The sequence below is a fragment of the Lepidochelys kempii genome, chromosome 9 (genome assembly GCF_965140265.1).
Source record: "Lepidochelys kempii isolate rLepKem1 chromosome 9, rLepKem1.hap2, whole genome shotgun sequence".
Lineage (NCBI taxonomy): Eukaryota > Metazoa > Chordata > Testudines > Cheloniidae > Lepidochelys > Lepidochelys kempii.
In genome coordinates this window covers 95,009,738-95,081,826 of record NC_133264.1, presented here as the reverse complement: position 1 = coordinate 95,081,826, position 72,089 = coordinate 95,009,738, and positions in this window count along the sequence as shown.

The following is a 72,089-nucleotide window of genomic DNA, read 5'->3' as shown; positions in this document are numbered from 1 at the left end:
ACAAGGAATTTTTTCCTGTCATATAGCCCTTCCACAATTGGTATGCGATGAGTTTTTATCTGATACTGTATTGTATTCCACTAGCCATAACTGCTGAAGGACTACAACCAGAGCTGAAAACTGAATATTAGCTGACCGATTTCTGGCTTGCAATGAGCTGAAGGCTTGCTTAGATATTAAATCTTTGTTACATGAAGCCAGACTAGCTGAAATCTGAATTCTTGCTGCTTGGTATCATTTAAAAATAGGATTAGTAGAGCTAGATTTGAATGGTTGCTCTGAAGAGCAGATGGCCTCAGTGTTAAATGTATTAATTTCCTGTTGTCATACCAGCCAAGGTATAATTGAATTTCAAATAAAAGTAGAGACATCATTAGGAAAGCTTCCTGAAAGACTCTTTATGTAGGCAATGTAAAATTAATGCATTTTGTGACAGAAACATGAAAAAAAGGATCATGTGTTGTATATTTAGAAGTTCCTTGGCCATGGGTACAGGGCATGTTCATTTAAAAATTAACTCACTTTACTTGCACTAGATTGTAAATGTCAGGTGTCTAACAACTGCAAATTTGTTACAATGAGCTGAAAGTCAGACCATAAATTGGTCAGTATCTCATTGGGAGAGGGGGAAAGACAGATTTATGCCTCTTTCTTCTGTTATAGAAATCTAGCAAATTTTGTGCAGTCTTCCAAGGGGAGCTGTTTGGTTAATTCCTCTCATATAAAACTAGAAGAGCCTGCAAAGGAGTAGAGGAATTTTGGGCCTGAAATAAATTGTATTGCCGGATTTTTTTTTAAAAGCTGTCTGGAGCAGTGTCTGTCACTTCGCGTATGTCTATACAGCACCTAGCGCAAGGGGGCCTTGATTTGGGGAGGCCACTACCGCAATATAAACGATACATAATAAGTTAACGTAAACTTCCAAGCTCTTGTCGTAAGAGGTTATGACTCAAGGTTCAAGGATAGCTTCCTTAGAGGACAACTTTGAGTTCTCATATCTGCCCAAAGCTACGACTTGCCCTTTCATGTAGGAAAGAGTGAGAGATAATGAAGGAAGAATAGGATGCCAGTCAAGTGTAACATCATAGAATCCATGATGACAAACTGTTGTCTGCTTCCTAGGGTTCTCTTTTCCCTCTGTCTGGGTAGGAGGAAGGGAGACTAGCCTATTGCTCAATATCTTGTAAGCACAGGGTGTGTGGAACTCCCATTAAATTGGATGGGCTTTGGATCAGGCTCATCGGCAACGAAGGGGATGTCACTTGAAAAGTCTGGGTGACAACCCTTTGAATTGTGTGTTTTGGTTTTTTAATGGCTTGAAGCAAAAAAAAATTGTCACGGGAGGGGGAAAAATCCTCTACTTGTGGAAATTATTGGTCTAGTTCCTTCCATTTGTACAGTTAATTAGTGCCCCAGGTGTCCTACTGTGTTGCAGACACCAGTCATTGAGTACACCATGTTTTAAATTAGCTGAATTTTTGCCAGAAAAATTGGCAGGAGTTCCAGAAACCTGAATTGCTGTTCCCAGTTGCAAAGATTGCTAATTATTGCCTCAGGCCTCAAATGCCAGTGTAATCAATAATAGCTAAGAAGGAAAATATCTTGAAAGAAGAAAATCCAGCTGTTCTATTGCCACGCAGCTATATTATTGCTCTGATGTAAGAAGAGCCCAACTCCTATACGTGGATGTTGCATAAACACAGTGCTAGAGATTCTGGGCTGCGTTTCCCCCCTCCATTTATACTGCTGGAGCAGAGCAAAACCCAGCAGAAATTGAGCGGAGAACATGGATGTGGGAGAGCATACGTTCCATAGCATGTCTTTTTCCTCTATCCCCTACTCTGAGCTAGAAAAGCCTCCCATGGTCATGCCATTTCATGGGCTCTCCATGGGCTGAGGGGAGCCACGTTGGAGCGAGAAGAGGCGGAGGCAGACAGCACGTTCCATGATTTTTAAAGTGCTGGTGATATACTAAGGGGTTGTAGAAGACCAATACAAAGACCGTCCATGCCTAACAATCTAAAAGACACCCTCCTCCTCCCACCCCCCCCCCCCCCACACAGTTAAGAGAAAATGCACCGGGAGACCCAGTGGAAAATGTGTGGCTTTTTTAAAATCACCATTTATTCTTTTATGTTGGGGTGCACAAGGTATGGATTAGTGTGAGAGCCTCACAGAGGGCATAAATACACAGCAGGGATTTGGATGAAGTTAGGCTGGGGGCTGGGATAAGGACTGGGATAAGGAGGACATTGCATGCAGAGAGGATATCAGGGAAGAAGCCACAAAAGCAGTGGTGAGGGTCAGAAATATGAAAGAGGCTGAAAGAAATAGTTAAAGAAAATAAGGGCTTATGTGTAGGCTGAATGAGTTGAGTGGGGCTATGAGGATCTCTACAGTACTGCCTTCTAACATAGCAGGTCTGTGTAGATGGCCTTAGATAGCACAAAGTCCTCCTGGTGTTTGCCATCCCCTATTGGGGGTCAGGGTGCTGTTGTGTATAGGGGGGAAGAGCAAGTAAAACAGAGAACCATGCCAAGCAGAGGGAGCCGGGGCTGGCTCACTGTGCAACTGGCCCATTGATTTGTGGGCAGGCAGTCTAGTTTCTCCAAGGAGAATTAGGGTCTCTGGGATTTACAGATCACATGGAAAAACAAGTCACAATGTGGCAACATATTTGATGGTGGTAAGAACAACCGCTTCTCAGTGGTGGGATGTTGATAAATCTGTGGGAGTGACGGGTGCAAGCCAGATTGCATGCACTTAGCGACTGAAAGCATCTGGGACAATCTGTCAGTTACCCGTCGGCGTGAAGCCATTCCATTAGCCAACTCCAGTGTCAGATTCAAGCATGAGGAAAGTCACATGATAGGAGTGATAGTTATGGCACTTCTTTTCTTTCTGAGAGAGAGAGCTCTGAGGGTTCTGGGCTGCAAATTCTTACTCACGTGAGTAGTTCCGCAGCTGCGAGGAACGTCTTTTCAGGACCGGGTCCCTGAACCCGTGGCAGCTTTGCCGCCTCCCTAGGAGAAGCCTGAACCACTGAAGTGCATCAGCTCAGCTGTTTGACCTCCTGTCTTGGCTTTTTTTAATATGACCATTGGCTTTCTTGAAGCTGCACCTACCCTAGATATCCCGTATCAGGAGTTAATCTGATGTTCAGTCATAGTCTCTTTAAATGCTTTGGGCTTAACTGTGACTCAGGATGTACATCCAGGCAGGGGAATAAGGAGGCATAAGCAGCGCTCTTAACTCCCCCATGTAGGCTACCCACCTCCCAGAGCCTTCGTGTGAGGGGAGAGCAGTTGCCACCAGGTAGCAGCAGCTGCTGCTCCTCCTTCCACACAGCTGGGTAGACAAGGCAGAGTAGGCAGACCTTGGAGAACCTTCCCCTCCCTCCTACCCCCACAGCTGGGACCGTGCAGAGGTAAGTGAAAGGAATAGTGCAAATAAATTGCAATAAAGTAAGGAGGAATTAGGGACCATGTTGTGACTAAGACATAATCTGGTTCATGTCCTATTCCTGGGACATGGCAATTCCATGCTACCTTTTTTTAATGGGGTGGATTGCAAGGCTACAATCTGGTCTTCGTGCTTCATAATTGTTTTGTATTCCAAATGGTAAGCATTAAAATATACAGTAACTGCTTTTGTTAGCCTCCTCACAGAACAAAATGTGTGCTAGGTTCTTTACAGACAAATCAGAAGGGAAGGGCCCTGCCCCAGAGGTCTTACGAAATAAGTCATACAATTCTCTTGGGACTCGCTGACTGAATTCTCTGTGGGTTACCCGTGTAATGACCTTTTATATCCAATTATTGCAATTTAGTAGCAAGGATTTTTAACTGTGCTTAGCAAGTCACTTGTAAAATTGCACTAATTTGTATATTTTTTTTTGCAAAATGTTCTTGGGAAGAGTCAAATGGCATGGTATGACTCTGGTGTGGTAACAGCAACAAGATACACGGATGACAGTGTGAGTAAGACATGCAGAATGGGGTAGAGCAATGTAATTTAAGAGAACAGTCAGAATCTCAGCATTCATAGTTGTTTGGCTCACTTCTGTGTGGTAGAAATAAACCCTCATTCTTCATCACATAGGTAAAAGGGATTGCAGTGTTTTTCCTCAGAGTGATGTACCTGTCTCAAATGTCAGTGCCTGTACTATAAATTTTCATGCTTGACACATGCAATATGCTGTACGATATACATCAAATGAATGCTCCTCTTTTCTTTTAATGGTGCTTGTTTTTTCTCCCCCCATCCTATAATGGAGGGCATGAAAAATACATAAATGTGATCCTTTATCAGAGAGTAGAACATCTACACTCATTGTTCATTCTTTTTCACATTTTGTCACACAAACATTCGTGAGTATCTAAAACTAAAGAACTACTGTAGAAATGTTTGCCTTTTCTGTTTTCTGATTGAAGCAGGATTGCTGCATCTTTGCAGATCGTTTTTAAACATTCTTCTCTTTCCCATCCTGTCTGAAGCTTTGAAACAAGAGTTAAAAATGAGGAAGCGTCTAGGAAGACAGGACCCAGTGGAGTCAATGGGAGCCCTTCCAATGATATGAAGGGGCTGTGGGTCAAGCTCTTAATTTTTCCGTAACGCTTACCACAAGTTTTTTAAAAAGGAAGATTTTTTTTCCAAAATAACTTTCAGGCTTTCTATTAAGCAAAGGGAACACTGCAAAATTGTGCATTGTGCTCACAAGAGACAAAATATGATGAATATATAGATGAAATATCTAGGCACAGGAATCACATCCTAAAATCAAAGCAATATGAGGATAATCAGCACTTCTGCATGAGCAGAATGAATAATTCCATGTGTTTGTGGAACATTAATTACAAACAGGGTTTTTTTCCCATGACAGTCCTCATCAAGGGCTGACCAAAATTCATAGATCAGATGTAGGGGGTCCAGCTTCTCAAGTAATCTTTATCCAACCCATTTGATCTTGTTTGTCCTCACCTCCTCTCCCCTGACTTACTTTTAATCCTCTTGACAATTCTTCCTATCCCCTCTGATCCTCCACAAGCCTTCATGTTTCCTGTCAACTGATGGGGTTCTGTTTCTGTCTTACTTAAAGAGACTGAAGTGAAAATGCCCTTATTTCAATGCTTTCACCGTTGAACAGCTGAGAGGAAGAACTTTTGGATCTAAGGCCTTTTGCTCCATTCCACTGAGATCCCAAAACAGGCAAAAATTCTTCCCTCTTGGCTTTCTCATCCATAACTGATTGATTAAAATTGCACAGGTGTTTCATGAAATCGCTACCAATTGGGCAAATTGGCATGTTGACCACTGTCCTCTCCATCTAAGTTTTCAGACCCAATTCCTTTGTGGAAGTAAAATATTTTGCTGCTCCACTGTGAAAGCATTAATTTCAATAAAGCAACCATCCATGTTTTAGGATTGCTCTAACAGACACATGATGGGTATACCGTTTTTTTGAAAGCTATCAAATAATGAAGGGGAAAATATCTAGTTTATAATTAATTGGTGCTGTTTTAACCTTGATATCAATATCAATGTCCCTTTTATATGATGCCTTTCATCCTAATGGTACCAAATCACTTTTTATATAAATAATATGAAATAATCAAGGAACCACTGGGCCACACCTAGTACAGAAAGGCAGCAAATATATGGAACAACCAACACAGAATTAATGGGATGAATGTATAACATTCATGCTGAACCATGAACTCCCTCCAAGCTAAGAATGGGTTTGATAAATGCCTTGAAGCTGTGGGGAGGATGTTTGCATAATGGAAACCTCCATAGATCCTTTGGCCTGCTTTTTTCCTTTCCATTCAAGAAACCCACGCCCATAATCATCTTAACTTCTTGGTAAGGGGGTGGTGGTCATTCCCTTTCCTAGTCTTACTTCCTGTGACTGGTCTTCATGGGCTGCTTGTGGAATTTGTGGAGTAGCCAGCAGTCACTGCAGTCGTGTTGGCATCTCTTTTGGTTAGTCCTTTCTTCCACAGCTCAGACTCCTCTGGGCATAATCCAGTGCATATAGTTTTGGGGGCTGCCACCCAGTTATGATCACTTTACATAGAAACATGTGCCCAACACTGGAATTCCTTTAGAGTTCAGTCTTTTATCTTGCACTGCATGCAACTCTAGTCAATCCTTCTTGCTATCCTTTTGGAATATGTGTAATACTGCTTGACCAACCCCGGCCTCCCTGGAACACATCCAGTAGCAGAGGCAGGGCCAAAGGGATTTGTTTTCTCATAGCAACTGGCAAATGAACAGAACTCCGCATCTGCTGAACAACAATAACAATTTTCTTCTTCTTCACGCTCTTTGCACTTAGGACAATAAGAAAAGAAAGAAATCGTGAACAAGGCACATATGAAGAAATTGAGTTAAATGTTGGCAGTGTGGGGCAGCTGTCAATGAACTTTATAATCTCCTCCCGTCATAAAAGCAAGAATATCAGCATTAAACAACTCCCCAGTTTTCAAGAAGCTGGGTCCCAGAGAGGGCGGGTGTGTTCAGAATTCTGAGTCCAAAATTTACCCAACCCCACTAGTGATTGAGAAAGAATTGGACTCAATCAAAAGGTTTTTTTCCTGCTATGACTTCTTAAAAGAACAAGGGACAACGGGGAAGGGGGGGGAGGGGGCTTACATTTTTTCTTACTTTTAAAGTCAATCCACACTAATTAACAGGGATTAATTGTTTCAGTGGGTGGGTTATCCTTGCAAAGTGTCATTTCAGGGTGAACAGACTGTGAATAAGAGTCATTAAAAAAAGAAAGATTAATCAACTGATACAGGAAGGGACTTGATTACACAAAGTACAGAAACAAAGACACAGCAGAAGAAACCCTCCTGGTGAATTTTCAGTGTTAAAATGTATTAAGTCTATAGTGTTTGTGACCCCATGGGCAGTTTTATTTCCTAATCCACTTTTCTTTTAAATGTGCCCCTTCTGCCTTGTTTCAAGAGGTTCTCCGGCTATATGAATATAATTGAAGGTGAGAGCAGAAAGGTTTGGGGAGGGCATTTCTGAAAAGAAAAGATTTGCTGTTCCTCGTGCTTGGTTAACTCTTAAGAAATGGACTAATTTCATTACACAAGGGTCAACCAGCCCCACCTCCTTCTCCAGTCTTCATCCCTAATATGAAATATCTTGCTGTCTGTTCTTGACTCTTCCCGCTTCTTCCAGGTGTGGGGAGGGGAATCCTAGGGAAGGTGGGCTGCATAAGGGGATAAGCCCCCCAGGATGGGGAGGAGCCGGCATTGCAGCTCTGTGCACAGAGATGTAGCTGTTGGTTAAGACACAACAAGTGAGGTGCATGAGCGTTCCAGCCTGCTAAGGGCGGGAGGAAGGGCGGTTCCAGAGCTTGAGTATGGGAATGTATCTAGAGAAACTGGAAGACTCTGATTTGCTTTGGGAAAGGATGAGGAGGCAGCAAAAGGACATGGACCATTGGGTGAAAGAGGAAAAGGGTTTGAGAAAACCAGATTGGCCCTGCAAAATGCTCCTTGGCACAGTTCCTACCCCTCCTCTCCAGTGTCCACCCTCTGAAGGCTGCATCCCCATCCCCAGCAGTGATACTCCTGGGAGTGAAGAGCACTTTCTACACTCCAGGGAGCACACAGCTCCTCATAGGATTAGGCCCTTAGATAGCTTGGCAACACATCACTAGATGGAATTTAACTTGGGCCAGTTCAAATAAGAGTATATTGGATGGAGTAATTTAGATTCTTCTTCAAGTGCTTGTTCACGTCCATTCCACATTAGGTGTGCGCGCGCCGCGTGCACGAGTGTCGGAAACTTTTTCCGTTAGCGGCTCCCATCAGGCTGGTGGGGGCCCCCGAGTGGTGCCGCTGCACCGTGCATATATACCCCCGCCGCCCGACCCCCTCTGGTTCCTTCTTACCGTCCGTGACGGTGTTGGAACAACCTCTCTCTCTTGTATGAGAGCAGTCCCTTAGCCTTTCTCTTATAGATAGCTGTTATCAGTTAGTTCGCATACCTTTGTTGTGGACACTTAAGTCATTAGCTGCTTGGAGGCTTCCAGCACCTGCCCAGGGCCACGGGGCATGCCGCAGGCCCACGGGTTTAAGGCTTGTGCCATGTGCCGCAAGCCTATGCCAGTTAGTGACCCCCATGGCTCGTGTCTACGTTGCCTGGGGGAAGAACATCAAACTGAGCAGTGTAAGATTTGCAAGGCGTTCAAGCCAAGAACAAAGAAAGAAGTAGACTTTTGTTTAAAGCCGTTGTTGATAGAAGCCACATTACAGCCACCGGGCCCAGAGTGCCCGACGTCGGCTCCGGCTTCCGCGGTGCATGGTGCCCTGGAGCCGTCGGGAGAGCTGGCACTGGCTAAACACTGAAAGCTGTCGGCTCCACAGTGCCAGACTAGGCCCCGGCACAGCGCGTCCTCCCCGGTGCGGCCAACGGCGCAGCCGAAAGGAAGGTGCGGACGTTCCCCACGTAGGAGGCCAGCGCCTTCCAAGGCCCCGAGCGCCGATAAAAGTGCACCGGCGATAAAATTTATCGGCGACAAAAGCCGATAAAAGAGCACCGGCGGCTCCAGCACCACAAATTCCACTGAGCCCAGTCCTAAGTGAGCTCAGTGCAGACGATGAGCTCGAGGACTTAATGGATCAGCCTTCCACGCCTGGCACGTTTGAGGTGGCAAAGGACCTCATTGAGCTGTCGGCGACGAGCCCCCTCCCATACAGGGAGAATCCTGCGGCACCCATGCCACGGTTGCCGTCGAGGGGTAAGCCGGCAATGGTGTGCCATTCGAGGACACTGTCCCAGCACCGCTCCCGGAGTTGGTCCCAGTCAAGCTCCGCGTCTGCAGACTCCCAGTTACCTGCGGCTCAGAAGGAAGTCATGGAACTGGGAGTGGATCGGTGCGAGGAAGTAACGGACGAGGCACGACGCTCCCTGGCACCGATTAGAGAACGGCGCTGGGAGGAGTCGAGATGGCCCTTGCCGGAGAACTCCTGCAGGTGCCGATCCCCGTCCTGAGAACGCTGGCGCTGGTCCCGGTCCTGGTTCTGGTCCAGATCCTGTTCCCGGTCCTGGGCATATCGATACCAGTCTCGCTCCCATTCTGTTAGTAGCCTGCAGGCCGAGGAGACGGTTGAGCAGAAGGACCCCATGGTGGACATTTTGAGCCCCGAAGGTCCATCTAGAATAGTGCTCCCACTCATTAAGACCATCCAATCAAATTATAAGACTATATGGTAGACCCCCAGCTTCTAGTGCTCCTACGGCCCAGGGTGTGGAGCGCAAGTACTTTGCGTCAAAGGGCTATGAATTCTTATTTTGCCACCCAAGTCCGTGCTCCCTGGTGGTCTTGGCGGTGAACGAAAGGGAGCGCTATGGTCAACAGGCCCCAGCACCTAAGGCCAAGGAGGCAAAACGCCTGTACCTTTTTGGCAGAAAAGTGTACTCATCGGGGGGCCTTCAGTTGAGGATTGCTAACCAGCAGGCCATCCTCAACAGGCATAATTTTAACTCCTGAGCAGCAGTGGGGAAGTTTAAGGACAACCTCCCACAGGGTTCCCATCAGGAGTTTACGGCCCTGGTGGATGAGGGCAAGGCAGCGGCTAAGACCTCTCTCCAGGCTTCCCTGGATTCAGCAGACGCGGCGGCTAGAATAATCACGTCGGGGGTGGTCATGAGGCACTCGGCATGGCTGCAGGAGTCAGGCCTGTGGCCTGAGGTACAGCGTACATGTCAGGACCTTACCTTTGAAGGGTCCGGGCTCTTTTTGGACCAGACAGACGCAAGGCTGCATAGCCTCAAGGACTCGAGGGCTACACTTAAGTTGCTGGGTATGCACACCCCGGTGATGCAGAGGAAGTCCTTTAAGCCGCAGCCTCCCCCTCAGCGTCAGTACCAGCCTCGTCATAGGCATGGGCCTTACCGTAGGCGACGCAGGGATAACAGACAACGGCGCAATAATAACAATAATAATATGCTGGACCAGAACCAAGGTCAGCACAAATCCCAGCTGGGCACTAAGCCAGGCTTTTGAAGGTGCGCTCGAGGACAGCGTACCAGACCAGTCACCAGATCTGTCCCCTTGTTTCCTGAACCGCCTGGCCCATTTCTCCCGTGCGTGGTCCAGCATTACGTTGGACTGTTGGGTCTTATGCGCGGTACGTCACGGGTATTCGCTGCATTTCTTTTCCCTCCCTCCCTCCCACCCCCCTTCCCTGTCCCTCTTCAGGGACCCGTCTCATGAGCATCTCCTAGAGAAGGATGTTCGCTCGCTGCTACAGGCAGGGGCGGTGGAGGCGGTGCTGCAGGGCTCAAGGGGGAGAGGTTTCTACTCCTGGTACTTCCTCATGCCCAAGGCCAAAGGGGGCCTTCATCCCATTTTAGACCTGCGAAAGCTCAACAAGTTCTTGGTCAAGGCCTGGTTCCGCATGGTCTCTCTGGGCACCATCATCCCTTCCCTGGATCCAGGGGACTGGTATGCTGCCCTCGACATGAAGGATGCATACCTTCATATTGCCATCCACCCAGCTCATCCGCGGTTCCTGAGCTTCACCGTGGGCCAAGAGCATTACCAGTTTGCGGTTCTCCCATTCAGTCTAGCCGCGGCCCCACGGGTGTTCACGAAGTGCATGGCGGTGGTGGTGGCCTTCTTATGAAGGCAGAGGGTCTGGGTTTACCCGTACCTCAACAACTGGCTCCTGGTGGGCCACGCAGAGAGTGGAATTCATAGGGGCGGTCCTGGACACAGTGCAGTATCCCGCTTCTGAGCTATCCAGCAAGCAGCGGCCTCCCTGCGCCAGTTTCCAACGACAATGGCCAGGTGCTGCCTGTGGCTGCTGGGCCACATGGCAGCATGCACGCACGTGGTCAGGCAGGCCAGACTGAGACTCAGGACTCTGCAGGCGTGGCTCGCTCGGGTGAACTGCCCAGGCAGGGACCTCCAGGACTTGGTAGTGACAGCCCCAAGGGACGGGCTGGACTCCCTTTGCATCCTCTTTGCCCCACTTTCGGACCTGACGCTGGTGATGGAGGCGTCAAACCACAGATGGGGGGCTCACCTGCGGGACCTCATGATGCAGGGGTTGTGGACGGAGGCAGAGCGGTCACTCCATATCAATGTGAAGGAGCTCAGGGCTGTTCGTCTAGCCTGCCAGACCTTTCACGCCACTTTCAGTGGTCTCAGCATGACAGTTCTGACAGACAACACTACTGCCATGTTTTATATAAACAAGAAGGGTGGGGTCCATTCCTCGCCGCTCTGTCACGAGGCTCTCCTCCTCTGGAACTTTTGTATAGCCCACGCCATTCTCCTTGAGGCATCATATGTCCCGGGGGTGCGAAACGAGCTGCTGGATTACCTCAGCAGGTCATATCGTGTGCATGAGTGGACACTTAGAGCAGATGTTGTGCTTTTGCTCTTCTGCAGGTGGGGATTTCCCCACGTAGACCTGTTTGCCACCAGGAACAATGCCCAGTGCCCGTGGTTCTGCTCATTCCAGGGTCACAGCCCGGGCTCAGTCGCTCGATCCCGTGGGGAGGGGGCTTGATGTATGCGTTTCCCCCACTCCCCTTGGTACACAAGGTCCTGCTCAAGGTATGCAGGGACAGGGCGGCGGTGGTCCTCATCGCCCCGGCATGGCCCTGCCAGCACTGGTACACAACGCTCCTACAGCTGTCGGTGGAGGCCCCGGTAGTCCTGTCCCTACACCGGGACCTTATCACGCAGGATGGTGGCCGGCTTTTCCACCCCGACCTGCAATCACTACACCTGACGGCATGGAAGCTCTGTGGCTAAATGCCTTCGAGAGCCAGTGCTCCCTTCCTGTGCAGAAGATTCTGCTTGGCAGCAGGAAACCCTCTACCAGGGCTACCTATATGGCCAAGTGGAAAAGGTTCTCCTGTTGGTGTGAGACCCGACAGGTGCAGCCGTGCCAGGCTCCAGTGCAAGCCATTCTCGAGTACCTCCTGCATCTCAAGCAGCAGGGGCTGGTCCCGTCCTCACTTAGAGTCCACCTGGCGGCCATCTCCATCTTCCATCTGGGGTTTTCTTGGCACTCGGTGTTTTCCTACCCAATGGTGGGATGGTTCCTTAAAGGATTGGAGAGGATGTTTCCATACTCTCACTCCCCTAGTCCCTCCTTGGAACCTTAATGTGGTCCTTTCTAAACTCATGGGACTCCCGTTCGAGCCCCTCGCTACCTGCTCCTTCCTCCACCTTTCCTGGAAGGTGGCATTTCTGGTGGCCATTACCTTGGCCAGAAGGGTGTCCAAGCTAAGGGCTCTCACCTCTGAGCCACCGTATACAGTGTTTCACAAGGACAAGGTGCAGCTCCGACCGCACCCCAAGTTCCTTCCTAAGGTGGTCTCGCAATTCCATTTGTCTGCCGGTGTTTTTTCCAAAACCCCATAAGGACCCAAGTCACCGCAGCCTACACACCCTGGATGTGCGTCGAGCGCTGGCGTTCTATTTGGAGCCCTTTCGCAAATCCGCGCAGCTGTTCTTGGCCGTAGCCAAGAGGATGAAAGGCCTCCCAGTGTCAGCTCAGCGGACGTCATCTTGGATAACAAGCTGCTTCTGGGTGTGCTATGAGCTCGCAGGTGTTCCGGCCCCAGCAGTCACGGCCCACTCGACCAGGGTGCAAGCGACTTCCATGGCTTTCCTGGCCCAGGTCCCGATCCAGGAGATCTGCAGAGCAGCCACCTGGTCCTCGGTGCACACCTTCACGACCCACTACGCGGTCAATTAGCAGGCCAGAGAGGACACGGCAGTTGGCAGAGCGGTCCTCCAATCAGTTGTTCCGTGACTCCTACCCTCCTCCAGAGGTAAGCTTGTGATTCACCTTTTGTGAAATGGACGTGAACAAGCACTCGAAGAAGAAAAAACTGTTACTTATCTTCTCATAACTGTTGTTCTTCGAGATGTGTTGTTCACTTCCATTCCACCACCCACCCTCCTACACCTCTGTCAGAGTCGCCGGCAAGAAGGAACCGGAGGGGGTCAGGCGGCAGGGGTATATATGCACGGCGCAGTAGCATCACTCGGGGGCCCCGCCAGCCTGATGGGAGCCACTAAGGGAAAAAGTTTCTGGCACTCGTGCACGTGGCATGCGCACACCTAATGTGGAATGGATGTGAACAACACATCTCGAAGAACAACACTTACGAGAAGGTAAGTAACCATTTTTTCCTTGTACACGCTGATGCAGTCTGAATTACTTGAAAGCTCATACTGTCAATGGCGATGTCTGCTCAGTGCACGACAGCAGTGAGGGGTGTACTAAAAGGAGATGCAGGATAATACAGAAAACAATGTAATACCATTGTATAAATTGATGGTCCCTTTGGTTGTGAATACAGAACTTAGATTTGGTTCTGTTATCTTGAAAGACTCATATCTGGAAAAGATTTCAGGTCTGGAGAAAGGGCAACAAAAACAACTAGAGGCATGTGTGTTTATGTGCATGAGGAGGAGAGACTAAAATTATTTGGTCTATGAAGTAGAGTGAGAGGAGACATGACAAAGGTGTACAAAATCTTTGGTGTAGAAAAGCCCAATAAGAAGCTCTTTTCATCTCCTCCTTGTCTTCCCCCCTGCCCCTCCAAAAAAGCCAGTCAACCTTTTTTTAATGATTTATTTGTATAAATGAAGCCCTGGGGTGTACATATAAACTTCCCTTAAAGCAAAGTGGTTGATTTGGGGTGAAGGGCAGGAAACTTGCCTGATAAGTATGTTTTTCTTTTTATATAGCTGAACTCCTTTTCCTGTGGGACAGAATTCTTTTCTTCTTACTTTAATCCAAGGGGGGAAAAAATTTCCTCTCACAACTTCCGTCTCATAATGAACCACACCACCTCCCACCCAAAGGCAAATAAACAAAACTCCGCTCTGAAAATAAACATTTACAAAAGGGGAGGGGGGGGAAGAATTACATCTAATGGCCTGATTTTTGCAGCTTTTTGGAGGGCCTGTTGAAAGCCACTTGGTCGTTATTCTGGACTGATCTCGTATGTTCTTCATTGTCTGCTCCAGTCATTCTTGCTGTGAGATTAGTGGCATGAATTCTATGCTGCACTAAGGAATCTGCAACAGTTACTAGCTCTGTGGCGTGACAGGGAGCACATCCTGCTGCTCCATGGCCGTACCCTGAGGCTTTCACATCCTACAGGCTCCAGAGGAAGGCTTTGTACTGCCATGTTCACAAGTACCCCAGTAACATCGTAAAGCAAGGCAATAGCATCTTGAATATTTAATTTCCCCCCAGTAATTATATTAGTCTGTAAAGGTGAGGTGGGTGGGCAGGTTCATGGAACACAGTAATAGAAAATGATGACCTAGAATAACAGTGACTTACACACAGATTTATTTCAACCTACCGAATTGTCACATTCCTGTTTAATGGAAACTTGAGATCCTCCAGACACACACTTGGGTAAAGCCCAAATTCAAGCATCTGTTTCTACCACCAATGCTCAAAACAATACACACAAGACATCCAAATCTTCAGCATACAGTTTTTGTGTAATAGATGTCTGTGCAGTTCTTGGAGTCGGTGTGAATCAGGAATAACCCCTGATATTCAGAAACCTTTCCCATTGTTTTTTGTCTTCCAAACTCCTCGCAAAATATATGCTAAGCACTTGCCTGATCCAAAGTCCACTGATGTAATAATGGGGTCTGCCCATTGATTTCAGTGGGCACTGGATCAGGGCCTGCATCCGTAAACTGGACTGTGCAAATGCATTTATCTGCCATTACTGGCGAAGAGTGCCAAATGCAGTTAGGTATGTATCACTCCCTCAACCTTCCACTTTACAGAGTAAATTTGTGGAGGAAATGATTGTATTGTTTTAAGGTTAAAAGATTTAGCTGCAGATAAATCAATATGTTTGAATTGCTACAGATCAATTCCCTTATTATAACCTGACTGAACTATTACTCAAAGGTTGAGCCAAGTGCAATTATGTTTCCAAGTACAGACATTTTTAGGCAAAAGTGGAAATCACAAGTGAAACTGTCAGGGGTTTTCTGTTTCAAATTTCAGTATCTCTGGAATGTGTTGTGTAATTACTTCAAGAAAATGACATAACTTCAGTTTTATCAGAAAACAAGCAAACCGCTATTGGAACTTAATATATTGTTACCGTTATCTTAAACATAAGGTATCTTATCTAAAATACTTTTATCATTTATACTGTATAGGTTTATACTTCACTGATAGGCAGATCTATTGAGTAGCCTGTTCTAACACAGCTGATTAAGTCAAAATTTTCAACGTTCCATTAAAAAGAAGTCAAAATGAATCATTTTGACTTGTTTCATTTCAATAAGATAATGTTTCAATTAACTTTTCACTTTTATGCTAATTTTAAATTTTAAAATATTTAAATGTATTTAATAAAGATATTGTCTCCCTCCAGAATGCCAATGCTTTTCAGTGGATCAGCCAATAAAGGTATTAATAGAATTATGAATAGCTAGTGCTCTTCCTTAAAAGATCGCTTGTATCATTGTCCCAATGCAGTGGTGGGCAACCTGCAGCCCACAGACTGCACGTGGCCCATCAGGGTAATCCGCTGGTGGGCCACCAGACAGGTTTTTTACATTTGCACGGCCGCCTGCAGCTCCCAGTGGCCGCGGTCCACCGTTTCCAGCTTGCGCTGCTTCTCGCAGCTCCCATTGGCCGTGAATGGCGAACTGTGGCCACTGGGAGCTGCGGGCAGCCATGCAAATATAAACTGTCTGGTCGCCCGCCAGCAGATTACCCTGATGGGGCTCAGGTTGCTCACCACTGTCCCAATATGATGTGTATATGCTGGCCAAAGAACAGGGAGCCATGATATCACTTGCAAATCCAAGCCACCTGCATGATAATGCCATTTTGCTAGCTGGTGATCAAATTCTTGTCAATGAGAAATAGTTTTGTTGTTAGCTATTCAAGATGGCTGAACCAGAATTTTCATTCTGTGGGAAATGCACATTTTGATATTTTTTTTCTTCAGAATCAGAAAAAAAAGCTAAAATTCTGAAGTATCCCATGAAACAGTTCCAAATTATTTTTGTTTTATTAAATATAATATAAACTATAAGTTTTTGAAATTTTGTTTTGTGGGAAACATTCTGATGTTTGTGGTCCAAGATCAAAGTGATTTTTTTTCTTCTGAATTTCTTTTCCTCATGTCAATACAGGGCAGAGTATTGTCAACACGCTTACTTATTAGCTCAACTATATTTAGTCTTTGAAACAATTTCTATGTCAAGAATATCCTGTCCTTTTATGTGCATTAAAGCCAGCTGTCCCATGAAGCACTCATTTAATATCCAAAAAACTGCTTCTGTCAACCTTGTTCTATTGTGGCATTTGGCCAGTTTATATACAGATAGTTATTGTTTTATTAGACTTAGTTGCCTTTTTGATCTTCCTCAACATTGTGCAGGAAAGATTTTCCGAACAAGGAGACCAGTAGTATAACACTGCTAGTATATGTATCAATGTGATGAGAAATTTATATCCACACAGATTCTATTGCTTAGTCCTCTCCACTCAGAACATTGGTTTCAGTAGATTGTATATAGAATCTCTTACATATAATGCTATTCCACCAAACCTGTCTTTCCTGTATTGCATTCCGTAGTGCCTCTTACAGCAAGGTCCTCTTTCACTGCCAAACATTCTTTTTGTACTTTTAAGCATCTCACACTAGACCTTCATAGTTTTTCTTTTTGGCATTGTGCTTATTTCTATTGAACTCCTCCAAGTCACTTTAACAATGCACAGAAGAAACTGTGTCAGAGCCAAGAACAGAACTGGATTTCTTGACTTCCAATCCTGTTCCTTTGTCAACTGACATGCTTCCTCCCTGGGATCAGCTGAAAGTACTGGAAGTCTTATGACAAAGTCTGTGCTCATATGCTCTCCAGGAGAAAGAGGTTGGGAGAAGTTTCATTTCACCCAGTACTAATGGCATCATTTACTGCAAGAGCAGGTGCTCAGACTGCTTTGCCTGCCAAGACTGAGGGCCACAGTGGTATCTGATAGAATTGAAACTAGATTCTCTGCAAACTAAAGGGCTTATGAGATTGTGCAGGGCCAGTGGAGGCTGCATGTCCATTTTCTTAATCCCTCCCCAGAGCAAGTGAGCAGAGAGGGGGAGAGTTTAGACAGCACCCCCAGGTGTGCTGGTCAGCACAGAGTAGCTGTTACCCAGAGTTTTCAGAACCAAAGCAATGGCAGCTTAACTGATTTATTCCTGCCACTGCCTGTAGAGAATCAATGGGGATACAGCTTCCCTAGGCACCTAAAACCAAGGTCAGCTGTCCAAACATTCCTTCCATATTCATTGAACTTTAATTCCCTGCCCCAGTCTCCCCATTCTGATTAGCAGCTGCCCTGCCTCTTGGGGGGCCTAAGATTATTCCTAGCTATGTGATGTTTGCTTTTCAGCTGGCAGTGGCTGACCACACAAGATGGCTGACTATAGTACTGTCAAATTCTAGGGTACATGCAGGGATGTCAAAGTTGAGGGCTCCATAGCCACGTCAGAAATGTCATCCTTTGAGGCTGGTAGAGGCCAGAAGCAACTGCTACATCCCTCCTGAGGGAAAGGTAGAAGCAGAGAGGGAATTGTGCCTCACAGCATGTTTCTCAGGTATTGTGTCCCCTGCGGCTTCTCCTCTAGGGTTGCAGCTCACAGGCCTCCTCTAGTTCAGGGCTGCACTTAGAGGTCCAGCGTAGCCCGGTGGTGTCCAGCCTGTGGCCTTTGCTGCTCTAACTTGTGGCCTTTTAAGGTGACTGTAAAGAAAAAAATGTGTATTTGATTGAGTTGATGATGGACTCTTTGAACCAAGCCCTGTGACTTTTAAACTGAAGTATTTGAATCAGGCCCCTCTCTGTAGGGAGGGGTGAGGGATACCGCCTCCCTAGTGACCTCCTTCTGCCACAGGAGCATCTGACTAAAGGCTGCTCAGATTGTGGCTCAGAACATAAGGCAGGAAAGCAAGAGCTGCTTGCTGGATATTTCCAACTGTGAGGAAGTGGATGGAAGGCAGAGACTTTGCTCAGCCCCACCTCCTCATCAGACTAGCTGGCTTCAATCATGGGGGGGATAGACAGTGGGGAGGGCAGGGCAGAAATAAAATGCACAGAAAGGAGTGAAGTAACTGCGGGCTAGAGTTTCAAAGGTATTTAGTTACCAGTTGAGAGTTAAACACATAACCTGCTTAGGTAATATATGAAGATCCCACTAGGTGTGAATCTGCTTCTTTAGGCACCTAAATATAGTTGCTAATAAGGCCATTTCTCCCTCCCCAGAGCAAAGAGAAAGCAGGGGTGGGATTGTGACTCTGCTCCTGGAACAGTGCAGTCATGGGCCACCCCTTAGTCAGGGTGGATTGTAAAGTTACCATCTAGTCCATAGGATTTATTATTTGTATTTGTTTAATTCACCCCTGGTTTCTTTATTTTTATTCTTCTCTGCACAATGGAAAGGTAGTGAATAACAAAGATAGGTGATCTGTCATTAGTGATAAAGAATGATGGTATCAACAGTAATAAAGAGAGTGTGTGAGGGCGAGGGGGGCTACTTTGTGGAGCAGCTTTCTTGTTTTCTATTGCGCAGAAGTCTCTGCAGTGCTGATTGCTCCAAACTTTTATCAAGATTTTCACCTGCTACAACTAGCTCAATATTGTGGGTTTAGGGATTCCCCATTTAAACAAATAACTGACTGTTCCTGAGATCGCTTCTATCATTTAGCAAAGGTTTTGATAGGTTTCCAGAGGTGTGGTTGTCTTGCTGACTGGGTCATGCCTATTTCTTTTTCCTCTGTCTTGACAAGCTGTCAGTTCAGTGGATTGATATTTTTCGTTAGTCTCTTCCTGGTTTCCTTTTCTTAGAACTTGTTCAGCCAGTCCATTCCTCTATTCCACCTAATTTCTGACTGCTTTCTTTCTTTTATGAAAAGCATAACAGTTTGGTAAGATAGAAAGATATTGTTACAAATCTTTTCTTACCTGTTTTTGGTTATATTTAGGAATTTCAGATAGCTTTATATGTCCAAAGCACTGTACAGATATTAATGAACCCTCCCAGAACACCTGCTGAGGAAAGTAGGGAAGCACTATTTTCTTTATAAAGTTGGGAATTCACAAAGCACATGGGATTCACTTCAGGATGTTGCTTCAAGAAGTTGGTAAATGAGGAAATGGGCACTTTTGATGCACTACGTGGCACTAAAATAAATAGCTGTTTAGTCCATTCCTTACAGCTACTATTTTAGGGCAGTACAAACATTAATAAATATTGAGCAAAGAAAATTAATGTAATGAGAGCATTTAATGAGCAAAAAGTGGGCAATTCCATGCATATCGGCTTGACTGTATCTTGACTACTGTGGTAAACCTGGGGTTATCTAAAAACCCATTGAAGTTCATAGACTCCCCATTGACTTCAACAGACTTCAGGTCAGACCCTGTATGGGTTGGGTGCGTAATGTAGAGAATACTGCTGTATTAAAAGGCACATTTTTAATTAGCTAACAGCAAGATGGATACAATCCCATCATATGGCTTGGTGCCCACCTAATATCTGAATTGCCTGTATGTCGGTTGGCACAGAGTTGCATCTTTGCCTATTTATCACCTTTCTGCTTTCATCTTTGTCCACAACGTTCATGGTGTGTATAACTTTGTGCACAAGGGATCAAATACATTCCCGTGCACAGAGCCAACAAAGCATGTGCACCACTTACTGTAAATCCTACTTAAACTCTCAAAATAAGGCTCAAGTGAGACTCGATGATGCACAGAATATGCGGCACTGCACTGAACTGTAGGAATTGCATTACTGGATCAGACCCATGGTTTATCTAGTCCAGTGTCCTGCCTCTGACAGTAGCCAGCTCCAAATGTTTCAGAGGAAGGGATAAAAAAATCTGCAGTAGGCAGGTATGAAATCTACCCACTATGAAGCTCTCATCCTAATCCCTAAGAGTTACAGATTGGTTTAAACCTGAAAGGATGAAGTTTTACATCCCTCTGTTGTTGTTTTTTTTAAAGTACTAACTCTGTTAACTGGATATTCCTGTTATCTATATAAAAATCCTCTCTCTCTTTGAACCTTGCAAAGATTTTGGCCTCTGACTCAGGAGTGAGTTGAACCATGGCTGTGTTTGTTGTTTTTTCCTTTGAGAAAGATCTTTAGCCACTTTAAAATTTTAGGTGCACTTTTTTTTTTTTTTTTTTTGACGCAAGAAAGATCACGAGGTGTGGTTTTAGTTGTGCTTTATATGCAGAAAGGATACTTATCTCTTTGAGTGGATTTTTATTTTAGGATTCATTCTGTAGCTCTCAATTTAGACTTCCCATTTGTTACCATGGATTTTCATGATTGCTCAATTTTCCATACTTGCACCCACCACCCGCCCTCCCCCTCCATTGCCAATTTCTTGTCATTTCCCATACAATATGTGATGCATCATTTTATTTAATAGTAGTGGAGAGAGTCCACAGTGTTCCAAACAGTCCCAGCAACACTTTGTGGAACAATCAAAATCCTCAAGGACAATTTATTTGCTGCGAATACTGACTCCGCAGAGTTCAAGGTGTCTTTTAAAAAGTCTATGGAATCAGCTTCTGGTTTGAGTGTTCTCCAGATACGCGCAAAGACCATTCATCCTGCCCTAAGATCTGGGTAATTTTTTTAAATTTATTTTTCTGATTTTACCTGAAGCTTTAAGCCAAGTATATTGTTTGGGGTTTGGAGTTATGACCAGGTACAAACTTGTTCCTGCTGTATTTGTGAAAACTCTGTTAAAGGTAGAGTGCACTTTTAGGCACCTCTCTGTGTAAGGAGACTCTGCTATCAACTCCGTCACCCCAGGAGTAGCTGGAAGAGGAACTTAGGGATACAATTGCTCCCTCCTGGAACAAGGGGAAGTAATTGACTGCAATCCTGTAAAGGTCCAGCCAGCTCCATTGGAAGTTGGGGGTGAGGGCAGAAATGAGTCATGTCTCCATCCACTTGCTCTGTAGGGGTAGCAACAGCGTCACCAGCTGCACAATTGTACAGGTCCCAGGTTCTGGATCAGGGTAACTCTGCTGAGACTGTGTGACGGGGGAAAGTCTCCCTGACCCAAATGCTCCTATATGGCTGCACTGAGGTCAGCAACAGTCTAGTCCAAAATAACTAATAGAACCATCAAGCTTAAGTAACTGTGACTACCTTGACTGGATCATTTCTCTGGTGTACAAAGTACTGTAAGTACCTATTTTGATTTACAGCACCACCTGGATCTCTCCTGTTCTCTGCCTGGCACACAATAGTCTAGTCTCCCGAGGGCTGTAATATTTTGGTCTAATTCTGATTGTTGGGTTGGTGTGAGGGTGGCTGGATGGTTTGTGGTGGCCTCTGACATACAGGAGGTCAGACCAGGTAATCTAGTGATCCCTTCTGGCTTAAACCCTGTGACTCTAACACTTTCCAGTTATGCATAGCACCTAACCCTGTGATGAGCACTGTGTAGACAGACCTCTGCACCTGTGTGGAGCTCCACTGAGGTCAGTTGTGCTGTTCAGTCATCCCTCCAAACCAATGAGTATGTGAGAGGTCTGCTTCATTCAGTGTGCAAGTTCTGACTGACCAGCTTTGAGTAATGTGTGCCTTTCCATAACTGGTTCCAACTAGCTCTTGCCAGAGCCCCTTAAAGGTACAGCTCTCCACAAGAATGACCCTTGCTCGTTGTGTTGTACCTGCATTTAGATTGCAAGCTCTTGTAGCCAAGGACTGTCTTTAGTTGTTTCTGTGAGGAACCTACCATGCTTTGGGATAACCAGATATAATAAGGTATAATGGTATTCATAAATGTGTTTGAGGTAAGCTTTTGTGCATGTGTGGGAACGTATAGTTCCTTAGATTCACAGGTCAGTAAAATAATAAAGTTTAAACTAGCAATAATATTATCCGTACTTTTATTTCAATATTGATTTTAAATTGAGACTACAATGTTGCGCTTTAGTGGGACAGTTACCCCCAGGCATTTTTAAGTAGAATACATCATGATGGTGTTACACCACTGAATATTGGCTCCTTTTGCTTTCCTTTTAGTGGTTCCAGTCTGTTCTGAGAGAGGACAGGAGAAAACTACTGGGAAACCTATTATATTTCTCTCTGCATTCAGACGTAACATTCTGGAGAGCAGAACTGCAGATGTTCTCAGTGGTAGCAGATGACAGAACAAGGAGTAATGGTCTCAAGTTGCAGTGGGGGAGATTTAGGTTGGATATTAGGAAAAACTTTTTCACTAGGAGGGTGGTGAAACACTGGAATGCGTTACCTAGGGAGGTGGTGGAATCTCCTTCCTTAGAAGTTTTTAAGGTAAGGCTTGACAAAGCCCTGGCTGGGATGATTTAATTGGGAATTGGTCCTGCTTTGAGCAGGGGGTTGGATTAGATGACCTCCTGAGGTCCCTTCCAGCCCTGATATTTTATGATTCTATGTGAAACAGTTGTGTAGCGTATCTTTGAATAATGTACACCCTTCACCCAGCTGTATATATCTATCAATATTTATAACTAAAAGGTACACTGCATTGCATTTAAATCAAGTAAATTCTGTCACAGCCATTTATCTTTGATCAAGTGACAGTCAGGAAGCCTGTGTTTTTTGTAGACTTAAATATTATCTGAATATATGGTACTGATTCCAAACTGAGTTCTGAGCCTGACAGATCCTGTGTTTCTGTATCACATTCTGGGTCCTCAGTTAGTTCAGTATACCCTCAAAAGACTATACATATTCCTGTAACAAATGTTATTTTGAGAAGTTAAAATAAAAGTGTTGCTTCTATTTACTTCTCTCAAGACAAGCTTTTACTGAGATGAACCATTGACTTTTCCCCATATGGGTAAGCCCTATAGAATTGAATAGTGATGAAGCAAAGGGTTCTATTGAATCTTGAGATGGTTTTGTAGAATAATTGACATGCTCTCAGTACCTTCCCCCCACCCCTTGTATGGGGGAAGGACCAAAGGAGCAACATAGTGGCAACACATTCAGCCCTGCCTCCTTCCTTTCCTGCTCACCCAACACCCTGTATGATAGATGCAGTCCAAATGGAGCCAGACTGAGAGGGTGAATCTAGTGGGGTCCTTCTGGGGTCAGTCCTGGGTCCAGTATTATTCAATACTCTTCATTAATGACTTGGATAATGGAGCGGAGAGCGGGCTTATAAAATTGGCAGCTGATACCAAGATGGGAGGGGTTGCAAGTACTTCAGAGGACATGATTAGAATTCAAAACGATCTTGACAAATTAAAGAATTGAGCTGAAATCAACAAGATGAAATTCAATAAAGACAAGTGAAAAGTACTACACTTATGAAGGAAACATCAAACGGACAACTACAACTGCTTGTATGAAAATTCCTTCAAAAAATAAATAAATGAGAAGCTATTGATATTTGTGTGAAAGTTAAATAACCTGGGCAAAATTTTCAACAATACCTATGGCCCATTTTTAAAGATGTTGATGTCCATGGGCATTAGGCACCTAGGGCCAGATTTTTAAAGGTAGCTAGTCAATTCTGAACATGGGGCTTACAGGCCCAAGTCACTTAGGTGGTTTTGAAAATATGGTTTTTGCTTTTTAAATGTTTTGTTCTTTCAAAGAACCAAAAGAGAGAGATGTACAACACAAATAACATTTCTGCCAATGAACTAATTTTGCGATTATACATTAAAAAATCTTTTTCTTTTTAAATAACAAAGTTTGACAGAAAACACATGCAGAAAACACAGAAACCCTTATTTTTTAAAAACTATAGTAGCTTTTGGGGACTTTTTTTGGTTTAAAAATCTAATTTGACAATTTTTTGCCAAGATTCCACGTAACTTAGAACTACCAGATTAAACAGTGATTAAAAACTACCAGAACCAGGGTTTCATTATTTAAAAAAAACAATTGACAGAAGAATCTAAATTATACAGTGGTCCTTTCCTAGCCCCAATCCTATATTAATCACACACAGACCAGCGAGACATGTTTGTGTTGAGTAACAGAAGCCAAAAGGCAAAAGCTGATATATTATAAAAGACAGTATTTACGCCTCATTAGACAAAGCCACAATACAGTTCGATGTTCAAACACATGTCACTGATGGGGAACAGGAGTATAATTAATCAGGTTATATAGGAGGAGACAGATTTAATTAAAGAGAGTTAACATTCTATAGTAAAATGAGAGAAGTTTAGTTGGGCAAGTACTATAATAGATTCCACCCACACTATTTTGATAACAATTTGGTGAGTAGAGGATAGTATACATCAGTCATTCAAAACAATAGATTGACCTAAGCCATCTTATAGCAGATTGTTATAGTTTACCTTTGTTATTGTTGTATCTGTGTCGTCCACCAGAGATTTAGACTCCGTTGTGCTTGTTGCTTACAAACCCTTACCCATAGATTGTATCTGATCCCAAAAGCTTACTGTCTACATTGAAAAAGTGGGAGAGGAAGACGAATGACGAAGTCAGGAATAAACTTACGTTTCTGAGTCCAAGCCTAGTACCTACCCACTAGACCAGACTGTTAGTGTGTTGTTCTTCTCCCTAAATACAGACAGACACTCTGCCTTCTGGAGGGACTAGTCTCAGTGCACATAGTAGGTTCTTGCTGGGGACGGACTTCTCCTGTGAGCTCCAGACCATCTGGCCTCTGTGTAGTGTCAGGACAATGGGGTGTCCTTCTTAAATGGAATGAGGACACCATAGCACCAGATCTAGGGAAAACCTGGGGGCAACCCTATTTTGTTGAGAGCAATCAAGGTACTGGTTTCATGTATTCAATATAGTTGCAACCTTCTTCACTTTTGTAACATCCATGTCTGGACATACCCTCGGGAACATAAATGTAAATAAATATTTGCCCTTGTCCCCTACTCTTCTGTTGCTCCTCTTCCCTTGGTTGCCTTGCTTTTCCCATAAATGTAACTTTTAAATTCAGTCATTTGGTTTCTCAATGCACTTCAGTCACAGAAGAAACAGAGTTGGTTTGAGGCTATGCAGATAGACGTCACTTACTCTATGGTGGATACACCAAGTGTGTGAAATAAAATGTTAAACCACAGCCCAGATACCAGAACTATACATAGAATCATAGAATCATAGAATCATAGAATATCAGGGTTGGAAGGGACCCCAGAAGGTCATCTAGTCCAACCCCCTGCTCAAAGCAGGACCAATTCCCAGTTAAATCATCATAGAACATCATAACATAGAAGGATGGTGAAGCGGTTCAGAAGCTAGCCTTGCACTTGGAAGAGTTAGAGTCACATCCCTATTCTCCTGCAGGCTTCCAGGTTGACCTTGAGCAAGTCACTTAGTCACTCCATGCCTCAGTTTGCCATCTGTAAAAATGGGGTTAACAGCCCTGCCCTGTTTCACAGGGATTATGAGGACAAATACTGTGTGGCGCTCAGAAGGTGTAGTGAGGGTGACCCTAAGATTACTTTAAAATAGATGCAATCCAGAGGCCTGATCCAAAGCTTATTGAAGCCTCCAGCAAAGGTTTAGGCTGAGTGTCTAAGTGTTATATTGGAATTAACTCTTGTTAATAAACCCAGACCCCTGCAGGAATTTCAGATATTTTTTTGGATGGTGGGGGACAAATTCCGGTTTCTACCACCAGGGATCCTGTTCTGGTCCTCTCTATTTGTTCTGTGCCAGTCCCCCACTCTCGTGCAAGGGCTTGGGGTCTCCCTTGGCCAATGAGTTCCCCGTCTCTTAGCCACACAGGGCACGAGTTCAGGCTTTGCATTCTCGGCAGCCTCCTCTGTACAGGAACAGAGTCCCCGTGCATCAGGTTGCAACACCATTTTGTATGGCGAGATGATCTGTGCGAGAAGGGTTGCGGGGTGTCCGGTTTCATTGGTGTTACAACTACACAGCCAGAGCAATGCTCTGGACCACTCTGGCAGCAGCTGCACCGATTTAGCATGGGACTCCTGCATGAATGTGGTCAGGGAGTGCTCCTCCCAGGCTCTGCGGCCCATGGAACTTTGAGCAAATAGGAAAACCCTGGATGGGGGTATGTTTTGCCATCCCACTCTAGCACCCCTTTCCCCCTGCCAAAGACTTTGACTCTAGGGGGAACGTGTAGACTTATTTGGAGCTGAGTGGGAACTCACTCAGCTTACAGTATCACTTAGCCCTTTCTTTTCCTGAGTTAATTTGCCTCTCATGCACACTGCTCCGGACATTCCCCAGCACTAAGAGCTAAGGCTCTTTAGCACAATGTTGATACTGTGAAAGTATGGATGCCAATGCTACTTGGCCCGTGCTACTCCCTTGCCCGATCTATTAGAATTTATTGTAATGTGATTGGCGGGTGGTGAAGAAGGTAGTGGAGAAGAATGAACAATCATTCAAAAGGGTCTTTGCACAAGCCTTTTAAAAATAATGTCTTGAGCCTTCTTGATTTCCATTTTATCGAGAAATTTTTAAACCCACAAAATCAAGTGTTGCTTTAATCAGAGGTGTGCAGCCAAGAGCAGATTATCGCCCGGCGTGCGTATGCGCCTCAAACACATTCATGACTCCCTGACACCCACCCTTGCACCTCTGCTCAGAGGGCAGGCATAGTACCAGCCTTGTGTTCAAGGACCACGTAAGTGTAATATCACGGGAAGTGCTAGACTCCCCAAACGGGCATGACTGTCCCTCTGCACTGGCCACTAGAGTGGCTTTCCTAGAGCAGGAGTTCATACTGCATCCTTTCAGAGGGCTAGACTGTGACTTTAAATGTAGCCCTGAGCAAGGGGTGCTATGTATGTTGCACCCCCGGAGAGGAAATATAACTGAGAGATATAGCACCTCTCCAGCTTCCTCTTTGCTCCCAAAGAGAGGAGGGTATTAATTTACTACTGGCTTATAGGTGTTGTCCTATTCATACTCTAAACACCCCACACTGGTTCACCTACTCTGGCCACGCCCTTTCCTGCCTATGCCCCATGCTTTTGCCCTGGGAGAGAATGTCATCTTGTATGCTTCTGTGCACCTGGATCTGAGATCCAGATAGACCATGTGGAGGTGTAAGGGAGGTTTGAGTAGGTTTATCGTCCAAAACAGTCTAGCTCCAAACTTGTCACAGCTGCTGCTCTCCTGCCTGTGTGCATCAACCTACTTTGTGAAGTATGTCTCTGGGAGTTTCTGCAAGTCTTGTGCAACACAACACAGACCCTGGCTGGCCCATTGCCTCTATTGCTAGTTCATACTCCAAAACCCCTGCCATTGTAAATCTCTTCTTTCATACTATTAACACAACATCCCAGAGTTAAATTACTCCTTTTGATCTGGAGGTGCTGTTATATTCAGACTTCCAGTTTTCCAGAAATCTGTCTGTGACTCAACTCTGATCTCAGTATTATGTGAATTGCCAAGAATAGAACAAAGATTTGTGTAGGAAAATCAGTGGTGCAGCTTTTTATGTAGCATGTAAGGATAAGTGATCTTTCCTCGTATGTGAGTCATTTCCCAGAGTCTAGCTGACATTTGTCGTTTTCAAGAATATTCCCAGCATGACATGTTGTGTGTTAATTACTAGTACTGCATGGTGATATGTTGTGTAGAAAGAAATGCAGTAGTCCAATCTGAAGGGGGATTCAATATGGCACTGTTTGTATATGAGGTAGGATTGGTAAGTTCCATTGTAAGGTTAGCACAATGTGGTATTGTGTTGTCAGTACAAAGTGATGTGAAGTGGGAATTCAATACTGTGAAATGGAGGGGTGTGTGTGTGTGGAGAAATTCCAAATAGCATGATATCAACAGAACTATAACAACATGTAATTCCAATGAGATCACTGGTACAGTATAACTGGAAATGCGATATGATACAATTATTTGAAAATAAACTCAATGCAGTCTGACATGAAGGATGACTCAGTGCGGCAGCTGTAACTGGGAAATGATTAGATCTTGTGATTGTGAACTCACGCTGTTGGCAATGGCTGTGGGTAGGGAGATGGAAAAATATTTTAAAAGTAAGAAAAGGGAAAAATATCAAGATCTAGTAAGTGAGCGCAACTGTACTGCATAGGAAATGTTTAAAAAAAGAATTGTTCCACTTCAGTATGATTTAATGAAGCCATATCATGCTGCAGACTAGCAATTAATGGTAAAATCTGCATAACAGGAACTTATAAAATATGTTGCGTCCAATATGTGCTCAGTATAAATGAAGACACCGGTGTAACTTGACATACTCGAGAGATAGTTTGGACATAATATGTTAGCTCATTTACAGACATTTAGAGAAAACATTCCCCAACACATATATCCTCTAACCAATGCCAGTGCCCTGGGTGGGTGCATGGAGGGTACCCAAAGGGTAATGGAAAACAGTGAAGACCATTTGATTGCTTTGAAGAAAAATGTAAAGTTTAACAACACAGGCTTTTTTCCAAGTGCATCTTGGATCTTTTAGCTGAAATGCAAATGGAAAGATTACTTTAAAAATATGTTGCATTGTTGCCTACTCTTTCAGTTGAATGACAGAAACACAACAGCTGGTCAATTGGCCTCTTTTCTTAGATCAGAACCAACCAGAAATGCCAAACAACTGTTCCATGAAGCAGGTGTAATGCATTTTTATTAGCTTTTATGCTATGCATCAAACATTCATGCAACCCAAATAAATGTGCAAGTGAAGTGCAATTTTTAAGTGAAAGCATGAGGTGTCTCTTGTATTTATCCCTCATATACTCTTCATGCTGTAAAAGGAAAAGGAGTACTTGTGGCACCTTAGAGACTAACCAATTTATTTGAGCATAAGCTTTCGTGAGCTACAGCTCACTTCATGCTGTGTTTAAGCTTTCCAGTGTAATTATCAGAATTGTCTGTCTTCTGACAGGCTTTCTGGATAATTAGTCAAATATAAAGGAAATCTTTCTGATAGCTTCAAACTGGAGTGCAAACTATGGCTTTTAGAGAATGGATTAGGAACATTCCATGACATTAGCCACCGCAACCCCACAGAAAACAGACTAAAATTTCTACTTAATATCCAGGACAGATGTTTTCAAAAATTCAGAGCTGTTATGTACTGATGAAAGCTATTCCTTAAGAACTTCCAAACTAAACTGGCAATAACCTTTCACAATCCAAACGGAGAGAATTTTTTTTCTAAAAGTGCAGAGTTATGGGTAATTTCACATCCCTAACCACTCCTTTGCTCCATATACAGAATTCAGTTATCCTTTTGTGGATAAACTGGCCTCTGATTGTCTTGCATACAAAGAAACATGTTCTCTAAGCCAGTCAGAAAGCAGTAGAGGTGTTATATACGGGTAACTGTCATTCTACTCTGACAACATCTGAAACATCAGCTGGTGTAAAAGAAATAAATAAAGCACCTTTATGAGTCCATTCCTGGAATATTAATCCAGAGAACGCTAAAGACAAGTGTGTAAAGATTCTGATTTCTAAACTGAAATGAGAGTTCAGAAAATTCAGCTCCGAACCCTGTACTGCTTCCCCCTGCTTTACGTCCCCACCCTGCTCTATGCTCATCAGCTGTCCCTCTCCCTCTGGTCAGACACCCTGGAACTGTGAACAAAACTCCCTTTAAAGCCAATGGGAGTTTTGCCTTTGACTTTGATGAGGCCAGGATTTCACCCCAGATTCATAACAGAGGAGTAATCTCTAATAAGATGCATGGTTCCACCACACTTTAAGTATTTCCACTGACTTTTAATGTGCCACATTCTGATTCCCTTACTCATGTTGAGAAGTATTTTGCTCCATGAATAGTCCTATTAAAGTCTAGGGAACTACTCAGACAGGAGGGTGCTACTGAATGGAAGGGAATCAGAATATGGCCCACTGAGATTATTTGCAGAGTAAGGTACTAACCAAGAAAAGGTGGGAGAAGTACTTCAATCATTGTTGAACCATATGTTCAATCATTTCCTTGTACCATCAAATTGCCATGTGTTTTTTTTACTGCTTTCTCTCACTCTTCTGTCATCCTTCCTCTGCCATTGCACATTTGGTGACAGCCCCTCTTCCTAGTGAGTAATCCAGCCTGCAGAGTATTGATGTTAGGAGTGATTTTTTTTTTCCTTCTTGTTCTGAGAAAGTCACATTTCACCAGTTTCACCAACTTGCTGAAGCAAAACACTCAGCTGAATTGCACAAGGGTTCCCCCGCCTCCCAGAACAGGGCCTGGGGACTTCTCTTCCATTTATTTTTAAAATACAGACTGGCTCCTTAACTTTCATATTTGGCGCATTCAGCACGGAATCCCACACCTGAGGTTCTTAACCGGTGATTTTACTGTGATTAGTTACTACATAAAAATGGCATCTTGATAGTGACAGGATCTGCCCCAGGTCTGCAGTTCGGCTGCGCCCGCACTTTGAGCTAGGAATCACACCCTCGCAGCCAGAGACAGACTCGTGCTTGCTCTCATTGAGCTAGCATGCTAAAAATAACAGTGCAGACGCAGTAGCAGTGGGAGTGGCTGCTCCAGCTGGATCTAGGTGTGTTTGTACTCAGGGTGGCTAGTCCATGCTTCTACTCACCTTTGTGCCGCTCCGGGCTATGATGCTATGTTAAGTGCGCTAGATCATCTAGCTAGTAGGAGTATAATCTGGCAGTTACACCCCTAGCTCGTAGTAGGGTTGCCAACTCTGACTGAAGCTATTCTGGGAACTTTCCCCCCCCTCAACATGACATAAGTCACTTTCTTAAAACATCCTATTAACGTCTCCTGGATTGCTCCTAGTAGTCACCAGGAGATGGATGTCGATTCCGGGAGACTCCAGGCCAATCTCGGAAGATTGGCAACCCTAGCTTGTAGTGTAGACCTATACATAGCTGCTTATTTTCTGTCAAAAATAAGTTTTGGCTCCTTTTTACCCACTAGCACTGCAGAGGCACCGTAGATAAGGGAGAGTCAGCTGGATTCTATTTTTTTTTTTTAATTCACCATTAAGACAAAGCGTATTTTAATAGTCAGCCAAGCAGAGGTGATTTGTGCTTGGATGGCTCTGGCTAAGGATAAGGGGATAGTGGACAGTGTAACTTGTGATTCTTGGGGACTGTTGTCCTCTGAGATCCACGCTGTGCTACCTTCACCTTGGAATCACATCCCTTTAAAACAAGGGACCACAACTCCACACAGGAAATATGGGCCTGATCCAAAGCCCATTAAAGTCATTTGCAAGACTCCCTCTGAATTCAGTGGGCTTTGAATGGGGGCACTTAGTGGAGAGCTAGAGCAAGGGACTCACGGTGGAAACTGCAGGGTGTTCCCCAAATGCCACAGCAACATGGATCAGAGAACCAGAGTCCTTTGCTTTGCATGAACACTGTGTGTAATTGGTAATTTCTATTGAAAGAGGTTTTGTTTTGATATCTTAAGCTTTAAGACATTTTGTGAATCCAGAAGCTTTCAGAAATTTAGGGAATCCAGATGCAGCCACAAGAGTTGATTACAAGCAATAGAAAGCCAGACTTACCTTTTACTTGAATACATGACAATTTTCATCTGCCCATCATGTTAACAGACACTAACACAATAGTCAAAGGTGTTTATGGCCCTACTGTCCACTGAATTCATCATCCTTTGCTGGGTTATGTAAGTGGGTACACAACAGTTAAGTAGAAGTAGTTGCAGAGAAAAAGAAGGAGATGGGACTGAGAGAATGAAAAAGAATGAAAGATAGAGGAGGGTAGGTAAGTGGAGAGATGATGTAGCTAGACTCAGTGGGAGATATTTTTGAGGTATGATGTGGTAAATAGCTACGCTAATCAAAATAATGAAGTTTCACTGGCTTTGAAGGCAAAAGAAGAAACAGATTGATGTTTTTACACAAACATTGAACTACTTTTCCTTGAAAATGGGCCTGCTTTTGCTTATGACATGGGTGAAGTATTCAGCTTAAAAAAGAAAAAGAAATTAAGAAATGACTGATAATAGAGAAACCAAGAAATGCTGAGGAATTGTTGACAGTACAGAAAAGTAGCTAAAGTAACTAGGGAAGAATGAATTCATTCGTTTCTCCTGAGAGAAACCAAATTCCATTGATATTACAGGGGTTTCGGGCATGTATGGAGAAAGGAATAGACAGATTGCAGGGAATAATGGTTCTAAAAAAGAGGGAAAAGGTATTCTTTATTTCTATAAAGGCAGTAAAAAAGAAAAGAGAATTCAGCAGTTCTATTTTAATTGGGGGTCTTAAACCCAAGAATTAATTTTGTAGCTAGCTGAATAAACCTCTTTGTTGTCCCTTGGTGTCAAAATTACAATACAGTGTACAGAAATGAAATTTAAACTATTAGGGGTCAGGCAGTGTCTGTGATTTGGTAAACAGAATACAGCAGCCATGAATGGAAATCAAAAAGTAATTAATTACCTCTGCAGGAAGTTTAAAGGAATTGACATGCTCTTCTAGGTACAGTAGAAATTGACCATCTTTGTTGGTGTTTCCAATTACTATGTATTGACAAAAAAGAGCATCTGACAACAAATCCAGCATGTTAACTGGCAAATAACTTAGATTGTAAATAAAATAAGGCATTGTATTAGAGCATCATCTTTGAAATTCAGTCTGTGAGCAGAAATTCATTTGTTCAAGCAATGGAAATAGAGCAAAAGGGCCGGAGGATATCTCATGTCTGTTGTGGGGAAGCAGGGAGAGAGGCAATGACTCAGATTAAGGCACCAAAGTGAAAGAACAGATCTAGTAGTTATTTCGTGTCCAATCCAAGATGGTCATGGGCTCAGCTATACCTTGTAGGCACCACAGTCGGTAGTAAGAGATGGTGCAGAGCTGCAACAAACCAGAAGGCATTCGGTTTGCTTGGGTTCCCGGGTTCCCAGACGCTGTGTTTACACTGCTGCCTCCTTCTCTGGCTGCAGTTTGCTACCACCTCCATTGCCTACCAGCTCCACTGACCAGTGCAAAAGGTGCAGGGATGAGAATGTGGCCCTTCTTTTTCTCCTTTCCTCCAACCCCCTTTTGGCACCCTCATGTAGGTGTCTCAGCGGAAGTGGCTGGCAGCACACACAAAGCAAAGGTGATGAAAGAGTGGCGTTTAACAGAGAGAGCAAGCTCCCAGATATCCTGACCTATAGTTTATGCAATGCCAAATTTCAGCTCAGGACTCTTTTGGTATCCTACCCATAAAAGGCGCAATTTAGTCAACAGGTCCAGAACCCCTTTCAGCATCAGACTGATCCTTGTAATGATAAAAGGTTGCCTGACAATATAAATATCTTAGTCATCAAGCCGCTACATAAAACATCAAGGTATTTTACAATAAATAAACTATTTGCAGTTGCCTACATTTAATTAAATAGAGAAAGTAATTTCAGAGAGAAGTGTGCATTTTAAATTAACGGTTTCCTTTCAGACTAATCTCAAAATGTTGTAGGAATTTAGAATTAAAATGTAAAGAGATTTTTTTTCTTATTATTTCTCTTCTGTTAACTCTCTTCTAATAGAGCTGTTCAGACAACAATTACAGATCTGCGATTTGTGAATAAGGTGCACAAAATAAATAATTGAGACCATAATATCTGCCCTGGCCTCTGAGGCCAAGCATCCTGTGACATTGCTCTCCATATGTTTATGGAAATATGCTTATGAGTGTGAAATATAATGTAACTGGAATATGCTTTATGCAAAAGGTCTCCTGTAAGGTATCATTACAAAGCTTCTAATCTACTGAATGTGTTCATCATATTTGTATGTATCATTCTTGTATCTAAAATTAGAAATATGACGTTAACTCTGAGGCCCACATTTTGCATAATTACAATAGGACCATTAATGGTGGTTTAGAATCTTGATGGCACCCATTGACTAGGACAATTGGCTGCTGATGGTTTTTTCACCTGCAAGCCTTCTTGTGGACATGGGGGCCAGCCTGTGGGTAATGAGGTCATACAGTGACATGTGACCATGTCACCTGGTACTGGAATCCATCTTAAACATGGTGCTTTTCCATTTAGAAGGAGGGGTGGGAACCCAGAGAGAGATGAAAGATTCCCCGCCTTGTGCCAAAGCCATAAAAGGGGAGTGGAACAGAACAAAGGGGGCTTCAGTCATGAGAAGTCCCCTAGTTACCACCTGAGCTGGAACTAACAAGAGTTGTACCAGGGAAAGGATTGGGCCCAGACTGAGAAGGAGTTTAGTCTGTGAAAAAAGCTTATTGGAACATCTCTGAAGGTGAAATTTACCTGTATCCCGTTTTTTTAAATGTATTAGGCTTAGACGTGCATGTTTTGTTTTATTTTGCTTGGTAACTTACTTTGTTCTGTCTGTTATTTCTAGAAACCACTTAAATCCTACTTTTTATACTTAATACAATCACTTTTGTTTATTAATTAACCCAGAGTAAGTGATTAATACATGGTGGAGCAAACAGCTGTGCATATCTCTCTAACTGTGTTATAGAGGGTGGACAATTTATGAGTTTACCCTGTATAAGCTTTATACAGAGTAAAACGGATTTATTTGGAGTTTGGATCCCATTGGGAGCTGGGTGTCTGGGTGCTGAGCATTTTTGGTTAAAGTCTGCAGCTTTGGAGACATGGTTCAGTCCCTGGGTCTGGGTTTGCAGCAGGCTTGTGTGTCTGTCTCAACAAGGCAGAGTTCTGGAGTCCCAAGCTGACAGGAAAAAGGGCTCAGAGGTAGTTTCAGCACATCAGGTGACAGTCCTAAGGGGATCTCTGTGACCGAACCCGTCACACATGCAGCTCTTTCCTTTCTCCAAAATGCTCACAGAGGCCTTGATCCAATGTCCATTGGAATCACTGGAAAGACATCTTCTGACTACAATGGGCATTGGATGAGGCCCTGATAGCAGTACTTGTTGTCCCCATCAACAGAAAATCATTAGGTTGACCTCTGGAATCTTCAGTATTTTCTCTAGACTTTGTAATGACTGTCCCTCAGTTCTGTCTCCTAAGACTTCTCTCCATATTCCATATGTAACCTATTGACTTCTCACATCTATGTATGCCACCCATATGCTTCACTTGTCCCTGAAACATCACTTCCAAAACACCTCATGCCATCCAGCATTTTTCCCAAATGTCTAATGTACGCTTTACCTATGGCTTGTTGAATGAATGCATGTTCAGCGACTACCCAATGGCTTTGTAGCACCCTGGGTAATAACTTGGAATAGTTCCCTGAAATGGTAAGGTTTAGTATTTAAAGCTTTAGTCTGCACTTTCTCAAATGTTTCTTTTGAATGTTTTATTCCATTTTTGCCCAGGATGGTACTCATACACAATACAAAGTTATTTTTTTCCATGCCAGTCCCCAGTTCCTCTCTATAAAATAAATAAATGTCCTTTTCCCAAACCAGCTTACTTTGCTTGATTTATTGTTTAGTCACATGTTCAGCAACATCTCTCTTCATGCAGTGATGGAGTGTTTCTGTCTGCGTAGCACTCTCTGAGTGGATCTTGTCTCTACATTTTATTTCTCTCCATTCTACCCCTTATCTCTTACAAAGGGTACCTCTATGCTCCAAGCTGGAGGTGTAAATTCCAGCTTGAGGAGATATACCTGCTCTAGTTCTGATTGAACTAGTGAGCTAAAAATAGAGTAGTCATATGAGTGGCAGGAATGGTTAGCCTCTCAGAGTATGTACCCAGCATCTTAGACGGGAGCTAACTCCCGGTAGCTAACCTCTTCCATTTCTCCCGCCACCACAGCTACACTCTGCTTTTAGCAGGCTGGCTCGATCTGTGCAAGTCAAGTACGTCTCCTCAAGCTGGAAGTTTATACCTCTGGCTCAAAGCATAGACATACTCATCAACAGCTGTGGTTCTAGTATCCAACTTTTCATACACATGCGATGTCACCTTTCAAAAACCTGCAACTATTAAACAATAACCCATAAAACATGACAGGATGTGAATTATAATGTAGTTACTTATACCTAGTGTGGTATTAGGAATGAGGCCAAAGGCCAAGTGCCATTGATTGTACCACTCCTGAATTATAACATCATAATTCAAATGCTGGAACATTTTCTATGCTCATTATATGATCATTTAAAAAAAAGAATAAAAAGCAGTTTTGATTGATGTTATATATAAATATATAAAACTGAACAGGGAAATATGGCTCATACTTTCTGTAGCAATCATTTTCTATTTTTAACTTTAGAAATAAAGAGTGTATTATTTGTGGAAATTAAATTACACTATGTTTGGGAAATAGGTGTATTGGATAACATGGGCTCTGGCAGTTATTTTTCATTGCGTTCTAATATATAATAATGTGACAGGAGACAACTTAAAAATGTCAATTTCACGCTTAGAGTGAGAGGGATAAAAATACACTTTATACCATAAATAGATATTAAAGGAGATTTTTTTGGTTACATATTTGTGCAATAAAAGTAATATTAAAAAAGATTTAGGATGGCTGCCACCCTTTTTCTCTTCCTAGTTTCTCCTGAAAGGGCTTAAATACTGTGGTAATGCATACCATATAAGAATTCAGACAGATTATCCATAACAGAAATCACAGACCCCAACGCTGCAAAGCACTTACGCATTTGCTTAACATTAATCGTCTGCCTAGGTGCTATTAAAGTTTAAGACACTTAGAAAAGTACTTGAGTGCTCAGCTGAACGGGAGTGGACTGCTGAACTGCAGCCAAATGTCCAATTATCGATACCAGTTTAAAAACGTACGCTCCAATCTTGGTGGGGGAGCAGGGGACATGCATACATAGCTTAACTGATGTGACTAGTCTGAACTCAGCAGGAATTCTTGTGAGTAAAATTACTCATGTGTATATAAGACTTTGCTGCATTGAGCCATAGTCTGTTTCTTTAAAATCAATGTTATGCAAAGATACAAGTCAAAGGGTGGTTTTTGTTGCTATCCTCCCCTATTTGTCTGAAATGGTCCATATTGACCAATAATTTGACATTCCCAGAATACAGTATTGTATTGATGCAGTACACATTTCTGCCATCTGACCCAGCTGTATTCATTGTGTACTCTTTAATCAAGTTGTAGTAAATTTCTGTTGGGTAACATCATTTCTTTAGTCTTAAAGTAGATGGATATACATTGGTTGAGGCTTTCATTTAACACAGTGGTTCTCAAACTTTTTGTACTGGTGAGGTGACGTCTTTCACATAGCAAGCCTCTGAGGGTGACGCCCCCCCCTTATAAATTAAAAACACTTTTAGATATATTTAACACCTTTATAAATGTTGGAGGCAAAGCAGGGTTTGGGATGGAGGCTGACAGCTTGTGACCCCCCATGTAATAGCCTTGTGGCCCCCTGCGGGATGCCGACCCCCAGTTTGAGAATCCCGATTTAATAATTTGAATGTGTGAATTTTCTTTCAAATTCTGTTAATATCTAGCCAATAGTTATTGATGATTTTTTCTTTTAATTTAATACAATCTGTATTTTTAATTATATCATGCTACAAAAGTAGCACCTTCTGTAATTGAGTCTGTGTTACGGGTCAACATTTCCAGTTTTCACTAGATCTCATTAAATGTAATGTCAATCAACGGTAAGTGTAATGTAAATCAATTTATAGGGCAGCTGTTTTTGTATTGGGCTTGACCATTGTAGCACGGATCTGAACTGGGAATGATGCACACTACTCCAAACCACTGCCATGGGAAAGCTCAGGAAGTATAGCGTTGTTAACAGTTTGTCAGAGCTCTGGAGACAGGGAGAGCCCAAGTAAACACAAGGACAGTAGTTATGACCTCTGTATTGGTGGTACACACAGAGAGAGAACGTTACTTGTGGTCCCTCTCGTCAAGCATGTGCACAAGAGTCAGACAATTCTATCTCATCCTGATGTGATAAATTTCTAAAGGCTTGAAAATCTCTTTGATTGTACTATTATCCCAAAAGCTTGGATACTTACCTGAACATCTCCAGGTCACTCTATGCTGGTTATATAGCATGATCAAGCTTTGTTTGATGAGAATTCCAAAGCTTCCATAAAAATAGACAGAACAATACTTTTTTGAGTTGTGAAAAGTTGGAGTAAAATAAATGGTTAGCTTTATTTTGCCTTGAGCCACATAGCCTATGCCTATCCGTTTATTAATGTTGTAACATAAATTGTTAGGCCTTGATTCAGGGAAACACTTTACATGCTTATGTGTTTTTCAGAATTGGGATGGACTTAATCATATGCTGAACTTTAAGCATGTGTTGAATTCCCACGGACGTTAGAAAAGCACTTAAGCAGAGAATAGGGATGTCTTCCTGACTCTGGCCCTTAACTAGGACCTCATAATTGTCTTTATGTAACATATTATGACCACGTGGAATTCCATTGTGGCACTAGAGAGAGGGATAGTCCTTCTGCTCAAAAAACACAGGCCCTCATCACCGAGTTAAAGGAGAATCACTGATAGCAGTTAGAATTTGAGACACTCATTCTGTGTATTGCTATCCCATAAAGAATGGTGAAACCTCAGCTCATGAAATAGGTTGGTACCTCACTCCAAAGACAGAAAGAGAAATTAAGGGACCTGATTTTTCCTCTGGTGTAAATCAAGAGAGTTGCGTTGGTGAAAATGAGAGAAAGATTGGGTCCAAAGACTCTAAAATGAATTAGGTGGCTGATGTGCAAGATTGGCCCTGCCTTGCCATTTTAATATCCCAATGAAATGTTGTACTTTTTACAGCAGCTAATTGGAAATCCAAATCTGGATGTTTATTGATCTTTTCAATAGTGGACCGTCTAAATCACTCCTTCAGACCTACTGTGAGGCACAGTAACACTGGCCCATTAGATGTGCTATTCTATCTCATTCTGGCAGTGACATAAAGAAGCTTATGAACCATATTTATTTCTTTTTGTTTTACATAAACAGTCTTCTTGTCTTGAACTCAAGTTTTCTCAATGTTGATTTTCCCTTCCTAAATTATTTTGTTTTTGTCTTCAAGGTATACCAAAGATCACACTTGTGTTTTGTTTTCTTTTCCACTCAGAATATGGTTTACTAGGCTGTAGTCTTGTAAGATCCTGTTAGCTAAGCAGGGCTGCCCACTGTCTGAATGGGAGAACTCTAGGGAAACTCACGAGGGGCAGTAGATGGTGCAGTTAATTTGGGAGGAGCTGTCTTAGTCTTGAACCAATGTCCTTGCACATATTTATGGGCACTCTTCCACATAAGACAGCATCTCTTTAATAGGTTTCAGAGTAACAGCCGTGTTAGTCTGTATTTGCAAAAAGAAAAGGAGTACTTGTGGCACCTTAGAGACTAACCAATTTATTTGAGCATGAACTTGATGATCACTTTAGATAAGCTATTACCAGCAGGACAGTGGGGTGGGAGGAGGTATTGTTTCATGGTCTCTGTGTGTATATAATGTCTTCTGCAGTTTCCACGGTATGCATCTAACGAAGTGAGCTGTAGCTCACAAAAGCTCATGCTCAAATAAATTGGTTAGTCTATAAGGTGACACAAGTACTCCTTTTCTTTTTGCATCTCTTTAATGAGGCATAAACCTGAAGTCCCACTCATTACTAGTCCAGTACTGTTTTTGAAAGAAGAAAACATTAACTTCAGTCTTCTGGCCATTATCCAATTTTGACAATGGCATTCTATCTACCTGAAGTTATCCCTCCACCTGGATACTATGGTTTTCTCTCCTGGAAAACAGAAAGAAGCAAACAAAAGAACCTAGCAGCTGTCATTGGTACAGAACTCCCAAAGGCAGTGAATTTTAGTGGTGGACGAAAGAGCTTATCGTCTCTACATTATATCTGCCTTCAGCTTCCCCTTCATATCGAAATCCGGCATCACAACCATCCTTAATTTTTTACAGGTACAATATCACTTTTTCCAGGCTGTGTATAAAATAACCTGTCTACCCCATTCATCATTTTTGTTGCCTTTTCTGGACCTTTTCCATTTCTCAATATCCTGTGTATATTAGAGAGATGTGTATTTTCTAGAAAGCTAGTTTTCAATCTATAGAAATATTCTAAGTGCAGATTAACCTGTTGAATGTCCCCTCTAGCCAGCATTTTAACCAACCTCTTTTAATATTAATGTCTTTGGTTTGTAGAAGCATCTTAGTAGTCCCTGGCTCCCTGAACACACCCCAGAATGCATTGTTCTGTGACATTACAATTACCATCGGATGCGTTGCTTAAGACAGCATTTCTCAAACTTTGGAAAGCTGAGTCCCACTTCAGGAAAATGAACCCAATGGCCCCTTTGCACCCACTTCCCCCCTTTAACCAGAGCCTCCCAACTTCCTGTATACATCTGTCTTGCCCCCTCACTCCAGCTAGCCCTTTTTGCCTACCACAGTTTGAAAGATGCTGGTTTAAGACTTCAGGGGCCAAATCCTCAGCTGGTGTAAACTGGCATCACTCCATTGACGTCAGTAGAGCAATCCTGATGGACTGCAGCTGAGACTCTGGCCCAGGATGCACTGGGGATATCCCCAATAGACAGGGAGCACCAAGACTATCTCACAGGGGAGTGGGCATGGGGAGAGGGCCTAGTTAAAATTTACTCATATGCTGGCTGCTCCCACAGCCTGGTTTGTGGGGACACACAGACTCTGAATCTGTGCGTACTCAGCTTTTGTTTTGGGGGGAACTTTATACCTGGACCCTACCTGCGATGAGGAAACAGCGAGTCCTCCACCCAGCCATTATTTTCTCCACATATTGACCAGGCACAATGGCTGCACTTGGATTCAAGACACTTGAAGAATGTGTGTGAAGACAAGAATGTGTGTGAAGCTACTGCTATCGTGGTTAAGAGCATCTTCAAAAGGGCTGGAAGGGGCTGGGGAAGGGCATAGAGCAGGGTGAGGATGCCCAGATGTTAGGAGGGGGGCAGAGAGGAACTTCTTCAAGGATAGCACAGCAGCTGCACTCCCTTTGTACACCCTAAAGCCCAGGGGTTGCTGTATTTGTTTCAAGATGAACGATTCCAGGTGCTGCACCTTTTCCCTGCCCCCAAGACAGAGCTATACCTCAAAGGTGGAAAAGCTCTAAATCTGCAGTTTAGCTCATTTTAAGAACACTGCACCTTTAGCACACAGCACTATTTAATCTGTTGCATGAAGGGTGGAAGAGCTTGAATCTTGCTAAATGTAATTAATTGATAAGCACCTTGTGACAGAAAGTGTTATCTGCTTCATGAGTTAATTTGTATTGATCCAGAAAAATATCTGTTGAAGCTGGCGTTGCAAAATTTATGTAACCAAAAGCTGTTGATAAATTTACGTGTCAAGCCTTCTACAGATCTGGTATAAAACAAAAATATGTAACTCAGCAACTTTTTAACAAAAAAATCTCTTTTGATCAACCAAGTATATTACAGTGATCGAAGTAAGTCAGGAAGAAGCATTGTGTGTATTGAAATAGAAGTGAGTAAAACTGAAGAAAGATTAAAACCATGCCATCTATATCTCTATTTACATTAATATTCTTTTTTGGTTGTAGTGAGGTTACATTCTAGTCCAAAAAGACATGAGTTGCTTATTTTGTCAAGAGAAAAATCTAGAAAATACTGAAGATGAGCTTTGTCTATAATCCTTTTGCCATTTAAGCAACTCTTACAGAAAGCAAGAGACAGTTTAACAATGTATAAATGTTATGTTTCTATTTTACTGAAAATATATCTAAACATAATCACCAGTTTCTGAGCAACTAGTAAAACATGATGTGTCATGTTCATTGTCTAACATATGCCTGTGCACTCTCTAATTTGTGTTACGCAAACTTGGAATCTAAAACCATCAAGAATATGAAGGAAAATGAACACGGACAAAATGTACAGCACTGGTTCCCAAATTAGCAGGGGGACTACAGAAAGCTGGGATATTTGGGATGTTTATTCCACCTACTTGCTTTCAGCTGCTTCTGCTGGTGTCCAGGCTCTTCATTGCAAAGAAGAACCTAGGGTCATTTGTGAAAAAAGGATAACATCCTCTTGTTGTCCCCACTAGTAGCTGTGCTAAATATGAGGAGGAAGGGCTCTTAAAGACCAAAGCTACCATATAAGCAATTATTGTAGTTGTCACAGGGTCTTTAAATCTTGGTGAATGGCCCAGTGAATTTGGGAATGGGAAGGGAGGTGGTTCCTTGAGGAAAACCTGTTATGAGATGTGGTCCATAAGACCCCTGGTTTAGAGTATGTTCTCTCTTCTTGAATGGGGATGTTTTCGTGAATCAGATAGCCCACTTCCCGTTCCAGATTGTTGATGACTAAAGAGATACAGCCGAATCAGATATAGGATTCAGGTTTGTTTGACTGTAGGAGGATGAGTGTCACAGACGCTTGAGGTAGTGAAGATGGTTGACCTATAATGACCTAGAAATAAAGCACGGTCAATGTAGCTGCTGCCAGTTCAGATGTTGTCAGATCATAGAATCATAGAATAGAATCATAGAATATCAGGGTTGGAAGGGACCTCAGGAGGTCATCTAGTCCAACCCCCTGCTCAAAGCAGGATTGATCCCCAATTAAATCATCCCAGCCAGGGCTTTGTCAAGCCTGACCTTAAAAACGTCTAAGGAAGGAGATTCCACCACCTCCCTAGGTAACGCATTCCAGTGTTTCACCACCCTCCTAGTGAAAAAGTTTTTCCTAATATCCAACCTAAATCTCCCCCACTGCAACTTGAGACCATTATTCCTTGTTCTGTCATCTGCTACCACTGAGAACAGTCTAGAGCCATCCTCTTTGGAACCCCCTTTCAGGTAGTTGAAAGCAGCTATCAGATCCCCCCTCATTCTTCTCTTCCATAGACTAAACATCCCCGGTTCCCTCAGCCTCTCCTCATAACTCATGTGTTCCAGTCCCCTAATCATTTTTGTTGCCCTCTGCTGGACTCTTTCCAATTTTTCCACATCCTTCTTGTAGTGTGGGGCCCAAAACTGGACAGAGTACTCCAGATGAGGCCTCACCAGTGTCGAATAGAGGGGAACGATCACGTCCCTCAATCTGCTGGCAATGCCGCAACGTATAATCCCAAAATGCCATTGGCCTTCTTGGCAACAAGGGCACACTGTTGACTCATATCCAGCTTCTCGTCCACTGTAACCCCTAGGTCCTTTTCTGCAGAACTGCTGCCAAGCCATTCAGTCCCTAGTCTGTAGCAGTGCATTGGATTCTTCCATCCTAAGTGCAGGACTCTGCACTTGTCCTTGTTGAACTTCATCAGATTTCTTTTGGTCCAATCCTCCAATTTGTCTAGGGCCCTCTTTATCCTATCCCTACCCTCCAGCGTATTTACCTTTCCTCCCAGTTTAGTGTCATCTGCAAACTTGCTGAGGTTGCAATCCACACCATCCTCCAGATCATTAATGAAGAAATTGAACAAAACTGGCCCCAGGACTGACCCTTGGGGCACTCCACTTGATACCGGCTGTCAACTAGACATGGAGCCATTGATCACTACCTGTTGAGCCCGACAATCTAGCCAGCTTTCTATCCACCTTATTGTCCATTCATCCAGCCCATACTTCTTTAACTTGCTGGCAAGAATACTGTGGGAGACTGTGTCAAAAGCTTTGCTAAAGTCAAGGAACAACACGTCCACTGCTTTCCCTTCATCCACAGAGCCAGTTATCTCGTCATAGAAGGCAATTAGATTAGTCAGGCATGACTTGCCCTTGGTGAATCCATGCTGACTGTTCCTGATCACTTTCCTCTCCTCTAAGTGCTTCAGAATTGATTCCTTGAGGACCTGCTCCATGATTTTCCCGGGGACTGAGGTGAGGCTGACTGGCCTGTAGTTCCCAGGATCCTCCGTCTTCCCTTTTTTAAAGATGGGCACTACATTAGCCTTTTTTCAGTCGTCCAGATCACCATAAGTTTTCAAAGATAATGGCCAATGGCTCCGCAATCACATCCGCCAACTCCTTTAGCACTCTCGTATGCAATGCATCTGGCCCCATGGACTTGTGCACGTCCAGCTTTTCTAAATAGTCCCGAACCACCTCTTTCTCCACAGAGGGCTGGTCACCTCCTCCCCATGCTGTGCTGCCCAGTGCAGTAGTCTGGGAGCTGACCTTGTTCGTGAAGACAGAGGCAAAAAAAGCATTGAGTACATTAGTTTTTCCACATCCTCTGTCACTAGGTTGCCTCCCTCATTCAGTAAGGGGCCCGCACTTTCCTTGACTTTCTTCTTGTTGCCAACATACCTGAAGAAACCCTTCTTGCTACTCTTAACATCGCTTGCTAGCTGCAACTCCAGGTGTGATTTGGCCTTCCTGATTTCACTCCTGCATGCCCGAGCAATATTTTTATACTCATCCCTGGTCATTTGTCCAATCTTCCACTTCTTGTAAGCTTCTTTTTTGTATTTAATATCAGCAAGGATTTCACTGTTAAGCCAAGCCGGTCGCCTGCCATAATTACTATTCGTTCTACACATCGGGATGGTTTGTCCCTGTCACCTCAATAAGGATTCTTTAAAATACAGCCAGCTCTCCTGGACTCCTTTCCCCCTCATGTTATTCTCGCAGGGGATCTTGCCCATCAGCTCCCTGAGGGAGTCAAAGTCTGCTTTTCTGAAGTCCAGGGTCCGTATTCTGCTGCTTTCCTTTCTTCCTTGTGTCAGGATCCTGATCTTGACCATCTCATGGTCACTGCCTCCCAGGTTTCCATCCACTTTTGCTTCCCCTACTAATTCTTCCCGGTTTGTGAGCAGCAGGTCAAATAGAGCTCTGCCCCTAGTTGGTTCCTCCAGTACTTGCACCAGGAAATTGTCCCCTACATTTTCCAAAAACTTCCTGGATTGTCTGTGCACCGCTGTATTGCTCTCCCAGCAGACATCAGAGTGATTGAAGTCTCCCATGAGAACCAGGGCGTACGATCTAGTAACTTCTGCGAGTTGCCGGAAGAAAGCCTCGTCCACCTCATCCCCCTGGTCCGGTGGTCTATTGTAGACTCCCACCACTACATCACTTTCGTTGCTCACACTTCTAAACTTAATCCAGAGACTCTCAGGTTTTTCTGCAATTTCATACTTGAGCTCTGAGCAGTCATACTGCTCTCTTACATACAGTGCAACTCCCCCACCTTTTCTGCCCTGCCTGTCCTTCCTTCCTGAACAGCTTATATCCGTCCAGCTGATGAAGTGATGATCAGCTGATGAAGTGACATGTAATTGCCAGAGTTGTGGCTACAGTCAGTGGAGCCCACTGGTATATCCGAGAGGGGGCTGTTGGCAAGGTGTCCTCCATTAGGGCCCATACTTTTTGGCAATCACTTCTTGCAGGTGTGTAATAATCCGAGTCTGTTATCAGGGCATGATACAAGTTGAATCTTTTCTCCTGTGATCTGTAAGGAAATGGGTGTTGAGGCTGGGGTGGGGTGGGGTGGGAGTGGGACTCTGTTTTGTGAGGTTTGATAAATCAATGTTTATCTTTGTGCTGTTGCTGAGTGATTGTGACTTGGGCTAACTGATGAGACATTTACCAGTATCAGTGGCTTGGGATGGGCACCCTTTTATTTGACGTAATAATCATTTAAACAAATAAATGAATGAATAAATAACGTTAAAGCACTTTGACATGTGGCGTGTGTGTATGCACCTATATAGGTAACGATAATGAAGGCTTCATAAATTCACCAGGCAACTTGCTGAGCAATGGCAAATATGTTGATGAAAGTGCACTGTCACTAACTGGGAGGGGGGTGGGAAGGGGTTGCGAGAGAGATCCTCAGACAGTGAATCTTTCATCAACATATTTGCCATTACTCAGCAAGTTGCCTGGTGAATTTATGAAGCCTTCATTATCCTTACTTATGAAAAAACCCGTTAGATTTCAAACAGGTGAACAGATGTTTCTTTTTTCAATGAAGGCATCTTGAAAATTTTCGAAAATTATATTGAAAAAGCCCTTTGAATTATTCAATCTATTCTGTAATTTCATTACTGTGTACCTTTTGTTTTTCTATTTTATTTTTGTCACTGGTTGATTGTCGACTATACTCTTGACTGTAGGGGGCTCTCCCTCAATTATACCCAGCTGTGATGTATCCCTTTTGATTTCGTATCAGATTTAACTTACACAGTCATTGAATTCTTGCTCCATTCTGAATTGCACAACGTGAGGCTGATTCAACTAGGACTTAGGGCAATGGGAATCTTTCCCCTGGCTCCAGTGGTCATTGGATGAGGGGGCCCCCTGTCAGTTGTTAAGCAGTATTTGTTGTGATGTGGATTCAAGATGGGATTTTCAAAGGAGTTCAGCATCCTGCTTATATTGAATTTGGGTTCTTAACTCCCTCAGGCCCCTTTGAAAATCACAGCCCTGGAAAAATACAAATGAGAAGTATAAAAGATCAGTGGATTTCCTTATCTGACCTGAGATAACTAGTATCAAGGCAAAATTTCCCAGTATCTGAAATGCCATTCCAACTTGACTTGTATTAATATGAGAATTTTCCAGTTATTCTCAAACTCCGGTGGATACAGTTAGAACAACTAAAAGGATGATTAACTACAGAATGTAGCAACTCTAGTTTTTTCTTGAGTATTTATGACACTTACAGAGGTTGATATCATAACTGTGACATTGGAAAATGCTAACGCTGGTGCCCAAATCCACCACATTGGGTTAACACAATGGACTCTTTTCTTCCATTAAATGAGATGAGGGAGAATAGGATTTTCCTAGAAAAGACTTCCTCCTTTTGTGTTAGTGTGAATGGGGAACAACTCCTCGAAAGCAGTTACATTGGTGTCTGAGTCTACTGGAGCCAGTCCAGTTCTTCCTTATTTACATCCATATAACTGTAGTAGAATCAGTGCACTTATATTGGTGTGAAACAGGCATATGTAAGATCAGAATCAAGCATCTAAACTTGTCTAAATAGCTGAAAGTTGGATTTTGGCTTAGGTGGAATCAGAATATAATATATAATACAAACAGCAAAAGGTCTTTGGAAAAAGTGGAAGCTAAAAACTCTTTGAGATGCTCTTCAATAAATGGAAGTCCAAACTCTATATTATACGTTGTCTTAACACAAGGTAAAGGAAATTAAAAGCAAAGGTCATATACTGTAACTTTAAAAGTCTTCTAATTTTATGCTTAAACAATGAGAAGTGATATTTCTGCTTCTAGATATGGCTATCCAAAGACCACTGAAGTCCAGGGAAAGACTCCCAACTGATTTCAATCAGCTTTGGATTAGACAACAAATATGACTTTTTTTTTTTTTTTTAGTATAGCTTCATAAAAAATCTAGGGAAGAGGAACCAGAATGAAAGGGGCATTAGGAAACAAAATGTCCGTCATACACCAGACTGCCCAAAAAGAGAGGAGGGGTGGTGGGTGAGAACTATCCTGGAGATGTCTTCACTCTCTTTTATACAAGCACTGTAAGGTCTTGAATGAATGGTGGTAAGTGAAAAGTATTGATTATTTATTATTAAATTAGAAGGAAGTTGAAAATTCAATCAAAAATGGTTCTTTACTTTGAGTTTAGCAGAAAGTTAATTACAATTAACTCCTACAATAAAACATGAATTAATTTTGAATGAATACCAAACTAATGGAGAGCGGCAACATGCTCAGTTGTGCAATTGTGTTTTAAACCTTCAAAAATAGAAAACAATCTCATTCCTTCATTTAATAAATGTTCTCTCCATGAGCTGCAGTTTTCAAGGTAAAATGCTGGGATATGTAAAACCAACAAACGCAGTGCAAGCCCATTTGGAGTCAAAGTCCGCGTATATGTCAGGTCTTTGCAAGACTCCATTAGGGTTATAGTTCTCCCTGTCTCACGAACTTTACTTTCTTCATTCTAGATCATTCCAGAAGTAGTCATGTGATGTTATGAGTACTAAATTGCATAGCCTGTGCTAGTTTGGCTGAGCTGGGTGGAGAGGAAGGGGTGAATTTGGCTCTGGATTCTAAATTATGCCAGCCAGAGTGGTCTTTTAAGGACTGGGAATTGCTGGAACACAGTCTTCTGGCTATTCACAGACCATGCCTCCAAAGCCAGAAGAAAAATATGAGGTGTGCACATGAGCAGAATTAGCCTGATTCTACTATAGTTAATGTAATTACAGGTGAATCCTATATGAACATGCAAGGAGGAGAAAGAGTGTGAAGAGAGATGCTACTCCACAGGTCACCTTTTCAGGGAGCAGCCAGATTGTGGCTGATTGAATTTATTCAGCATAAAGCAGTAGGGGCAATTAGTGATATTGGCAGTGTAATACACCCCCAAGAAAGTAGCATATACAAATGACTTGAGATTGTGCCAATTTCCTAACTCCCCAGAACCAATTTGTTCTAGGAGTGCAATGTGATGGGGCTGAGGTTGGCCTGAATTGGTCAAGTGGCAAGGGGTCAAATGATGCGAGGAAGAAGGGCCACTTCTTTTGTTGATTTTGACTTTGTTTCTCTTATGGGCTTGGGTTTTTAAATGTATATCTCGCATGCCCCAGGATTTGGACAGGTGCCCTTGAGGTATAGAGTTGGCAATAAATCCCCAAATCTAAATAAAATGAATCCCATGCCCTTTTTCTGTCACATGTGGGGTATAACATTCAGAAGATTTGGGAGCGTTTAAACACTCGTTTTTTATTTGGGCCCTATCACTTTATATACTTTTTTTTTTAAAGTACCAGAATTGCACACACAATTATAAGCTACAATCAAATTCAAAAGATCTGTTTGCAGCAACCTTGTGTTGTATGCATGCCAGGCAGTGCTAGTGTGAGATACAGCTAAAAGACAAGTAATGATACAAGTAAAAGCTCTGGAACAAAGACACTTTCGATATTGCAGTCTAATTATGCTGCCTTTTTTCTGTCTTCCGCTTTCTGCCTTTAGTTTTACACCGTGGATGTCAATAGCTCAGTCTGCAGATAAACATCCAGCACTTTATTTTCTGCTTTGTTTTTCTGCACGTATTGGACAGATAATTCCATAGGGTCCTTTTTTTATTATGGATTATCCCCACAGAATGCCCTGGCTGTAAGCACTCCATGACAACAAGGTTATTGTAAAATGGCTTTTTTGGCCCTTTGAAGTAGAGCTATAACAACTCGAATAATGTTTATGACGCCTTGTGGAGATCTTGTTCTTTATGAAACTTGCTGATTATGTATAGAGGGATGTATGTATGTATAAAAGAGGCATAACAGGAATGAGGGTCTGCTGTTATGCAATTGCCACACAAAGGACCAGGTTCTCTGCTGTGTCCAGCATACTGGCTTTTCTGCCCTACCTCCAGCCTCTGACCCTATGCCATCTGGGGATTACAGGAATGCATCATGTTCCGGCCATACCCCCTTCCTCACCTACCTGCTGAGAGGAGGGAAGCATAGAAACTGGCAGGGGGTATCCTTACTATCCCTTGCAGAGAGGTTTCTTGGTGCGACATGAGCAGAGCAAAGAGAGCAGAGTGGGGCCTAGAACTGAGTCCTAAATGCTTAAAACACATCAATGTATTCTTCAAGTCAAATATTTTATTAATCAGAATTAATCTCTAATTAGCATTTAAATCTTCACAAGCCTGTCACTTTTACAGCTGCTAATTAAGGGACACACCTTCCCTTTTGTGCCTTAAAGGCACAGAAAAAGAAGAAATGCCCTTGGTCCTTGAGACGCTGCCTCTCCTCTGCACTGGCCCTGGTTTACATGTGGAGTGAAAAGCAGGGGGGCAGGGACAGACTGGTATCTGCAGCGCCTCAGCATGCTTCCTGGCAGCCACCTTCTGGGTCTGGGTCTGGGTCTGGCTCCTCTCTGTGGCTGGACATTCCCCCATCTCCATCCCCCATCCCTTGTGTGATGGTGAGGAGTTGTGGAAAGTGTTCACTGCCTCTCGTCGCAGCTGAGTCATTTCTTTCAGTGCTGTGAACCAAATCCTGAACCCCCAAGGTATTACTCTCTCCTTACACAGGCACAGCTGCTACCAAAGTCAATCACAGTCATGGGGTGTTTTGTCTGAATGTGGATTGAGTAAAAAGGATCGGGTTATTTTTTTCCCCTTCAAGATCTAGCCAGTAATCCCCACTAGTGCATCATAGGAACATGCAAGTATGTGCTCTTTGTGCATAGGAATATCTCATGGGGGTCCACCGGGCAAAGCTCTGTACAAAAGCATAGAGACAGACCCGGCTTCAAAGAATTTACAGGCTAAATGGGCAAGATGTCAGAGGGGTAAAAGAAGGCATAGAACATTAAAATAACTTGCTCAAGGTCACCCAGCAGATCAGTGGCGGAGACAGGACTAATACCCAGGTCTCCAGAGTCTGAGTCAAGTGTCCTATCCGCTTGACCATGCTGCCTTTCTGAAGGGGTCTCCTGACTCGTAAGAACATAAGAATGGTCATGCTGGGTTAGACCAGTGGTCCAGCTAGCCTAGTATCCTTCCGACAGTGGCCAGTGCCAGACGTTTCAGAGGGAATGAACAGAACAGGGCAATTATCGAGTGATCCATCCCCAGTTGTTCAGTCCCAGCTTCTGGCAGTCAGAGGCTTAGGGACACCCAGAGCATGGGGTTGCATCCTTGACTATCTTTGCAATAGCCATTGATGGACCTATCCTCCATGAATTTATCTAGTTCTTTTTTGAACCAAGTTTTACTTTTGTCCTTCACAACATCTTCTTCCAATGAGTTCCACAGACTGACTGTGTGTTTGTGTGAAGAAGTACTTCCTTGCATTTGGTTTTTAACCTTCCTATTAATTTCATCAGCTGACCACTGGTTCTTGTGTTATGTGAAGAGGTGAATAATGCTTCCTTATTCACTTTCTCCACATTGTTCATGATTTTATAGACTTCTATCGCATCCCCCTCTCTTTTGTAAGCTGAATAGTCCCCGTTTTTTCTCTCTCCTCAAATGGAAGCTGTTTCATATCCTAATCATTTTTATTGTCCTTCTCTGTACTTTTTCCATTTCAAATATATCTCTTTTTTTGAGATGGGGCAACCAGATCTGCACGCAGTATTCAAGGTGTGTGCGTACCATGCATTTATATAGTGGCATTAGGATATTTTCTGTTTTATCTATCCCTTTTCTTGTGGTTCTTAACATTCTGTTAGCTCTTAGACTCCCACAGCACACTGAGCAGATGTTTTCGGAGAACTATTCACAATGACTCCAAGATCTTTCTTGAATGGTAACAGTTAATACAGACTCCATTATTTTGTATGTATAGATGGGATTGTTTTCCAATGTGCATTACTTAGCATTTATCAACACTGAATTTCATCCATCCTTTTGTTGCTCAGTCACCCAGTTTTGTGAGATCCCTTTGGAACTCTTAATGCTGCTTTGGACTCAAATATCTTGAGTAATTTTGTACCCTCTGCAAACTTTGCCACCTCACTATTTACCCCTTTTTCGAGCCCATTTATGAATATGTTGAACAGCACTGGTCCCAGTACAGATCCCACTATTTACGTTTCTCCATTGTGGAAGTTGACCATTTGTCCCTATTCTGTGTTTAGTATCTTTTAACCAGTTCCTGATCCATGAGGGGACCATCCCTCTTACTCCATGACTGCCTACTTTGCTTAAGAGCCTATGGTAGGGACCATGTCAAAGGCTTTCTGAAAATCCAAGTACACTATATCCACTGGATCACCAGTGGACTCTTCCATCATTCCTTTGTCCCTGTTACCCTGAGCAATGTAAAACATAGCTCTGTAGCAGTGCCTACAGAGAGGAGAGAAATGTCTAAACTGTAATGGTAATGAAACTTATTGTGCAAGTCGTCTTTCCTTTCCTCACCAATCCTGTCTCCTCAACCTAACTCCATTGATTCTAGTTCATTTTGCTCCTAATTGTGCTCTGAAAAAATAGTGCAGGGGTCACAGAAATCACTTCCGCAAAATTCACATTATGGTTTTCCCAGCATGTGCAAAAAATTAGATGGGAGGAGATTGCAACCTGCAGAAAAGTTGAGCCCTTGCCAAAGCAAGCTTCAGAAAACTTAAGGTGAGCTTTAAATAAAGTAGTATTTATGAATTAAATAAATATGAATTAAAGTTAATTCATGGAGGTACATGGAGTCTCAACTTTGTGCATTGTACATGCAGAGATATCCCGTTTGGTTCCCTTCCCCAAACACCTATACTGAAGGAGTCTTTTAAGCCTTCTCTTGTCACGCACCCTGGATTTTGTTATTTCTGGAACTGGTGTTTTAAAAAGAGGGAAAACTCCTTGATCTCAAGAACACTCTTGAATCCAGCACTGAAAAGAGATACTGATGAGTCACTCGCTTCCAAGGTTGCAAAAGAAGGAATGATTAAATACCCAGTGGCAAGTGTTTTCAGAAGTGGCATTTGAAACTTTACTTTTGCACATGGGCTCTTGTCGGAGGACACTGGAGTACTGGCGTGAGGATGTCAGTAAGAACTGCTTTTTGCTCAGGGAAAAATGCATCAGAGAGGAGAAAGGAATCAAAACATCAATAGGTAAATGAAGCATGCTGTGTCTGTGCATTCAATCTGCCTAGAGTATTTGATCAGCAGGTTTCATTGTCACAAAAGAGAGAATTTATAAGAGAAGGGAAGTCACATACAAGCATCAAAACTGTATATGGATTTGCCACAAATAAGAGGGAAAAATATCCCCAGCTTGTATTTTTTTTACTGCTAAAAGACTAGGAAATATACATCATGGGCCAGTCTCTGTCATGCTGGTTTAATTTAAGTTGGACATATGGTGCAAATTTATAACGGTAAGGGCAGTTAATCACTGGAACAGAACACGAGGGAATGTGGTGGATCCTCCATTCCTTGGAGTCTTTAAATAAAGATTGGATTTCTTTTGAAAAGGGATGCACTAGTTCAAGAAGAAGCTACTGGAGCTCAGTGCAATCACTGGGTGTAATTTTACGGCCTGTGTTATGCGGGATGTCAAACTAGATGATCACATTGCTGCCTTCTCATCTTGAAATGTATGAATCTCTCTCTTTCCAGGATCTTGTCTAGTCCATATTACCATAGTGTTGGCGTGTCTTTGGCTCCATGGAAAGTTCTAAAGTTCATTTCTAGTTCTAAGGTTCATTTCTCTGCTTTTTAGTCATGTTGTGCGATTACAAGATCAAGAGCCTTTCTTTTATCCCCACCATCCAGGACAGCTTGCTGCAGAAATGTCCCCCTTGATTCTGTGGCTGCATTGAGATCAATGGGAGCTTTGCCACTGACTTGGAAGCTGACCAGATTCCACCCTATAACTTTGCTTCCGTTCTGCATAGTGAATAGAATTGCCTATTTTCTGAGACTTGTGTATTCCTACTCTTGCCCATTCCTAACCTCAGTATCCCTCAAAGGCCACGAATCCCTTTGAAAGTACTCCTCTTTCAACCATCCCCTGCCAGCCGTCCTCATACACCCTACCTCATTTCTAGAATTCACTGAAATTTAGGATCTCTTTGGTGGGGCAGAGAGGCTTTGCACCAATAGAGAAGGGTTAAGGGCCTATAAGCCCAACTAGCCCCACCTGCTAGATCTGCAACCAGGGCCAAACCTGGAGGGGGAATACAAGGAGAGAGTCTGGCTCAGCTAAGGGGGCTGGAGCAATGCCTTAAGGGAGTTTCTCCTGCAGAGTTAAGGAGAGCTGGGCCACTGGGAGGACCCTCAGGAGCAAGGAAGGAGTGAGCAAGACACTGTTTGGGAACCAAGCTGGAAGGAAAGGGCAGGGACACCCTACCGGAAGGTGAGGATGGCCCAGTATTGAATTGGTTTTAGTTGTGTTTTTTTAATTATTATTAATTATTATTATTATTGTTATTATTTTAGAATACGTTGTGGCTCAGGCCCCCGCCCCACACACACACTAAAGGGATAGGACTGAAGGGACAATTACTGATTGGTTGGACTCCACCTCAGTGAACACTGGAGACCGAGACTTCTTCCCCCCGGGGTGACCTGTTGTCATGTTGGGGTGCCTGGAAGGTCCAGAAGGGGGCACTGCTTTAGCCATGCCACTACAGAGTCCCTCTGCAAACATTGTGTCATGTGGATTTAGTGTCGAGGAAAGTATGGATTGACCTCCTCAGAGACAGATTCCCTCTGCATGTCCACAGAATAAGGATTACAGCAGGACAAGCTTCCCTTCATTGTGCGACCAGAGGCCCTGAATCAAGGAGGCACCCCTATTCAGGAAAGCATTTCAGATGTGCTTAAGGCCCATGGAAGTATGGAAAGCCCAGGGAAGCCAGCCACATGAAAGTTAAGTATATGCTTAAATGCTTTGCAAAATAGGGATGGACTAAAGCATGTGCTTAAATTCTCTCTGGAACTGGAGCCGGTGTGTGTCAAGCCACCACTCCCTAGTAGAGGGAAGGTGTCCAGCCCTTCTTTGTTTCCAAAGGGACTAAACTTCACAGTTGGCCCTTGCATCATACTTAAATGGTTACCAGCCTGATCCCTGGATTCAAGGCTGCAGCCAGGGGAATCTAACAATTGGCTCTGCCATGTACCACTGAGCAGCTGGCTCTTCCACTGGGCATCAGCAATCTCAGAGCAGTCCCTTATCTAGAGGCTACTGTATCACATGCCCTTGGAAAGAAAATGTGCTTTATGTGGTGGTCATTACCATCTACATGTTAGACAGGATAAGTTTGTCTAGGTAACATTGCAAAGGAGACCTGGGCTAATGGTCTAATCCCACTGATTCCATTATGAGGGTGATAAGGCAAAACGTTTCCCATATTATCTGCTAATCAATGCTTCTACTGGCACTAAGATGATGCATCAGTGGTCACCCTCTGCATCCTCGTGTTTGTAAGCTGATGAGGCCCTAATTGATTGAATGCTCAAGAGAGAATCACCAGTGCAGAAAGTGACTAAATTGTATCACTTGCTTGACAGCACCAGAGCCTTGTCAGGGGATTCTGGCTTTATTTTTCCCCCACACGAAGATAGAAAGATACTTGTGTTTTTTATCACATGCTATAAGCAAATTCAGGGAAGTTCCAAAATAAGTGGTTTGGTTTTTTTACACTGTCATGCGTGGGTGGAGACAGCAGTGAAAGTAAGTAGGTTTTTGCTTTAATGTTAGTCACATTTTTCAAGAAAAGAACAGGAGGACTTGTGGCACCTTAGAGACTAACCAATTTATTTGAGCAGAAGCTTTCGTGAGCTACAGCTCACTTCATCGGATGCATACCGTGGAAAGTGTAGAAGATCTTTTTATACACGCACAAAGCATGAAAAAATACCTCCTCCCACCCCACTCTCCTGCTGGTAATAGCTTATCTAAAGTGATCACTCTCCTTACAATGTGTATGATAATCAAGGTGGGCCATTTCCAGCACAAATCCAGGTTTTCTCCCCCCTCCCCCACAAACCCACTCTCCTGAGGCTTTACTTGTACTTGTATTTCCTCACTGATGCTGTCTGTATATGAGACAGATTCAGGTCTATGCTGAGTTATTATGTTAAGCATGCAATCTAGGTGCTTATACTCAAAACTTGGTGAGAATCCTCTCAGATTTTTGAATCTGTATGTCCCTGTAATTGTGCATATCTTTTTTTTTTCCAGGCAAATACTCCCATTATTCATAATATTTCACTGTGTAGTATTTAAGCCCCATCCAGCTATTTGCATTGCCCTTCTTAGACCCTTTAGTTCTCTCTGTCTCTGATTTTTAATGACCAAAAGCAAACACAGTAATCAAGGTATGGGCTTGTCACTGATGTGAATCATGTCCCAACGCTACTCTGCATAGTTCAGAATTCCCCTTTCATGGACCTTAGCATTCTCTTTGCTTTTTGTCCAACCTCTGCAGGGCACTGAATGTTTGCAAAGCAGCTATCTCCAGACATGTTAACATTTATTAAAATTGCAGTCTACCTCCATCAGATACAAAATATACGCTAGTGGGGGATATCATTAAAATCATTTCAGGAACTTTTTTGCTATTAATGAGAGAGCTGTTGGCCTTTGATGGCCTCAATTTGTATATCCAGGATTTGGAATCACTTACAAATGAAGTAACCAAATCATTACCATTCTTCTAGTATTCATTGAAAAAACATTAATCACAATAATATCATCTGATGGATATAATGTGTACCTCATTATGAATTCCATTTGTCTAGCCAACAGACAGTATGGCAGTTTGTGTTGAAATACGTCTCAATAATCTCTTAATCACAACAAGGAGCCTCTTTCATACACTGTCACTTGTTTAAAATGGCCTTTTTACCATGGGGTTTTCAGATACTATGTAATATAAAACCGTTGCTCATTTTCATTAAGTGCAGACATAATGTTCTCTCTTTGTAAACTATTACTACAATTGAAACTTTTTTTTAATCAGTTGGTGCACTTGATTTACCAAAGATTGTGCTCTTAGAATTAGTTTACATTTTAATTAGAGCTGCAGCAATCTGTTAGCTAGAGCCGTGCTAAACTCTGCTGAATAAGAGTCTCTAGGCATGTTTGGAAAAGCTCATGAATTGTCTGCCATTTGCCTAATGAGCTGTCAGAGAGGTTCCATCAGTAGTGTCAGAAATGTTGTTTAAGGACCCTCCAGACGTGTTAAAGAAGCTTGACGTGGACAAGGGCTAATACTAAATAGATGCCACTGGGTTAAAGACTTTGGGGAAGGTCTCTTTGTGCTGCTCCGAGGAGCATTAAAGGTCACTCCCATTTGAGCATTTGCTTTTGAGAGGTTTGTGAAAGGGGAACAATAAAAGCCAACTTCGTAACTTTAACCCAGTCTCTTCTGGAAAAGGACAAGCATAACCCAGTCCTCTATTTTAAAATTGTTGTGTCTCACCCTATGATTCTGTACTAGGGTGTAGCCAGAATGCTTAAACTCAAGGCATCAGAGTCTAATAACTCCCTACATGGATTCATCCACAGGATTTGAACCCTAGACTTCCAGCATCTCAGGACACCTTCACTAAACAAGTAGCAGAAGTAGGCTGTTAATCTCTAGATGGGGCACAGAATTTTCCATTATGTTATACAAAGACTGAGCAAGGCTAATGCTGCCTCCGGCACTGACCTCTCCAAAGGAGTTTTTAAGTATATTAGGAGCAGAAAGAATCTTGACAACGGTATTGATCCATTACTGAATGGAAATGGTATAATTTTCAATAATGATGCAGAAAAGGTAGAAGTGTTTAATAAATATTTGTTTTGTATTTGGGGAGGGAGATGGTGTAGTCATATCATATGATAACACTCTTTACATTCCACTTGTATCTCAAGGGGATATAAAACAGCAGCTACTAAAGCTACATATTTTTAAATCAGCAGGTACTAATAACTTGTATCCAAGAGTTTTAAAAGAGCTGTCTAAAGAGATCACTGGACCATTAATGCTGATTTTTTTTCAGTAAGTCTTGGAACACCAGGAAGACTGGAAGAAAGCTAATGTAGTGCCAGTGTTTAAAAAGAGATGACTGGGTAACTTATAGGCCAGTCAGTCTGACATTGATCCCAGCAAGATAATGAAGTGGCTGATACAGGACTTGATTAATGAAGAATTAAAGGAGGGTAATATAATTAATGTACAATATGGGTTTATGGAAAATAGATCCTCTCAAAGTAACTTTATCTTTTTTGTTACATTACAAATTTGGTTGATACAGGTAACAATGTTAAGGTAATATTCTTAGACTTCTGTAAGGCATTTGATTTGGTACCGCATGACATTTTGATGACATTACTAGAACAATATAAAATTAACATGGCACGCATTGAATAGATTAAATGCTGGCTAACTGAGAAGTCTCAAAATGTAATTGTAAACAGGGAATCATCATCGAACTGGTGTGTTTCTAGTAGGGTGCCACAGGTTTGGTTCTTGGCCATACACTATTTAATGCTTTTTATCAGCTATCTGGGAGTAAACATAAAATCATCACTGATTAAATTTGCAGATGACCCAAAAATTGGGTAAGTGGTAAATAATGAAGAGGACCGGTCACAGATTCAGAGCCATCTGAATCAGTTGGTAATCTGGGTTCAAGCAACAATGTGTGCTTTAATATGGCTAAATATAAATGTATATGTAAGCAGAGTCTGAATGAGCTCTCCCCTGACATCTAGTGGTGAGATGTGGAAAAGGACTTCAGGAGCTGATCTTGTTTGCATGGGTACACCCACCCTGCCTTGGTACTCAGTATGATGGGATTGCTGGCCCAAATGGTCACTTTTGGCTGGTGTGGGATCCCCAGTCTCCTTGTTATTGGGGCAGGAGTAATATAGGTTTGTTATCCTTGTGTGAATCAAGGGCAGCAGAACTGTACTTGGCATTTCCCAATTAAGGGATTCACCCTCAACTAAACAGCACTCACTGGGCAGGAGCTATGGGTACCAAAGCCCAGTGAGTTGAGAGAGGGTGTGGACAGGTACTTGTACCTTGTGGTGTGGGCCTGGCCTATGGACCCCAGACACCATTTGACCCTTCCTCTCTCTGCACTGTGTAATAACAGAGCTAATTTAGACTCAATTGAGAATCCTGTTACATGTTGCAGAGCTGAAATCACTGATACCTAGGTCTAAGCATTAGACCTGTTTTAGGACAGTGTCTCTGATGCAAGAGACTGCCCAATGTGTACCAGCAGTAAGGCTCCCCCACTAACAGTTGAAATCACTGAGAGCTGAAATCACTGAGAGCTGTGTTAAGTGGGGGGCCCTGAAGATATTTTGGAATGGCCATCAGGGTGGCTGGCAGAGAGGCGCGGTGAGCAGCTGGCAGGGTGACTAGTGGAGAGGCTCGGTAAGTACGTTGCCTCCTTACCTCCACCCAGGGTGGGAGGCGAACTCTGCAGATGCACCTCTGAACTATGCGTCTGCACAGTCCAAGGATATCAACTGTGAGTGGGGTGCAGAGAAGGGATGGGCACGTTAAAGGGGCATTTGGGTTGCTGGAGTTAAGAACCTGAGGGGAAAAGGAGACTGCCCAATTTACTTGGGGGTGGGTCTTTTGCACGTGGTTTATGTTTGTGAGCCCTGTTTGCAGTGTTTCCCCAAATTAATACAGAGTTATTTCTCTCCTTTTATTAAAAGTTTTTTTCTACACTCAGACTTTGTGCTTTTGAGAGGTGAAGTATTGCCTCTTAGAGGTGCCCAGAGGTGTGTAATTGTCCCAGGTCACTGGTTGGGGATTCGAGCCGGTTTTGTGTTATACTGTTGAAAAGGAACCCCTAGATATGGAACCTGGCCCTTGTTGCTACCAGCTCTGACTGGCAGAAGGGTTTCATATGCATATAGGATCAAAGAATATAGGCCATACTTAGTCCCCCACACTATCTTGAGGAGCAGTGACTCTGAAAAAGGTTGCGGGGAGGTCATAGGGGATAATTAGCTGAACATGAGTTTCCAGTGTAACGCTGTGGCCATAAACAGGGGGATTAGGAGTAGAGTTACTTTACCTCTGTATCTAGCCCCAATGCTACCGCTGCTGGAATACTGTGTAAAGTTCGGGCTCAACAATTCAAGAAGGATGCTGATAACCTAGAAAGGATTCAGAGAAGAAGCGGGAGAATGATGAAAGGATTAGAAAACCTGCCTTATAGTGATAGACTCCAGTAGCTCAATCTATTTAGCTGAACAAAGAGAAGGCTAAGGGATGGTTTGATTACAGTCTGTAACTACCTATAGGGGGAACAAATATATAATAAGGGACTCTTTAATACAGCAGAAAAAGGCAGAACATGATCCAAAGGTTGGAAACTGATGCTTGACAAATTCAGACTAGAAATAAGGTGTAAATGGGGAAGTAATTAACCATTGCAACTATTTACCATGGGTCAAGGTGGAGTGTCCATCACTGATAAATTTTATATCAGCACTGTGATTTTTCTAAAAGAGATGTTCTAAGAATAATTTTGGGGCAGTACTCTGGCCGGGGCTATACAGGAGGTCAGACTAGATCAATGGTTCTCAACCTTTCCAGACTACTGTACCTCTTTCAGGAGTCTGATTTGTGTTGTCTGTACCCCAAGTTTCACCTCACTTAAAAACTATGTGCTTACAAAATCAGACATAAAAATACAGAAGTATCACAGCCCGCTATTACTGAAAAATTGCTCATTTTCTCATTTTGTCAGTATGAAATTTTAGTTTGTACTGATTTGGCTAGTGCTTTTTATGTAGCTTGTTGTAAAACTAGGCAAATATCTAGATGAGTTGATGTGTCCCACCCCATGGAATACTTGTGCATATCCCCATTGATGTAAGTTGATGAAGCTACTCAAGTTCATCAAACTCATTACATGCCTAAATGCCTGCAAGATGAAGCACATAGTCTGGTATATTTGCTTCACCTAGTGAAACAGGTAAAAGGTCAATGTACTCCAAGCTGAGACATGTTGCTGTATTCTAAGAGATGCCAGACACCCCATTAAAGCTGCAAGTCCTGGAATAATTCTGTTTCTTTTCCCCTTTTATTGTCATCAGTTGACTCCTGCCCAGTGGCTTACTGGCTGGGTCAGTCAGTCAATGCCCTTGATTTGATAAATAAAAGGACAGAATTTCCCAAACCACCTTTTTAAATTCTTTCCTTGCTATCCAACTACAGATCACATTATGTTCTGGAGACCAAGGGCAATCATTAAGACTTGTATCTTATATATTTATTGGGACAATCAAAACGTACATCACTGTTAAAATGAGATTCTAAATAACCTGTCAGTTTTATAGACAATTTTGAAACCAATATGTTACACTTATGACAAGGAGCAAAGATGAAACGTTGCAACAGCTTTACGTTTGGGTTTTTTGTCAGCATCATTTGCTAAATCATATTCATGCTTTTTTTCCCTACGACTAATAAGTTACTAGAAAACTGAAAAAGACCTCACCATTTTTCTTGTGATATAAATAATGCTCTCAGTTTAACATGGTAAAGGTATTGTGCAAGGCTTCCTCCAGGTCTACAACTGTCACCCTTTTAATTCATGGGGCCTCGTGTGCCTGCTGGAATTCAGCGCTGCGCAGGGAAGCAACAGCCCAAGTGGAAAATACATTTTGATACTGGCTGCATAGACAAATCTATATCAAAATTATAAAAGAATTATAAATATTAGGCCTGATTTGGGTGGGTTAAAAAGCTAGGAGTAGAATTTCATACTCGGCCTGTAAACAAGTTAGTGGGATTGTACTCCTACGTAATTGAGCACACAGATTAAATACATAACTGGCCAGTTCCATGGGCAAGTTTACCTGATACTTTCAGAAGTCCAAAAAAATTGTGTTCAAATTAGGCATGGAGCTGTGTGCCTAACTCTTTATTTTTTTTATTTTATTTTTTTTTAACTCAAGCCCTTAAAAATCAATGCAACACATGCAAAGACACGCTGTCATGCATCATATTGAAGAAGCTCTTTTGTATAAGAGGAAAAATGCTTTGGAGGTAGATTTAATTGGTACAAATGTCAGTCATGTGCCTAACTCACACCAAAGGTCATTTTGGAGTTCCGTGCCCAGCTGCTATTTGTGCCTCTGAAAAGTTCCTCATAGTGTCCCACTAAATCCACAACCTTTTTTTAAAAAAGGAGGACTTGTGGCACCTTAGAAAGTAACCAATTTATTTGAGCATAAGCTTTCGTGAGCTACAGCTCACTGAAACCTTTTTTAAAATACCTCCGTGCACTTGAAATCCTTTGGTGTAGATTCTTTGGAGCTGTGTGCCATTCACCTGAGTATCCCATTGCAATAGGGATTATAAACTTTAAAATTCCGGACTGTAAACAGACTGTGAATTCTTAATGAGATTTCATCCACATCAATAAAAGGATATACCTTTGCCGACGAAGAATTTAGATGCAAAGCTCAGGTTTATCGTCAGAATTCATTAGCAAACTCTCCTGTGGTGGTTGCAATGTGTCGGTGGGCAAAGGAAATAACGGTTTTGCATAGTTTTTACATATCAAACGATGTAATCCATGATTGCCATCCTTTTAGTTAAATGGAGTTTATGGAGAACTTTGTAGGAAGGTGAAATAGAGTATATATGTACACTGCAGACTTTGGGCCCAAATCTGCTTTCAGCTAACCTGTTGATTTTGATCCTGTATATAAAACTACATACCTCATGGACATATGCATCATATTGTATAAATGGAGGCCCAGATGACTATAGCGTTAGGCCCAGATGACTAATTTTGGGTGTCTCAATTTTGGATGATCATCTTGAGACCCCTTCAAAGAGCTTGATTTTCAGAAAGACTTGAGCATTTGCCCTCTGAAAATCAGTCCCCTGCAAATGGGGCACTCAGAACCACTGATTAGGTTTGAACAAATCTTGGCCAGAGTCTCTATTTTATATATTATAGGCACGTACATAACACATTAGGGCTGAGGTTTCAAATCCACTGACACACAGTTCTCATTAACAGGAACTGAAAATCTCAGAACTCAGCATAAAGAAATATATGGAATACACACTCCATCAATATTTTTTCCTTTGTTGCAATGGATCTGAATTGTGCAGGTCACTATTGATTGCTGCTGTATGTTATGCTGTCTAAGAAGAGGGTGAACAGATCACTTACAGGGAGGTTCTCAATGTCAGATCATCCGAACATGATGGATAAACAACATTTATTGACTGTTACCAGCTGGATAGGATGTTCTGTGGCCTGTCTGATCTTTCTGAAGAGGTGGAAAACACCACTAGGGAGGCTCATGCTAAACCTGTTCGTAAAGAAGTTTGTCAGCATGTGTTTAACAGGATAAACAAAACCAGCTAAGGATGTGGAGATTCCTGTCAGTCAGACGAGGTGCTAGATTTTTTTCCTTAATCAAGTCATCATTGGCCACTGACTGGTATATTTCAAACTGGGGTTTCCTTGACTGCTTTGCCAGTAGTTATCTGTACCAAATATGGGAAATGTTTGCTAAAATAGACCTTTATTTTGCTTTACAAGGTATTTGCATACAAATATTAAATATTGCTTCCTATAGGAAGCATGATGACTGCCATTTGTTGAGAATTGTTACTGGAATATATGCAAGCTGTAAAATTTCACTTAAATGCAATGGAATATTAAAGTAGAAAAGTCAAATATATTAGCCTTCTACAAATTACATTGGTCAATGTTTTCTCTTGTTACAGTGGCTTCTATTTTTACCTTATTGCCTTTTTTAGGACGATGTAAAGATTTTTATTCCTTTGCTATAAATGACAGAGGTACATTAATGTGATGAATGGTTTTAATTTCAATAAGTGTATGTATTCAGACCTGATGCAGGCTACTGGAATATTCAACTAGATTATACCTGCAAATACCCTGGGGTAATCAGAGAATCAATCTGTTGAGCACCCCGAAATGGAGTCTGTTTCTGCAAACTATTTTATAGTTATTTCTGGACCAGAATCCCAACAGTCTTCCCCTAAAAATGTAACATTTTAACAGGACCCAGTTCTCTGTGGCTGTACATCCTGTGTAGTCACATATGCCAGTGCAAAGTGGGTGTGTGAATCATTCATCATTCATCCCACTCCCACCCTGCACTAATGTATTCAACTGTATAAAATGTACAGGAACGGAGAAGCTGTCCTACAGAATCTTGGTATCTTTCACACAGGCTGCTATACTGTTACGTTGTATGTAATGCTGCTGAAGCGCTCACCAATTTTACGAATGAACACTCCTCAGCACTCATATTGTGCTGCTGATTACTCTTACTCCACTTTTATATGGAGTGGCAGGGGACTTCACTCACTGACTTGAAGGACCTGACCATCCTCTCGGATATGCAGAACAAATTGCAGTAGTAACAAGGGCTATCTGGTACTGTTTCATTGCAAATGCACACCATGAGAGAGATACTGAAGCTCAGTTCTTGTATATACCACATCACAGGTTTTCATTCATCCCCACAGAGAGATGTACAATGTATTTGGCTAGAGTGAAGGAGACTCTTAAGATCATGGTGTTTATAAACGGCAAGTAATATGATTTTTGTGGGTGGGGAGGAGGGGTAGGTTAGTAGATAGCACATAAAAAGAGAGAGGGAATGAAAAGTAAAGGGAAATGTGAAGAGGAGACCCTAATATTTCTCAAATAGAAAACACTGTTAGGACATTCTATTCCCAAATGGCTTATTCCCCCAGCTCAACCTGGTAAAAAATATTTTGGAGGGAAAGCTCCTTGGAATAATGGATTTGTTGCAAATTTTTGTTTTCAGTGAAGTTTTCTGGTTTTACAATGAAAAACTGGAGACTGAGGGTGAAGTCCTGTTTCCAGTATAGTCCAATGGAATTTTCTTATTGATGTGAATGGGAACAGAGTATCACCCCACACATTTTTGCTGAAAAAAATGTGTTTTTTGAAAACCAGAAACTTGTACCACAAATATTTTTTAATCTAAAAGTTTTTGAAAACCAAAAACGAAAGTATTTCCCACAAGTATATATTTTTTTGTATTCAGTTAGCTCTATACCAGCCCATTTGGTTTTCTTACCTGGAAAATCAACGTTCCCACCCAAAAAGGCTTTTTCAGGTATGCCTCCCGTTGATAAAGCTTTGATCAAGTAATCAGGTTACAGAAAGAGTATCATGTGACTTAGGTGCTAAAACATGCCACTTAAACAGCTAGTACTGAAAAGTGACTAATTGCAGCCCTTTGATGACCAATCCATAGTCTCAAATTGTTCATTCAAACCTCCTGGTGAGTATCTGCAGGTAACAAATGCATCTGTTGAGATCAGGAGCTGTTCGTGAATGATTTCTGAACAGAAGGAAGGACTAAATTCACTGGATACACTATTCTTGGTGAATAATTAGACCAGCACAATTCTTAAACCAGCATGGAATCCACCATTAAGCAAAAGCAATTCTGCATGCCTCAGACCTCCTCTGACCTCAAACTAGCTAATCGGCGGCCATTGGGGAAAGATTACTGGTGGGTATTCTTTTTAGGCACAGCCAGAAGCCTGAAGGCAGATGGAAGACAACATAGCTGGGATTCATACCTATAACGCTTTGGCTACAGGGTGGATTTCTTATTGGATAAGAGAGTTAGACACAGTAAGTTAGCCATTAATAGGACTACTGCTGGGAGAACATACAGACCAGACGGTTATTTTGGTGGACAAGATAGAAGCATTTGGTTCTGGACTGAGAGATGCTGCAGTCTTCACTCCATTTCTGTTTAGACAGCAGAAGAACCCAGGTGACACATGCTACATTTTAGAACATCCTAAAGTGTAAACTCTTCAATGCATGCATTGTTTCTTGATACCTCTTGGTCCCTGTATCTTTCACAATGGGGCCCTGATCCTGACCAGAGTGTCTGGAATACTACTGTCACATAACTTCATTATGATTATTTAACATGTATCTCTGAAGATCAAAGGAGAAAGAATATATGTTTATAATAAACATATTGTCTGACCAATGCCAAGTAGTTTATTTTATGGTGCAGTTGATTAGTTTATGACAGAGGAATTTTTCTTTGGCCTTAAAAAAGTGATATGTTTATTTAATTAAATTGTTGGCTCTGGGTCCTGCTGTAGAATGGCGTTCACCAATGGAGTGCTGGGTAGATCATCACAAAGAATAAATTCTATATTTGAAAAACAAGTAAGTGTAGTCTCTTGAGATCAGCACCATGTGAGTGAGAAGCTAGTTTGCTCATGATCGAGAGAAGAACGTAATGTGTGTTCAGGAACATAATCCACCATCATATTCCCAGTAGAATCATTATAGAATCATAGAATATTAGGGTTGGAAGAGACTTCATGAGGTCATCTAGTCCAACCCCCTGCTCAAAGCAGGACCAGCCCCAACTACATCATCCCAGCCAGGGCTTTGTCAAGCCTGACCGTAAAAACCTCTAAGGATGGAGATTCTACCACCTCCTTAGGTAACCCTTTCCAGTGCTTCACCATCCTCCTAGTGAAATAGTGTTTCCTCATATCCAACCGAGACCTCCCCCATTGTAACTTGAGACCATTGCTCCTTGTTCTGTCATCTGCCACCACTGAGAACAACCTACCTCCATCCTTTTTAGAACCCCCTTCAGGTAGTTGAAAGCTGCTATAAAATCCCCCCTCACTCTTCTCTTCTGCAGACTAAAAAAGCCCAGTTCCCTCAGCCTGAGTAGTACCAGCATATTGAAGGATTCATAATAGAGTAGATAGGAGGAGACAGTTGTGTTTTGCCTTAGTGCCCAGTAGTTGTCACTGTTCTACGAAACACAAAGGAGAGACTTATCTGTTGAATATTTAAAAGGAGAGCATTTCCAGCTAGGAGATGGTAGTTATCTTTGAGACATGTCAAGCATTTGCACTGCATTATCTACTGTACAATACAAGTGTGATGTGCTTAAAAGACAAAATACCAACCTGCCTTCACTGAGTTCCAGAGGGAGTTTTCCATTGTCTTCGACGGGAGTAGGATCAGGCCCATAAAGAGAAATTATATTTTTAATTTTGTACAGTAGAATATTCATTTGAAAGAGTATTCAGGTAAGCTTCATGGATCGGTGAGCAAGACTGAACTATTAGCTACTTTATGCAAAGCTAATGACTTAATTCATCTGGGTAAGGACAGATTTAATGTGTGATTTTTTTCTTTTTAAACATCTTGCTCTGGAATACCTGTGCCATTTACATATATTGATTTTTAAAAATGTGAATACTAAAGCTGCATTTCATTATGTTCTAACTATATTTATAATTTTCGAAGCAAAACAAATTAAGGCAGAGAATATTTTAAGGACAGTTAACGAAACTAAAACCTTTTTAAAGAAAACTGAGCTGACCCAGTCTAATCTCCAGCAAAACTCACTCTTGCTGAGGCAGGGAGGTAACAGGGTGGCTCTCAGCTCTGGGTATCCACAGCGGAGCGTTACATACATGCAGGAATATTTTTGCACCCACTCCTCCCCTCATCACCTCTCCCTCAGCCACTCCCTAAAAACACGAACTACATTTTTTTCCACAAACCTAAAAATATAATGACACAACACATACTAATATAGCTGTCAAAGCCCACATTAAATAACATGAATGGTATTTGTGGGCAGTACTAAATTGGGGCCCCTTTGATCTGCTTGGAGCTCCAAGGAGTTGCTTAATCTGCTTTTATCTAGTGCCACCACTATGCATACCCCTATCCAAGCTGTAAATTGTACCCTCAGCTGTAGATGTACCCAGAGAACATAAGGATATATTTAAATGTCCTTCCTGAATAGGTATGCTTTCCTGAATCAGGTCCCCCGGGAAGTTTGTGCTGTTATTTATCACTGTATATGTGCTTTTTAAAAATCCTTTCATGACTGAGCATCTTCTAGGTACCATTTACTACTTTGTTGGTAGAAAGGTGGTCTTTACTGACTGACTTATTTTTGTTTGGCAATGTAGATACTTTGCTTGCTGTACAAGCTATGACGGACATTTTTTCTTTAAAGTGCTTCTCAGTTCTCTTAGTGTTATTAGGAAAACACAATCTCAGTTCATATTTTCCCTTTTGTAAAGTTCTTTCCACAAATGTTTCCAGATTGTATTATTTACATTTTAATAACTTTCACTTGATTTTGATTTCCATATGAATAAATTCATCATGGTGATAAGTTTGTTGTTAGTGCTTTCATGTTTTCAGTTCAAATTTTTATTAATAAACATGCACATATCAGATGTATTATTTATATTGTCAGAAAATGTCCTATTGCAATCTCCATTCCAGCCCTCTTCTGAAAACATACTCATTTGTAAAAGGAACCTTTTGAGTATAGTTTCATAATGGTTATGGCTAACTAACCAATGCAGTAGAAGGGAAAATTATTCCCCTGTGCCTTTTTGTGTGCAAAACCATTTCTCAAACAGATGAAGGTGCTCCAAAATGGTTTTGGGTCTATGTAAATAAATATAAGTGCATTCAGAGTTGTGATGGAGACAAATTCCCCATAATGTGGTATTGATAAAAACAATAGTTGATTTTTTTTTCATTTCCCATTTCCATTCTCTGTCTGACCAAATATGGCATCCCGATGCCGCCTTCCCCCACCTGAATATCAGTAGCAACCAGGTGCAGCGTACCATGATACCTACATCATCATCAGTGAGCTGTACTGAGCTATGCAGTCAGATGATATTAAAATGCTGGCCACAGGTGAAAATTTGAGTTAAGGATGAGGACTATTAGCTGGTTCCACATGACATACAACAGAATCTAACTGCAGACAGCTCATTCTGGACTAGATTATATCCATCATCGATTTCAGCAGCAACCTGTGACTTTTTTGACAGGCAAGGCAAAAATCATAAGGTTATTTCCACCCCCGTCCTATGCATATTTGAATGGCCGTTACACGCTTACCTTGTTTATAGCGAAGAAGGAGCAGGCAGCTCCATGGGCTGGAGCTCCCCCAGCTGCAGCTACCGCTGGGGCCAATGCAGGGGGCGGAGCGTGAGGTGCTCGTGGGATGTGGTGGTTTCTTCTCAGGCACATGCATGGGGCCTGCCCGGTAGGGGAGGGAGCCAGAGAGGTGCAGGCTCGAGCCCATCGCCATGTAAACTCCCTGCAGCTCAGGCTGAACTGCTGCAGTCCTGCCGTGGCCTCACTCCTCAGTGGTTACGACCGCACCTCCCTTATGAAGTGACTCCTGGGCATGGTAAATTGCCCTGGTAACGAGGCAGCTTCTTGAGGCACTATTAGCTATGCTAAGATTTGAGTCTCATGCAGCACTATGCGCTTTGAACTTTCTGGTGCTGCATTTTGCTGCTGGAGTTGTGATATTTAAAATCGAATCAGAATTGGTCCTCAAATCTGGACTTCTTTATCAATTAAGTAAAAACAGAATGTGCAAACTGTATTTTGGAGCTTTGGGGAATTCTTGGTCAGGTTGTGGCTCGCTTGCCTGAGCTGATGAGTCACCCCTGAGATAGATGTGCACGCTGCCCTCGTTTACGGGAAACACCCCTCCCGTGAAGAAGGCCTCTGTTCAGCTTAAGTGGAACATTCTCTGTTCCACTTAAGCTGTCAGAACAATGACTAGCTGGGACTTAAGTGCCACATAGGCCTTGTGGAGACCAGCTGTGCAGGGGTGAATTGCATTCTCTAGGGGGGTGCAGCTGGGAACCAGCCTGGCTGGACAGCTGTGCTGTTTTTAATGCACTAACTCAAGTCCTGCTAGTCCGCATTTGTCTACCCGTGCTGGTAGGCTTGCTCCCAGCTGCAGTGGAGACAGGTGAGGCCTCATCTGGAGTACTGTGTCCAGTTTTGGGCCCCACACTTCAAGAAGGATGTGGATAAATTGGAGAGAGTCCAGCGAAGGGCAACAAAAATGATTAGGGGACTGGAACACATGAGTTATGAGGAGAGGCTGAGGGAACTGGGATTGTTTAGCCTGCAGAAGAGAAGAATGAGGGGGGATTTGATAGCTGCTTTCAACTACCTGAAAGGGGGTTCCAAAGAGGATGGCTCTAGACTGTTCTCAATGGTAGCAGATGACAGAACGAGGAGTAATGGTCTCAAGTTGCAGTGGGGGAGGTTTAGATTGGATATTAGGAAAAACTTTTTCACTAAGAGGGTGGTGAAACACTGGAATGCATTACCTAGGGAGGTGGTAGAATCTCCTTCCTTAGAGGTTTTTAAGGTCAGGCTTGACAAAGCCCTGGCTGGGATGATTTAACTGGGAATTGGTCCTGCTTCGAGCAGGGGGTTGGACTAGATGACCTTCTGGGGTCCCTTCCAACCCTGATATTCTATGATTCTATGATTCTATACCCTGTGCATGCAAGTCCCATTCATTTCAGTGGAAACGCTGTCTGGATCAAGTGAAGTAAAGGCCCTGTAGAACTGAGTATTGACCATGCATTTTCCAGTGAATGGCTACCCTTTCTTAGTTGGAACTGTGATCGGAATGACACTTGCCAGAAGTGTCATGTTTTGAAGATAAGGCGGAGGGCTGAAACACTCACTGTATTTTGCCCTTTGAAAAACTTGGAAAAGGGGACGTTTCAACATGAGGACTGTATTTTGTACTCCTTAGTCACCTCAAGTTAGTGAGGTGAGTATGTGTCAACCCTGTACACTCAGTTCATGTCAAAATATTAATTTAACATCAGCTGTAAATTTGTTCTGAACTCTTTAAAAATCCCATAAAGAATGATGAAACAAAGCACAGGATAAGCTGGGTGATATGTTTCTCCTTTTTTCTACAGATGGATCTTTTGTGATCATGCTCTTTGCCGAAACAATAGCTTATCTTAAAAAGTAGAATGTGTTCTTTTTGATTTATGCTAGTCAGATACAAATGATAGTGGGCCTAATGACAGGTTATATTTCACATGATGTGATGCAATCTCTTATAAACATAGTAGTTGTCTCTGTGTTATAGAAGTCTGTCAAATTGTGCAAAAATTTGCTTGAAATGTCAGCTCAGAACTAGAGAAAAAAGCTTAGTGAGGGTAGCTCAAATAGCCGAGCTATTTAGATAATAGGCATTGTATCTTTATACAAATATTTGGAAGCTCCTTGGCATCCTTTGTGTGGGATACCAACCAGAAATCAGATGCTCTGACTTTAGAGATCATTTATTAGCGGCATAACTGCCTGCACATAAGCAGAACAAACTGGAAGCATTAATATAGGCAGTGATGTAAAGTCCAAGTTCATGCCGACACCTAAGAAATATTGAACTTGGGGAATGGTAGATGATTAGTGCGAAAGGGTTGGCAAGGTCACCACGTACCCAAAAGGTATTTTTCCTTCCCAAATTCAGTTGTTAACCAGACTTTGACCTTCTTGTACCTGAGTGAGAAAAGCTTTGCAGCCGACAATGGTCTCAAGAACAATTCCATTGCAGGAATGTTATGATGGTTGACATTTGTTGCAACATGCTTGTTTCATAATAGGTCATTTTGAAAACGCAGGGCACTCCAACCAAACTCTGTTTAAACTGAACAAAGCATTGTTCACCGGACTAAACTCACAAGACAGTTTATTGTCAAAGGTGTCAAGGACAATTACTTCTACTCTTCTCCCCCCCCCCACCTCTTCCCTTCAGGACGCGTGCAAAGTTACAATATATACACATGCAAACTTTGGTCCAAGATTTTCAAACCGGGGGGGGGCGCTAAAGGTAGGACCCTAAATTATTCTTTACACACCCAAAGAAGTGTTTTCACTTTCAACAGTGCTGAGCATCCAACAGCTTTAACTGAAGTTAGTGTAAGCACCACTGAAAATCCAGCCACTCATTTAGGCATCTAAGTACAAATTTAGGCATCTAATTCTAGGGCACCCACTTCTGACAAATCTTAGGCTTTCTTATCATAAATAAGAAATTATCCTAGATAGGGCGTGGCTGAAATGTCCTTGTTCAGTCAAGTAGCTAGATGAATCCACAGAAGAGAAAATGTAATGCTTTAGGACAAGCTTTTTAAATACCCACTGTAATGGTTCAACCAGACAGGCAGTGTCTCCTGAGAGATATTGAGCCCCCTCAGTTCCTACTGAGTTCCATGGGGTTGAAAAATAAGCTTGCATGTGGGGCTAGAAACACACTGATATTTATGCAATGGAGCGCCCTCTGTATTCTTCCTCCACAAGCAAGGGGGAGGCGCTTGGTCTACAAAAACCTGTGCATGCCCAAGACCTGTACGGACACAGAGGAACAAGAGCAAAGAGCCATCGATGCATCAGTGCCTTGTTTTCATTTCGCTGCCAGGTTCCCCCCACTCTCTCTCTTCAACTCTATACAGTGTAACTCAGAAGGGTGGGGATGGGTCGCATTGCCTAGGACTCTGCAGCCAATGCTGAAACCCATTTGTCCCAATGGGACTTGCATGTGACTAAAAGCCTTAGTCTCTGAACTGCATGTGGATGACAGCACGAGCGGGGAAGAGCTTGCAGCCCGGCTGAAAGTCTGGCTCTTGTTGCTAATCAGGAGTCAAATTGGGGGGTGGGGGGGGGGGGATAGGATACTCTTTCCGGCTCCACCCACAAAATAAACTCCATCCATAAGTCACTAGAATGTCTACCGTCGATTGTACAGATGTTAGATGTGCTAGAGTTGATAAAGAAAAGAGTAACTCAGTTCTCTTTTAATAATCCAAAACAAGGAAACTTGTAGTAATAGAAGCTGAAGGAAAGGATTGTAAAATGTCAAAAGTATAATTGAAAAGGACCCTATCTGATCTATACTGCC